Source organism: Sorex fumeus, unplaced genomic scaffold (assembly GCF_029834395.1).
Source record: "Sorex fumeus unplaced genomic scaffold, SorFum_2.1 ptg000075l, whole genome shotgun sequence".
NCBI lineage: Eukaryota > Metazoa > Chordata > Mammalia > Eulipotyphla > Soricidae > Sorex > Sorex fumeus.
In genome coordinates, this window is record NW_026606132.1 from 20,380,395 (window position 1) to 20,452,483 (window position 72,089).

Here is a 72,089-nt window from a genome sequence, read left to right on the forward strand (position 1 = left end):
TCTAGCCCCTCAGAATGTATATAGAATGAGATACGCATACAAGAAAAGAATGAAGGTTTAAAATAACATAATCACTTATCTCCAAACATGCACCAAATGAGAATAAAATTTACTGAAGACAAATAGGGTGTTGAATAAGAACAATACTCAATGAAATTAGAAACAGAAAACAACAGAGTGTTTTAATAGAACATTGTTGTTCGTTCGTCAATTGCCTTGAGCAGGCCCCAGTAACGTCTCCTTCATCCTAGCCCAGAGATTTTAAAAAGTGCCATATTCATTCAAGGCTCTTTCAGGGTTAGGAGAATGAGACCCATCATTGTTACTGGTATTTGGCATATTGGTTACGCCACGGGGAGTTTGCCAGACTCTGCCATGTCATTAAAATTTCTAAAACTATAGCTTAACATACCCCACAAAAAACACATAAACATGATCAATAACATAATTTTTAAAATGTTGTTGCTATAGACCCTATAGATATGTAAACAACATAGGCTAGAGATGCAGGACAGCAGGTAAGGCCTCGTTCCCATACTGGTGTCATGAAACATTTGGACAGCCTTTTTGGTTACCTGAGGTCACATAACACCGTCAAAAACACTCTCCTCCCATTGTTCATCGATTTGCTCGAGCGGGCCCAGTAACGTCTCCATATTGAGACTTGTTGTTACTGTGTTTGGCATATTGAATATATGTGGGCAAGATACTCTCGGTAGCTTGCCGGGCTCTACGAGAGGGGTGGAGGAATTGAACCCGACTAGGCCGGGCCAGCTGTATGCAAGGCAAATGCCGTACCACTGTGCTATTGCTCCACTATCATCTTTATTTATATTTCTAAGCTGATTTTTTTCTCTAGAGGATATTCTTTAAAATTTCAGTTGTCGATGTTGAAGTCTCGCTGATATTCACTGTCCATTTTGTCATATAAATGAGAATGTTTTATTGATCTCTAAAGCAGTTTGACAAAGAGAATCCTAAGCAGGTTTGGAAAACAATATCTCCTTGAAAATAAATTATTTGAGAGGCCAGCACAACAGCATTGCGGGTAGGGTATTTACCTTGCATGCAGTCAACCTTGGTTTGATCCCTCGCACCCCACATGATTCCCTGAATACTACTAGGAATGATTCCTGAACACAGTGTCAAAATTAAGCTTTGAACACGGGCATATGTAGCCCAAAAAATGGTGGAAGGAAGGAAGGAAGGAAGGAAGGAAGGAAGGAAGGAAGGAAGGAAGGAAGGGAGGGAGGGAGGGAGGGAGGGAGGGGAGGGGGCAAGGGAGAGAGGGAGGGGAAGGAAGAGAGGGAGGTGAGGGAGGGAAAGGGAGGGAGGGAGGGTTGGAAGGGAGGGGGAGGGAGGGATTTAAATAAAGATTCCTCAAGGATATTCGCTGAATACACATCTGACAAGGGGTTGATATCAAGGATATACAAGGTACTGGTTGAATGCCACAAGAAGAAAACATCCAACCCCATCAAAAAATGGGGCAATAAAATGAACAGAAACTTTCTCAAAGAAGAAATTCGAATGGCTAAAACGCACATGAGAAAATGCTCCAAATCATTAATCATCAGGGAGATGCAGACCAAAACCACAATGAGATATCATTTCACACCACAGAGACTGGCCCACATCCAAAAGAACAAAAGCAACTGGTGCTGGCACGGATGTGGCGAGAAAGGGACCATCCTTCACAGCTGGTGGGAATGCCGACTGGTTCAGCCCTTTTGGAAAACGTATGGACGATTCTCAAAAAATTAGAAATTGAGCTCCCATTTGACCCAGCAATACCACTCCTGGGAATATATCTCAGAGAGGCAAAAAAGTATAGTCGAAGTGACATCTGCACTTGTTTGTTCATTGCAGCACTCTTTAAAATAGCCAGAATCTGGAAAAAAACCTGAGTGCCTGGTTAACAGATGACTGGTTAAAGAAACTTTGGTACATTTACACAATGGAGTACTATGTAGTTGTTAGAAAAGATGAAGTCATTAAATTTACATACAAGTGGTACTACATGGAAAGTGTCATGTTAAGCGAAATAAGTCAGAAAGAGAGGGACAGACATAGAAAGATTACATTTATCTGGGGAACATAAAGTAACAAAATAGGAGACTAACACCCAAGAGTTGCCGAGATTAGTACCAGGAATTTTGCTCCATGACTTGGAGGCCAACCACACATGCAAGGGGAAAAGAGAGCTCAGATAGAGAAGGAGCACCAAATAAAGGTATTGGGAGGATCCCCCCTGGATGGGTGAAGCATGCTGAAAATAGACCATAGGCCAAACACGATTGCCACTCAATGCCTCTTTTGCAAGCCACAACACCGAAAATGAGAGAGAGAGAGAGAGAGAGAGAACAAAAGGGAATGCCCTGCCACAGAGGCAGGGTGGGATGGGGGGATAGGGGATGGGAGTGATACTGGGACCCGTGGTGGTGGGAAATGGGCCCTGGTGGAGGGATGGGTATTTGATCATTGTATAATTGAAACCCAAGCGCAAAAATTTGTAAGTCTACAACTGTACCTCATGGTGTTTCACTAATAAAAATTAAAAATAAAATAAAATAAATATTCTTCATTTTTATAATACACTTTCTCCCAGATTTTAATGATTCTCTCCTAGCATTTAGTGGCTAACATGTAACCCTTGCATGCTTATTATAAAGAAGGTACACAAACTTGACATGTGAAAAAGGAGGAACAGGAATGAAACAGATTTTTTGGAATTCAGTCTTTAGAAGCACTCACATATTCCAAGCACTCCTTATTCCCTCAGAAAGTCAGCTCAGAGGTGGTTACAGAAGTATCTCTAAAATTGATGATTTTTCATGTTTGTTGTGGCGTCACACCCAGCTGTGTTAAGGATTTATTCCTGGTTCTGAGCTTCAGTCCTGGTGGGCTCAGTGGGTTGTTGGGGATTGAATTCAGACTGGCTACATGCAAAGCAAGTGCCCTACCTACTGTGCTATTACTCTAGCGTTAAATTGATGACTTATATATGGAACTTTTTCTACTTTTGATTTGTCAATGCATAAATAAGGCAATAATACAAAGGAGGTACACTTTTTTTTAATTATTATTAGTGAAACACCATGAGGTACAGTTGTAGATTTACAATTTTTTGTGCTTGGGTTTCGATTATACAATGATCAAATACCCATCCATCCACCAGTGCCCATTTTCCACCACCATGGATAATATCCCTCCCACCCCCATCCCCCCATCCCCCCCTGCCTCTGTGGCAGGGCAATCCCTTGTGTTCTCTCTCTCCTTTTGGGTGTTGTGTTCTGCAAAAAGGCTTTGAGTGGCAAACCTGTTCAGTCCATAGTCTACTTTCAACATGCATCTCCCCTCCTGGGAGGATCCTCCAAACATTATTTATGTTTACCAATACATTTCATCCTCCAATAACATCCTCCAAACATGTTATTTATTTTTACCAATACATTTCATCCAGTTATCATAAACTGTGTAACTTTACGTCCTATACCATCAAAACTGTCCTTCAGGAAAATTTATACAGCAAAAAAAGGTTAAGAAGAATCAATGTTCACATACACTTCGAACTAAACACAGTCTCAATTATATAAAAAAACGCCAGGAAGTTTTGTTAATGAATCAATAAAAAGCTGAATAAATCTTCATACTTTATACTCCCTAGAGTACAATTCTTGGCATATAAATCTCATTTTCTTCACAAGATTGTGAGCTGATGGATAATGAGGCGAGGGATGTTTTCTGCAGTGATCTGAGTATAGAAGACCATGCCAAAACATACCATGTATGCAACGGATGGATGTCGAATAGATACTTGAAAAGATAAATAGAAGGATACATTTTCACATTGATGGAGGAATGGGTGTTGGAATACTGTATGACTGAAACTGAATCATGAACAGTTTTAGAAGGGTATATCTCACAGTGATTCAATAATAAAATCTTTTCAAAAATAAAAACAAAAAATGTATGCTCTAAAGTTATACATGAAGGGGCCAGAGTGATAGAGCAGCCAGCAGGGCACTTTCCTGGCATGCCACCAATGCGGGTTCAATAAAGGGCATCCCATATGGTCTCTGAACTTAGGAGTGATTCCTGTGATTCCTGTGATTCCAGGAGTAAGCCCTGAGCATGGCCAGGTGTGGCCCCCAAACCACATAAGGAAATAAATAGCACTATAGCACTGTCCTCCCATTGTTCATTGATTTGCTCGAGTGGGCAAAAGTAATGTCTCACAACAAATTGTGAGACTTGTTGTTACCGTTTTTGGCATATCGAATACGTCATGGGTAGCTTGCCAGGCTTTGCTGTGCGGGCGAGATACTCTGGGCAGCTTTGCTGGGCTCTCTGAGATGGGCGGAGAAATCGAACCCAGGTCATCTGTGTGCAAGGCAGTCGCCCTAGCCACTCTGCTATCGCTCCAGCCCAAGTAAATAAGTAAAGTTCTAAAAATTATCAGTATTTTTATGCTTGTCTTACACAGACATAAACATACAATTTGGATTTTCATCTGAAACAACTGGCATAATGAGACCATAAGTATGAATACACTCAACCATAATAATAATTTTAAAGAAAAATTTGAATCTGAATTGCATTGCTATGATTTAGATCACCATTACTTTAATGTTGTACATTAAAAGCATTAAAAGTATTGTTTGATTGTTGATCACCTTAAGGCCACAATCATGTAAATATTTCAGCTTTTGCTCTTAATGTACCTATAAATTCTTGATGCACCTGTTAACTCTTAATATAACCTGCTACCTGTTTGTAATGTACCTGTGAATGTAATATTGCTTAATGTATATCGTTGTAGTAATGGTGATCTTCTGTTCTATTCTAGCAGTATATTTCCTACTGAGAAGCAGTTTTGCAGTTCTCATTGTCTTACCCAGGGTACTGTCCTGGCATTGAGGTTTTTTATTAGGGGTATGAATTCCCACAAATCAGAGTCTCGGGAGTAATTCCTGAGCATCTGTAGGTGTGGCCACAAAACAAAACATGTGTTACCTTGAAAAGATAGCATAGAGCAGGTTCATAGGCCACTGCAGTGGCCTATCAGGTGACAAGTTCTACAGAGTTAACTGCATTGTCTAACTTGCCGCTTATTCTCTAAAGCATGACTCCAAGGATACTTGGTCTACTTCAGCTTCTTTACCGTGTGAAATAAAGAAACTTGAAGAGGGAAGAAAGCAAACCACAATTATCTTTTGTTATCTACAATTTGCACTCAATTTTTTCTTGATTGAATTAAAGGCCCTTTTTCATTTTTAATTAGATTATGCATGGTATATTTTTCCTATGGGGTAAAATAATGTTCTAAATTAAGTCAACATATACTTCAAAGCAATGCTGAACACTGCATACCTAAATAGCTCATATATAAAGTGTATCATTAAAAATCCAAACATATACATGATATTTTTAGATTCCTTAGGTTTACCATACTGATAGTAATTTAACTTTGAATACAAAAGTTTAATGAATTTGCTATTCTGTTGTTCCTTACAGGAGGACAAATAAAAACAAGACTTTAGCAATATAACTAAATGTAATGGCTACATTATGTACATTATGTACATTACGTAAGAGATTTTAAAGTATTATTTTTTATAAAGTTTATAAAGTTTTATAAAGTTTACGATGCAAAAATCTCAGGACTGGGACAAATGGAGATGCTACTGGCACCCAGTCAAGCAAATCAATGATTAACGGCATGACAGTGGTACAGTGCTACTTTTTTTTTTATATGCATAGACTTCTAAAGATAAACAACACTACTTTATAGGAGTAGAGTTTTGTAAATATAAAGGATATACAAAACACAGTATAAACTACATAAAGCTGAACAGTAGCAAAAATAGTTTAATTTAAAAAGTCAAAAAATAAAATATTAACCCACATGGAAAATTTTCAAACATCAATCTGTGTGAAAATATTTAAATAGTGATATTACTCTATGAAATAGATACTTTTCTATTTGCAACAGTTTATAAAGGCAAACAAGCACCAGGAATTGAGGTCACTGTCAACTGTTCTCCCATTGTTCTTGGATTTCCTTGAGCGGCCCAGTAACATTGTGAGACTTGTTACTGTGTTTCACATTAGCTTGCCAGGCTTTGCGGTGTGGGGGAGATACTCTTGGTAGCTTGCTGGGCTCTCCCAGAGGGGCGGAGGAATAGAACCCCAGCCATGTGCAAGGCAAACGCCCTAACCGCTGTGCTATCGCTCCAGCCCAGCAATTGAGGTAGCAAAGCCAAATTCACACTTTGGATTAAAAAAATTCAAAAGTTTTAATATTTTTGAATATTTTTTAAAATTTTTGAATGGGTATTAAAACACGTCCCTTCTTGTCTTTCAACTCTATCTTCTACACAATATTAAATGAATTCCAACCAAATTCAATGTCCCGGAAGAGAGAAGCGCCAATCATGGCAGCCATCAGGGGAAAGGTGGAGAATTCCTATTTGAGTTTTTTTTTTTTCATCAGAAAGAAATTTGTTCTATAACCTTCTCTATTGCTAGTATGTAGAACAGAACCAAGAGGAAATATCAGAGATAGTAGAGCCCAAACAATCTGGTCTCCCATTCATCAGTCAAAGCTGGTCAAGAAGGAGGGGAATCGAGACGACTGGGATTCCCTGTTGCCAGAAGAGCTCGAAGAGAGGGAAGATGGGCAGAGTGAGCCAACGGACTTGAGAAGCACAGTGCCGTCGGGTCCGCTCGGCGCTGAGGAGTCGAGTGGTAGTCCTCGTGGTCGCCATCCTCTTCGTCTTCATCATTGTGGTCGCCGCTGTTTTCGTTTCGTCATTGCCCTCTGGTGATCGCTGTCTTAATAGTCGCTTTGAATGTTCCCAATGATATAAGTATGTTCGTAACCATTTTCTCTTTCTTCAAATCGATATATTTTTTAAATTTGATCTCCTTTCTCGGGTGCAGGGTGTATTGTCTGGGAATGTCGCTACTCACAGGTGACGAATGAAATTTTTCCTATGTGTTTTTGTGATCATTCCTCTCGTTGTACTAAGACTCCCCATTATAGCTGTAGTTTCTGATTTCAAATGGCTTTGATGCCAGTGGAGTCAATTGAACTTCCAATACTTTCTTCCTAATATTCTTAAAATTGGGAACGAGTAACAGCCTGGTGAGCCTCTGACCGCTGATCAGAGGGAGTCTGGGGTTGGCATGAGAACTAATCGGCCAGAGGACCGGGAACTGGACCGGAATTCGGACCAGGAATAGGACCGGACCAGGACTGAAACCTCGATCCACTTCCTTTATGCCTGGCAGGAGAACTGGGATCAGAGTCACTTTCCCTTTGCCAAAGTTAAAGGCTTGGCATCATTCTCCTCTGTTCAAGTTCAGTTCCATCTTTGTATTTCACCTGGTATAGAGCTGAGAGCTGGTGTCACGGCCCAGAATTTCTCCTGTATAATAAAGCGAAATCCCAGGCCAGCAACCTCTCGCCACCTCGCCATCAGCAAATACTTTCAAAATCTTAGTCGGCTTCGAGAGAACTTCCGGAGAGTCTCTGAGGTACAATCTGGTGGGGGTTTGATGCGCCGCGGACACGGTCAAGAAGTCATTAAGGAACATGAGATAACATAGTTAAAAGTAGCTGTGAACAGTTTACTAAAGAAATAGGTAAGACAATTAAGAAGAAAATAATAAATATTAAAGTATGTATCATCTCCCTCTCAGTTCCCGTCCCTGGCAGTCATTTGGATTGTCGGGTAGGGACTAATGTAGGGACTAATCCTTGTGCCATTTGAGAAAAAGCTATTTTTAGCAGCCATTTCTGATTTGAATACAATGTCTGGCATTCTGTAATAACCTTAATGAACCTCACTAAATATTTAGCCTCTCAAACAGGTTAAAATTTTATATTATTATATAAATATTTTATATTTAAATAAAATATTTAATATTTATTTTAAAATTAAGATTATTAAATATTTAAATTTAAATATTTCATAAATTATTTAATATTTAAATAAAATGAATATAAAATACAGGTTAATGTTTTAGGGAGGGTTTTCAGAAGACACAATTAGCTGAAAAACGTTTTTTCGTTTCCATGCTATCTTCTTTTATATGTGCCCCTCTTTTTATAATGGCAACCTACTTAGTAAGCATTAGAACAATTTAAAAAAATCTATTACCTGTTGACTATTTTAATTGGGTTCCTGCTGAGAACAGAAATATTAGCTGCTTCTGAAACATTCCCAAATTATCAACACCCCTTCATAACTTATCTGTATATATACATATACATGTATGTGTATATGTATATATACATATATATATATATCCTGTGATATGTCTCATGACAAAATTGAAGTACCATGAGAAAAAGAACAAAGTTTAATCAATGTATTCTTAAAAAGAATTGGAAATCCAGTTTTTCCCTCAGCCCCTTTTCCTCTTTGTCATTGCTGCAATGCCTGACTATGGTGCTCATTGTTACTTGTGGCCTACTGTGCTCACTGAGGGCTGAATGCCTTTATCATATCTTCATTCCTTTAATCCTGATGTCTGTGCACATTCCATTATAGTGCTTTCCAGGCTCCTTGTGGTGCTCACGTTCCCAAGTCCCATTTCTCTGTTATGGTGCTCAAGCATCTTTTTGTTGAGGCATTCATTTGGGGTCATATCACTTTAGTTGTGATACACACTCCTGACTGGTGCAGTCAGAAACTGTGCTGGCACCAGAAACAGTAGAGCAACCAGGCTCAAAATGCAGAGAAACTGGGACCATGCTCAGCATATGCCATGGCATCAGGGATTGAATTCGTGGTTGTACCCCTTAAAGGCAGGAACTCTAAGCCACCGAGTCAAACTTCATGGCCCCTGATATGCCTTTTCTTTAACAGATACCTTATTTTTCTATAGTTTTCTATGCTTCAGTTTATGATAGATCAATCTGATTCAATCATAATAATCTTACCTACATTAGATTATTTTTCAGGAAAGTATTTTAACTAATGTTTGATATCCTTCATTTGGGTCTGATTTGGACACATGGATAGCAATATGGAAATGAATACATTGGCTATGATGTCACGCATATGGATTTCTGAAAAATGACTTGAGGAAATAAAAATTAGGGCATTCTTTTAACTAGCAATTCCTTTTGATCATAAATCCCTTTCTATCAAACTATGAAATCATAGAGGAAGCTTTTTCTTGGCTTAAGATCTCAGAAAGATTATCATTTTCTTCCAGAACATGTAGATGACTGTAGAACAATCCAACCACCTAAGAAGACTCCTGACTCCAGGGATGAGTTTGTATAGCAGTGGTAGGCTTAAAGTTTAGCTAGTAGTGCTTATAAGTCATGATGAGAATTAACACTACCTTTTAATGGTCTGACAAATATCTTGTGAGTTTAAAGGTAAAGAAAGAAATTGGTATTTTGTTTCCCTTCAGAGCACTAATTGATAACTCACATTATTATATATTTTCTCCTTTCCTAGCATATAGGATACTGTTTGTAAATTATACTTTGAGTTTAGACTTTTTTCTAGTGTTTGCATTGACTATTCTAGTTGTATAATGACTGGGGTGAGGTCATAGTTTAGACTAACTTCCATCACCATATAATGATATTCAGCCAACCATGCTGAGAATGGTTCAATATAAGGGACCATAGGGTCCCTCAAGCCTGCCAGGAGTGATCCCTAATACAGAGTTGGGAGTAAATCCTAAGAACAGGCAAGCATGGCCCCCAAACCAGAAATAAAACACAATAAGAATATAGTGGTCCTGGGACCTTGTGGTGCCAGGGACTACCTGGGCCATCTTGGCGGTGCTAAAGAAGCTTCCAGGACTACAGTGGAGGTGCGTGGGGAGCTGTGTTATGCCAAGGATCAAACTGGGGTTGACCACACACAGAGTGTGGTGGGCTCAGTTAGAATGCATTGCAGCGTGCATCACAATAACCCCTTCTGCTAGCTCTCTGTTCCCAGTCATGTTTTAAAAATGCTATGAATTATACGATCAGGATTCCTGGTTTTCACCCAGGCGGCCCGGGTTCGACTCCCGGTGTGGGAATGCCAGATTTTTGGGCTGGAGCGATAGCACAGCGGTAGGGCGTTTGCCTTGCACGCAGCCAACATGGCCGACCCGAGTTCGATTCCTCCGCCCCTCTCGGAGAGCCCGGCAAGCTACCGGGAGTATCTCGCCCGCACGGCAGAGCCTGGCAAGCTCCGCATGACGTATTCGATATGCCAAACACAGTAACAACAAAGTCTCCAATGGAGACGTTACTGGGCCCGCTCGAGCAAATCGATGATCAACAGGAGGACCTTTACCTTTTACCTTTTATGAATTATATTTTGACTCTTATGCTACATTATTCTAAAGTATTTTTTTCAGAGAGATGTTGGAGGTGTTTAAATGGAGCACTTTCCATGCTTGTCTTCTTCTAACTTTATTTTTTATTGAAATAACATTGCCCTATAATATGACTTTCAGCTGTGCATCATTGACAGTCATCAAGGCGATTTAACAGTGGTTTCCAACCAATTTACACCTGAACAGTGGCACCAATCCATGAAGCAGGGGTTGAAAACCACTTGTATATAGTACATTAAGTTCACTAAAAGTCCAATTTCATCTCTCTGCTTGCTTTTAAATTCCTGCTCCGTTTCTGATTTAAACTCTTCATGAAAAACTGAAGTGAGAGATGAGAACAAGTATGCTTGACAGTTTATTCTGGAGGGTAGGAAGGTGTGAACATATTTACTTTTGATGTTTCTAATGGACTCCTATTAGGATTGAATCAACCTGATCTATTTCCATAATCAAATCCAGGACAGGCTACAAAAGCTATTGTTTACCATTGTAAGGTGACCCAAAATCCTCTGGGAATTAAGTACAGTGAGGATTTGAATGGAAGACATAGGTAGGGTAAAATTACGAAATTGTCCTAGAGTGGAACACAAGACAGAATGTCAGAAAACACAGCTTGATGTCGTGAAAGGTCAGGCGATGAACAGTTTAGAATACTGCCTGGAAAATAAAGGTTAGAAATATCCTGCATGTAGGAGACTGGGCATTGAGATTTAGTAAGAAGATTCAAACGTGCTTACTGGGCCTGTATTGCAAACCAGAATGCAGAACGGAAGAGGGAGAGGGAGAGAGAGGGAATGAGAGAGGGAGACGGAGAAGGAGAGGGAGAAGCCCTGCCATAGAAGCAGACTGGGATAAGGGGTTGGGAAGGATACTGGGAAAACTGGTGATGGGAAATGTACACTGGTGAAGTGAAAGGTGTTGGAACAATGTATGACTGGAACCCAATTATGGACAACTTTATAACTATGTATCTCATGGCGATTTCAATTTTTAAAAATGTGTTTGCTGGGGCTGGAGCAATAGTACGTGTACAGCTTTGCACATAACGGGCCTAGGTTCTTCTCCTGGCACCCCAAATGGTACCTCAAGCCTTCTAAGAATGATTTTCCTGAGTGCTGAGCCAGGAGTAAGCCTTGAGCACAGCCAGATGTGGCCCAATCCCCCTGAAAATTAAAACACTGCTTGCTTACCTCCTGGTTCATGATTACGATCACGACCATCCTGTTGTTCGTCGATTGCCTCGAGTAGGCCCCAGTAACGTCTCCTTCATCCTAGCCCTGAAATTTTTTTTAAAAAGTGCCATATTCAAGGCTCTTTCAGGGTTAGGAGAATGAGACCCATCATTGTTACTGGTATTTGGCATATTGGGTACGCCACAGGGAGTTTGCCAGACTCTGCTGTGGGGGCAGGTTACATTCGGTAGCCTGCCAGTTTGCCCAAAGTAGGAACGAGATGATAAGATGTCACGCAGGGTGTAACCTCCCTGGTTAGAAAAGTATATATAGTCAAGAATAGGACACCCCACCTCCCCAACTTCGAAGATTTTGGGCTCTTCAAGGAGCTTCCTCCCCTGCTCTAGGACCCTTCTTTTATTCATTTTTGAATGAACCTGTGTGGGTCTAGCAGTTTCCATTTCATTTCTTCGACCTTCAGTGTCCAGAGAAATATTGTTACCCACAGTAACAATATCACAGTTGAGGATCACTTCACTGACACTTTACATACTACTTATAGATGTTTTCAGGACTGCCGGAGTCTGCCTGGAAGTTACTGAAAGAACCGGTTTCTAATGCAAGCAGTTGGGTAGGGGAGAATTGGACATTTACTTTTAGGAAATAATAAAATCTACAAGAGATTTCCTAGTCCTGAAGTAGCCCGAGGTCCTGAAGTCCACAGCCCTTTGAAATGTAATTCCTGAGCTCTTTGTTTTCGAGTTTTGGTTGGGGGCATATCTATTTTCACTCCAGAGCAGCCTGTGTTCTCTCTTGAACACATACTTTTCTCGTTCTCTCCCTTCACATCGTTCTAAAACAGTTTCAATAAAAAACTGTCTTGTGTTGCCATTTCTCCTCCTCCTGAAATTCTTTTCTGGGAGGGAAAGGTGATGGATGGGCAAGGTTAGACTGAGCTGATCTGGACTGGGCATTTTCCCGAGCTCTGGTGTCAAGGAGAGTGGAGTAGAGAGGAAGAAACACTCTGTCTCCTTTGCCTGACAACGGTTTCTGCCGAAGGAGACTTGGTGCTTCTCCTTTGCTGAGGGGCTCAGTGGGTTGAACCTCAGCTTCTCTATCTTCAAAGAGCTAAGGGATGCTTCCCCCATGCCCGTAGTCTACTTCAGGGTTGACTGATTTCTTCTTGCCTTGTTACTCTCTAAAGCTCATTAGGAGGGCCCCCACTCTCCCCCGTTTAATGTGTCACACACAACAGTTTCTGTGTTTTTTTGTGATGAGCTGATTTCAGTTTTTCCTGATGAGCTGATTTCAGTTTTTCCTAAAAGAAAACTTACGACCTTTAATTTGAAGAAAACATTCTACTCTCTCCTCCAAAGTAGCATACTAAATCTGAGACTGACTATTTTTTCCCCTTCTAATGAATTCGCTCAGGACATTGTGTAGCCTTAGAAATGTACAAAATGAGAGATATTTTAACTTTTTATAAGCCTTGTTTTCAGCATGGACCTAATTGAATGTTTTTCAGTTCTCCGTTCCATTAAGATACAAATCAGCACAGCTATTGTTTTCAATATCCTAAGATACAGTTTTGCCTTTGAAAAGGTTTTTGCATAAGTTTGTTTATATATTGTGTACATGTTTCAAGTTCAAGTTCTTTGATTTGTGTTTTACAGAGGAGTGAATAGCATAAAAATTAATAATACTGTTAATTATAAGCCCAATGAAATGAGCCCTGGCATTACTGTTAGGCAATTTCCCCTTAAATTCTTTATATCACTTTAAGGAACTCCCCAAACTCTTAGTTAGGCTCTTAAAAAAGAAAAAAGAACAGAGGCGGAAGAAAGAAAATGCATGTCACCTCAAAAATATTATTTTAGCAAAAGTGTTATTTTGAGCTGATTATTTTATTTTGCATGGCGGTGGCCACATCCAGTTGTGCTTTTTGCAGTGGTGCTCTGCTAGGAATAGCTACTGATCATCAATCCAACAGATAATTTTGCTTGTTTGGAGGCCATACCAGGCTGTCCCCAGGACTTACTCCTGGCTCTGTGTTCCGGCATTACTCCTTGCTGGCTTGGGGACCCTATGGGGTGCCAGGGATTGAACCTGAGCCAGATGCCTTCAAGGCAATCACCCTGGTTACCTTCTGTATGATTTCTGCCCCCACATGCTGATTATTATTATTATTATTATTTTTATTGTTGGCGTCCTGCTATTTATTCAGTCATCAATTAAGCTGACTGAAGCTGGCATGAATTCCACATTACTGATTTTAAGAAAAAAGTTTATGGAATATCCGGGAGATGGACCATTATAAAGGTGCTCATGATTGGATTTAAATCATACAATGGTCCAACACACACCAGTGAACATTTCCCACCAGCAATGTTCCCCCTTTCCCTCCCACCATTTCCCAACATCTCCACCACCTTCAGCCTGCCTCTATGACAGGCACTTTTCTTCTCTCTCATTTTGTGCATTACAGTTTGCAATACAGGTACTTAGAGGTTATTTTGTTTGCTCAGGGTGTTAAGTATTTTTATTAGGAAGGTAAGGCTGGAGTAGCTTTTTCAACTGAGTGGAAGCTTTGGGGTGGGAACATGACTGCTGAGGCTTCTGGAAGTACAGGGAGGTGGGGGGAACTAACCCATCCCAAACCCAAGAAAACCTGGAGATTTCAGTCACAAAACCAGTACACCTGAAATTTCAGCCAATTAAATCTCTGTGAGGTCTGTCCCGAGACATTGGAGTCTTGCCAGGGGCATGGCAGCTATTTTAAACTGTGGATCAAGCGACTGCCAGGGGTGCTGCTTGGGTGGGTAACAGGCAGACCCTCGCCCCTCCAATTTACCCCAAGTCTATTCAGCTTTTTGTGGGTCTTAACTGCTGATTTTGATCTCTCTCGAGATATATTTTAGGGTCTCTGAAGAGGGTTGGTAGAAGAGCTTACATGGTGGCATTGGAGTTGGTTCATGAGGATGACTGTCAGTGCTTCCAAGAATATAGGGGAGTAGGTGAAGGTAGCCCGTCCTGACCCTGAGAAAGCCTGGAGATTTCAGTCACAAAACCTGCATACCTGAATTTTCAGCAGATTATATCTCGGTGAGGCCTGTCACTGAGACAGACTCCAGTCTGTCACTGTGAGACAGTGGAGTCCAGGTAAGGGCATGGCAGCTATTCTGGACTATGGAAGCAAGTAGCTTCCAGGGGCTCTACTTGGGCAGGCACTAGGCTGTCCTGTCCCCCATCTGACTTACACTAGTCTTTTCAGCCTTGCGTGGGTCTGGGGTTAACAGAGGTTTTTGATCTCTTTTGAGGTTTGATTATGGGTCTCTGAAGCAAAGCCGATACATGAGCTTGTATAGCTGAGACAGAGCTGGTTTGTGGGTGTGGCTCCCACATACCTAACCTTTGGTGTTCAGTTTCTTGGAAAACTTGACCCCAACTTGTTGGGGTCTGGCCCAAGGCACAACAGAAATTCTGGGATAACAGAAAACCTGAAAACTCCTTTAGCCTTCTGATGCACTTCCCACAGAGATAGAGGTTGAGGTCAACCTGAGTGCACCACACCCCCATGCTCATTATTTTTAAAATAGAGACAAATAAGAAAAGCTCAGAAGTTATCCTTTTAAAGGATACAATGACATACTGAAATCTCCATTTGTAAATTGTCCCAGGTTCTCCTGGAAGCAGGACTAAGACTTATGAAACATATTAGAGAAGGTCTTAATTGACATCTGCTAACAAACCTCCATTGTTCACTGTGTTTTACCTAATGACCTCCCTTAACTGCTTACATAATATCTTTTTTTTATTTTTTTTGGTTTGTTTTTAGCTAGAAGTGGAATTTAAGGTGCAGGCTTAAAAAATCTTCTGTGGTTCCTCAATTTTCTTGCAGATTTCCCATGAATATAGAATATTAGAAGTATGCATGTTTCTAAATATGTTTTCACTTGGAGGCTGGAGTGATACGGATAGGGCATTTGCCTTGCACGCGGCCGACCCAGGTTCTATTTCCAGCATTCCATATGATACCCCGAGCACCGCCAGGAGTAATTCCTGAGTGCATGACCCAGGAGTAACCCCTGTGCATTGCCAGGTGTGACCCCCCCCCACCAAGAAACAACAAAAATAAATAAATAAATAAATATGTTTTCCCATTCCTCTTTTTCATTGGAGGTAGAAGAGTCAGAGGGAAGCTGGTTTCTGCCCCAAACTCAAAGGCTAAATGGAAAACTTCTTTTTCCTCCTTTACAAAATGATGGAAACGAGAAAAAAGAAATAAAACTTGGCATTGTATATGTGTGATGGGGCTCTCTAAAAGATCAGATAGGATTTTCTTAGTATGCCTACAGCAAGCCTTTTCCAACTAGTGCCACCTAGTTTAGAGGAGGTAAGAATGACCCAGTCCCTGTGGGCCTTAATGCAGCTATTGTTAGAGTAGAAAAAAAAAAAGGATTTTCCTGGGCTCCTGGATTCTTGAGAATTATTTGAAAGATTTACATAGAGATCACTGCAAAGCCTGGAAAGCTCCCTGTGACGTACTCAATATGCCAAACACAGTAACAAGTGTCACAATGTAGATGTTACTGGGCCTGCAAATCGATGAACAACGGGAGGGACAGTGACAGTGACATACAGATCTCAGTTGCTTAAGAAGTTAAAGTTTATGGGCTTGGTGGGAAGATTTTCCATGCGGGACAGCAAGCTGGGGGTGGTTTTGAACCCACAGTCTATGATGGACACTGTATGCCTCTAATGCTTAGCTCCTCCCACAGGTCATGCTAGTGGTGTGAGTGTGAGTGGTTTTCCCAGTGGATGGCTGCTAACACAGCCACCAATTAATCTCACTCACCATATCCCACAACATCCACAAATTGGCCTCGTATACAGTACTCTCACCAGGGCAGCCTGGTTACCCCAACCACTTTGGCCAATCGTCCATTAGCCCTGACACCAATTAACATTCTGTGAAAACTCACAAAAATAACGGTGAGTGAAAGAAACAATACAAATTAAATAAAAAGAACACATTCCCTGAATCAGCTCAAGAGGCTCCACACAAAGATACAGAAGCACCAAATTGGAACGGAATATTCTTTTTCTTTCTTTATTTATTTATTATTAGTGAAACACCATGAGGTACAGTTGTAGACTTACAAGTTGTTGTGCTTGGGTTTCAGTTATACAATGATCAAGTACCCATCCCACCACCAGTGCCCATCCTCCACCCCCACCAATCCCAGTATCCCTCCCACCCCTCCCATCCCCCATCCCACCCTGCCTCTGTGGCAGGGCACTCCCTTTTGTTCTATCTCTCCTTTTGGGTGCTGTGGCCTGCAGAAGAGACATTGGGTGGCTATCATGTTCTGTCTATAGAAGGAAGGGAATATTCTTGATGGGGAAAGAAGAAAAGAGAGGAGGGAGAGAGAAAAAGAAAACTGCTGTCATAGCGGCAAGCTGGCAGGTGGCAGGAGGGAAAATGGAGACATTGGTGGTAGGAAATGTATACTGGTGAAGGTATGGGTGTTGGAACATTGCATGACTGAAACACAATCCTAAACAACATTGTAACTGTGCATCTCGCAATGTTCAATTACAAATTGTCACTGTCCTGTCCTCCCATTGTTCTTCGATTTGCTCCAGTGGGCTCAGTAACATTGTGAGACTTGTTACTGTGTTTGGCATAAGGAATATATCAGGGGAGCTTGCCAGGCTTTACTGTGTGGGTGAGATACTCGCGGTAGCTTGCCAGGGTCTCCGAGAGGGGCAGAGGAAATGAACTCCAGTCGGCTGTGTTGGCCGCATGCAAGGCAAACACCCTATCCACTGTGCTATCGCTCCAGTCAAATAAATAAAAAGAAGTTAAAGTTTATTATACAGTTCAGATAGGCCTGGGTTCCTCTGCCCATGGTCATCTCTCTCTGGTCTTGATTACCACGATGGCCGAGCTCAAATTTTCTGCTTGGCATCTCCCTGGGGGCCTCCCATTAGGGCTTTCCCCCCACAGGGTGCCATCTATATGGAAAAATATAGATTAACACCCAATTAAACTATTATCTACAGATTCCTCCTTTTCAGTTTCTCCTGGAACCCCTTATCTCATATTTCATATCAGAAGCCCCAATTCAAGCCATTGGTCTCCTGCTTTAGACTTTATATATCTGCCCTTACCAAGACCAAACCTGAAGGCTGAAAAGTGATCATTTTGTCCACATCTTTTGCCTTAATCAAAGAAACAATCGCTGATTCCCGCCCCCCTTTTTTAAATGACCTAGAATAATGTAATGTGGGGAGTATCATAAGGATATAACTTTCTCATGTCTTCTCTCCCAAAGATCCATCTTTTAGCTGTTAAAGACCTGACCCTCATTTTCTTGTTGTGTGTTATCTCCCATTTTTCTCTTCTTGGCACCCTATACTTTTTTGTACCCAACAAAGTACAAAAAGCCCAATTCTGCCTTCTATTTATTTAGAATTGACTACAATATAACTTTCCCATACAAATGTTATTGAATTGATTTTTTCTTTGCTTACATATCTTAAGGTTCTTTTGCTCACTCATTCTGCCCAAGATCATCCCGGAGTGGTAAAGGATTCATCCACACACCCTGACATCTGCAGAACTTTGTTAAATCGCAAGGAGAGAAACAGGGAATGTGTTGGAATGGATCAATTTCAAAATTGTGGATTAACATCATTAGTGAGTTCAGTTTTACAGTAAGCATATTATCAGATTATGTCCTTTATTAGTTCTCACACCATCTACATCTCTGTTATTTTCCACTGATCGATCATGATTAAAATTATCAAGTGGTTTTTTTTAGCATTAATTAAAATCTGTTGTGTGAACCATGTCTATCCAACAAGTAACACGTCATAAATATTATCAAATATTTAAGCTAGAGAAATTTTAGGTATTAAACTCTAGTGTCAGGCATTTAAAATGAATTTGAGATTAGAAGTAAAGCAAGCATATTTTCTAAGCAATAACATTAATTTATTTGAAATGCTCTTATTTTAAAATTGGAGCAGTTTAGGGGTTTTTATATTCATTGCTTGCCTTTTATCTTTTTAACACATGAGTACATTGCTTGACAGCTAGAAAATTCAATTAAAAATGCTTTTAAGAATTTATTCTAAAATTGATTGCTGTGGCATATTATTACTATCAGGAAGCAACCTGACTTAAAACACCTTAAATAAAATGTTGGAATAAAGTAGTTAAAAGATACAAACTTATTGCTATAACTGTTGTTAACACCGCTATATCTCTTGATTGCTGTTAAGAATATTGACTTAGGTTATGTTATACATCTGGTGCATAACTAAGTAGATAAAACAGAGATATATACACTTACAAAGAGCATATCTAGGTACAGGAATGCATATAGTCATAAATATAGATCTATAGATTTAAACTGTTAAGATAGTAAATCCTAAGAGTTTTTATCATCAAAAAACTTTTGGATTTTGTTTTGTACCCTATGTACATGAAATTAAAGCTATGGTACAGTGTTTCTGGAAACACCAAATAGTCACTCTTGGCACAGAAAGGCAACTTCTGATAACAGGTTCCTTTCCATTAGGAATAAGTTTAATTCAAGAGGCTTCTCCCAGAGAGAAACACAGTGTTTAAATTTAGAACCATCTCCCCATCACAGGATGAGAACAGTTTTTAAGTAATGAGGAGGACTGTATAAATATTAGAACTGTGGGCTAAGGGTGTATGTATTTCTTCTAGAAGCTATTTCAGGTAATTTTGATCAATGGCTTTCAGGAAACCATATATTCCTTATGTTATCAATTCTGGCAGCTGGATATGGAGTTTCTAAAAAAACAGATAACCTCTACCACTAGTATTTAATAACTAACTGTAAAGGTGGTTGAAGCAAGTTCTACTGGAACTAGTTTCCAAGATGACGTTAATGATAACTTCACAGTATATATACATAAAATCATTATGTTATATACCTTAAAGGTATGCAGTGAATCATATCAATTATATTTCAGTAAATCTAGGAGAAAAAAAAAACAAACTATGGAAATAATGGGAGACAATCCCGTATAGATCTAATATCCATCTGATATAGAACTCAAATGAAGATCATATAAACAATTACCCAATATAAAACAAAAACACCCAATTGAAAAGATGGAAATGAATAGAGTGGGTAGGGCATTTGCCTTGCAGGACGCCCACCCAGTTTTGATCCGTGGCCCACTAAATGTCTCTAAGCCCTTCCAGGAGTAATTTCTAAGCACAGACTCAGGAGTAAGCACTGAGTATCACTGGATATGACACAAAACAAATTAAAAAACAATTGAAATATAGGCATAATATTGAATAAATATATGAAAAGATGCCCAAAATGTTTTAATTCCCATCAGTTAAATGAGTTAAAATTTTGTGTTATTTTATACTGCTTAGGATAATAATAAATTAAAGTGGCAAACAATAAATATTGATGAGCATGTGAAAAAAAATGAAATTCTCATCGACATTCATTGAGTATAACTTCCATGGAAAACCAATTAGTGGTTTCTCAAAAAAAGTAAAAATGGAATTAGTATACTACACAGTAAATTCACTTTTAGACACATTACTAAAGGAAATGAAAAATATAATAATCACACAGTCTTATAAAAATATTCCTGGCAGCATTATTTATTTTTAATAAAATGGAAAACATTTCAAATGTTCATTTGTCCAATGAATTTATAAAATCCTGCATTACAAAAATTCATGAAAGAGATATATGCATAATTATTTTCATAATTATGTAATGACCAAGATCTAAAAGCAACCTAAACATCAAAGGATGGTTTACTAGAAAAAGAAACTGTGGTGTTTATATATATATATATATGTGTGTGTGTGTGTGTGTATGTATGTATGTATGTATATATGTATATGCAAGCATGTATGTATACACAATAAAATATGACTCTATTCAAAGAACAGATTAAATGCTGCCTTTTGCTAAAAAGTGAATGGGGTTAAAATACTACTATATTATATGTAGTAATTCAGGGAGAGAGGGGAAAATACCAGATGATCTTTTTCATATGTGCTATATTAGGAAACAAAGCAAGCAAATGGACAGTATCCCAAAACAAAAAAATGTTCAGCATTGAGTACAGAACTGAGTTTGCCAAGTACTGGGAGGATACAGGCTGGGGAAATGGCGGGGAAAAAGGAGGCGGATTCATCCTTTAAAGAGGTACTACTACTTATACTCCTCAAACGTTTCAAAGGATTCTTCTCAACACCTTCTGTGAAGCCAGCATCACCTTAATACCCAAAGCCGAGATGTCACTAAAAAAGAAAATTGATGTGCTCAACGATGCCAAAAATGACCAGTGATGACCAGTGATGCCAAAAATCCACAACAAAAATTCACATACAAGTGGTACTACATGGAAAGTATCATGTTAAGCAAAATGAGTCAGAAAGAGCAGGATAGACACAGAAAGATTGCATTCATCTGGGGAACATAAAGCAACAAAATGGGAGAATAACACCCAGGAGTGGCCGAGATTAGTACCAGGAATTTTGCTCCATGGCTTGGAGGCCAGCCACATATGCTAGGGGAAAAGGGAGCTCAGATAGAGAAGAGAGCACCAAATAAAGGGTGTTGGGAGGATCCTCCTAGGGTGGGAGAAGCATGCTGAAAGTAGACTATAGACCAAACATGATTGCCACTCATTGCCTCTCTTGCAAACAAAAGGAGAGAAAACAAGGGGGAATGCCCTGCCACGGAGGCAGGGAGGGATGGGGGGGGATGGGGGATGGGGCATGGGAGGGATGCTGGGATCCGTGGTGGTGGAGGATGGGCGCTGGTGGAGGGATGGGTACTTGATCATTGTATAACTGAAACCCAAGCACAAAAATTTGTAAGTCTATAACTGTACCCCATGGTGTTTCACTAATAAAAATAAAATAAAATAAAAACCTTAAGAAAAAATAAAGTGAAAAAAAATCCACAACAAAATCTTAGTATATTGAACCCAACAACATATGAAAAGGACCTCAAGGAATAATTGGTAGAATTCATCCTAGGGATACAAGGATGACTCAATATATGCAAATCAGTTACGGTTATGCAGAAAATGAACAGAATAAATATAAACACCATATGATGATATCAATACTGAGAAAGCTTTTGACAAAATCGAATACCTAATTATGACAAAAAAAACCTAAGAAAAATTGGGATTGATGGAACGTTCCTCAAGATAGCAATATTCATTTACAATATACGCTTTAATTAATTTAAAGTTTATGTAAAATGATTTACAATAAATTTAGTAATAGTTTCAGGCATATAATTTTTCAATACCACACCCCCCTCCTACCAGAGTGTAATTTCTCCCCACCAATGTCTCAGGAAGCTTCCTCCCTCAATCCCTACATACCCCTGTGGCAAATTCATTTCTATAGGATTACTCTCAGGGTCTGCTACCATTTTCCATTAGTTATTTTCTTAATATATTTCTCTATATTTCACATGAGATGTTGTTCTATGTTTGTCCCTCATCTTCTCACTTCATTCATCAAGATGCACTCTAGTTCAATCCAGAAAACTCGGTATTTCATTTTTTTTGTCACTGAACAGTATTATATATGTATCATTATATATACATAAATATGTATATATTAATATATATTGGTATAGATAACATATATACATATATTACTTTATCAACTTATCTGTTCTTGGGTACTTGAGTTGTTTTCAGATTTTGTCTATTGTAAATAGCATAGGAATGAACATAGGAATGCAACAATTTTTTTACAATATCGTTTCCACACTTCTGGTGGAAGACATCAAGAAATGAAATCACTGGATCATTTTGGGGATCCAGGCTCAATTTATTGAGAGGTCTCCATGCTTTTTTCCCCATAGAAGCTGAATCAAACAGCACTCCCACCAACAGAAAATGAGTATATTTTCCACTACAACTCTGCCAGCAGAAGTCATTTCTACTCTTTTTGATGGGCATCAGTCTCACTGGTTTAAGATTATATCTTTTTTTTTTTCAGGAATAATCAGTGACTAGGTGTTGTGAGCCCTAATGGTACCAGAGACGTTAATCACAAATTATCAAAACCCCAATCATCCTGTTCTAACTGCCCTCAAATAGAGGAATGGGTAAGGGTTATCCTACCTGAGGATCAAGGTAATATCTTGTTGCTTTGATGTGCATTTCTTTGATGGTAAGTGGTAGAGAGCATCTCTCATGCACCTGTTAGAAATTCATATGACTTATGAAGTAAGTAAGTGCATATTCAACAATTTTCTCCATTTATTGATGGCTTATTTGCATATTTTTCAGCTTTGTGAGTGATTGATCTATCTTGACTATTACAAATTTTGTCAGATGGTGACTTTATTCTTTTCCTAATCAAGGAAGAAGTGTTGCCTTTTTTTCTGATATGGAAGAAAGTAGTTTGCAGGGTATTGTTCAGCAAACACATCTGACCTTGAAAACTTTATGAAGAGGATTGATGGCAAGTTTATTTTTCCTCTTAAATACAATGGCCTAGTTTAGATACTAGGTCAGAGATTTGAAAACTTTTAGGGCTTAGGGACATGCTGGACTATTAACATTTTTGATGATCCCAGAAAAGTTTTATTTTTTAAAAAAACTTTTGATATTAAATTTATTGGGAATTTGAGATGAAAAGAAAACATTATGAAGTCAATTTGTTGAATCTTTATTATATTCAGTTAATAATATTCCTTTCAGTGAATATTTCTGAGGTATTTATAAATACATACTTTTGTATAGGTACCACTAAAAGATACATGGCATCCTCATGAGCCATTCAAACTTTTCTCTAGTCTCTTTTTGTATTAATTTTGTCCTCCCTATAGTCTTTATTAACCACTGATATGTCTTATATCTTTTGAATTTTTTTCTGGATGTCATGCAAACTGAATATGAATGTTTTTCTCTCATTTAGTACAATGTATTTAATATTCATTTGTGTTCCTGTAAACACACATACATGTTTGATTTGTGTGAAGTCTGACACAGATGTTACTATGTGAAAACTAAGATTTCAATGGAAAGGGTGAAGGTCCATTCTGGACTGTCAGGGATGAACAATCCCCATGTCTATTTTAGCTTCAAGAGCACTTTTTACTTATTTATGTTCCTGTTTTCTCACTTAAAAGTATAAAACACAGAATGTCTGTTTTATTATTGGACCATACCTAGTGGTGTTCAGGGGTTTCTCCTGGCAATGCTTGGGGGACCATATGTAGTGCCAGAGATCAAATTCAGGTCAGCCTCAAAAAAACACCCTACCTGTTGTACTATACATCTGGCCTCGACATGGAATCTCTGATGCTTCTTATATCATATTTAGGATACTCTTACCTATTTTTAAACAACCATGGAATTGAGTTCATATACCTGAATAATCTTTGACCAGCTTTCTATCTCAAGGTACTTGGCCTTATCCGTAAGGACATGTTCTTCTTCTTTTTTTTTCCTTTTAAACTCTTGTTTAATGTTTTATAGCATAAATTTTCAGGCTTCATGAACTGCTTCTCCTCTCAAACATTGAAAATTTAACCAATGCTGAAAACAGTTCCATGTTTTTCATGATTACGATGGCCACTGTAATAGCAACACTTATACCTTTTTTTTTTCTCATTAGTGAAAGAAACACCATGAGGTACAGTTGTAGACTTACAAATTTTGGGGCTTGGGTTTCAATTATGCAATGATGGAGTACCCATCCCTCCACCAGTGCCCATTCTCCACCACCACTAATTCCAGTATCCCGCCCACCCCCCACCCCCCTCCCCCATTCCACCCTGTACATTCTTCTTTTTATTATAGAATCACCATGATACAAAGTTACAAAACTGTTCATGATTAGGTTCATCATACAGTGTTCCAACAAGCATCCCTCCACCAAGGTACATTTCCCACCACCAATGTCCCCAGTTTCCCTGCTGCCACCCGCCCCCCCAGCCTGTGTCCATGGCAGATAGATTATTATATGTGTTCCTTTATCCACTTTCAGGACGCAGTTCTTATCCAGAATGATAATTTCTAACTATCTTTGTCATAGTGGTTGTTTCTCTATCCCAACTGCCTTCTCCACCAGCACTTGAGGCTGGCTTCCAACTGTGCACCAATTCTCCTGGCCCTGGTTTCTACTGAAGGATAAGTTTTTGAGTGAAGTAAGGTAACATACTCACAGGTTAGATAAAAAAGATGTTAGAGGGTCACGTTTTCTCATCTACCAAAACTTTGCTTTTATGATAATTATTCTATTCAACAGAATCTATTATATTGGTGAAGCACTGTAGCACTGTCCTCCCATTGTTTATCAATTTGTTCGAGCGGGCACCAGTAATGTCTCCATTGTGAGACTTGTTGTTACTGTTTTTGGCATATCGAATACACCACAGGTAGCTTGCCATGTACTTTGTAGCTTGCTGGGCTCTTTGAGAGGGGTGGAGGAATTGAACCCGGGTCGGCCTCATGCAAGGCAAACTCCCTACCCACTGTGCTATTGCTCCAGCCCTATATTGGTGTACCACAATGTATTAAGCCAATTAATAGTTGACGGGCACTTGATTTGATTTTAGCTGTTGAACTATGGAATGCATATTAGATGCATTTTCATTTCCTTTGAGAAAATACTTCAATAGAAACTACACAAATCATTTTTTTCATAGAACCAGTCTCATTAGAAAACAATTTGAATATTAAGAAGCTTTCAAACTTATTGTGGCACATGTAATTTTTTTAAACTTAAATTTGACTAAAACATCTAAAATTTTTTTCATTGGCAGTTGTTTCCTTGAAGTGACAAGCTCATTTTGTTAATTTCATAGAAACTATTTGCTGAATATCTAGATCTGCCAAAGACATAATTTATCAGTTATCCAGATTGGTGTGCCAAATACAAATTCTGACTTCAATTTGCAATTACAGCATCCAGACAATTGTTTTTTCCATAATACCACCATCTTATTTCCGTGTACTGTAGAAGTGATTTACATATATTGCTCATTTGTTACATCAAGTAGTGAAAAATTCATGATTTCACCATCAAAATTTAATTAATGCATTTTCTTGCTTCAGGAATATTCTTCTGTGAAAACTATTCCTTTGTAATCCCTTAACTCAAACTCAGACACCAGAAGTTTCTACAACATCTTTGAAAATATTCAAGGAGTGAATAAGGTAAATGACTCATTACTATAGTTGTGACTCTGGTTTTGATCTCACAGAACCCTGAAGTAGTCTTAGGGAGCTCCTGAAATCTGCGGAACACACAACTGAAGATAATTGCAGTGCTAAATTATTTTCCACACACTCCTAAAATACAAAGTACTTTCATTAAAGTAATAAAACAAAAAACAAACACTGATTAATAAATATTAGAGAAATACCAACTACTAAAATTCAGAACCAATGATATGTGTGATCCTTGGTCATCACAACAGCATCATTGTAACAACAGCAAAATGGGCAAATAAAAGGAGAAATAAAAAATAAAATAAATTTTACTCAAGGCAAGGGAAAACAAGGGCAATGGTTGGAAATTACCACTAGTGGGTGTGGGATGGAGGGTAGTTAAGATAGAGGAGGGTCCAGTATGACCACAGTAGTTGGAAATGATCACTATGGACAAGATCTGTGTGTTGAAAGTGGGTAAAGGGGTACCCATGATAACCTCTCCACATCTATATTGCAAAGCATAATGCCTGAAATGAGAGGGAGGGATAGAGAGAAGAGAGCTACCTGCCATAGAGGCAGGCTGGGGTAAGGGGGCACTTGGGATGGGTTGGAGAGAAACTGGAAACATTGGTGGTGGGAAATTAAACTGGGGGAGGGATAGGTATTGGAACATTGTATGACAAACCCAATCATGAGCAGCTTTGGAATGTTCTTTATCACGGAGATTCCATAAATAAATAAATAAATAAATAAATCACAAACAGTAAAAAAAAAAAAACAAACCAAGACCTTAAGGACCAATTATAGTACAGTGGGTAGGGTGTTGCCTTCACCCCAGTTCGATTCCTGCCACCCAATGTAATTCCTGAGCACTATTAGGGGAGATTCCTGGGCACAGAGTCAGCAGTAATCCCTGGGCTCCCCTGGGTATGATTCAAAAATCAAAAAAAGATGAGTAAATTGAGAGTGCTGAGTTAGTGGAAACAGGGTGCTGGAACGGGAAGCAGTGCTAGGGATTAACATAGCAACACAAATGCAAAGCATAGGCTAAAAGGCTAGTAATTACACATTGTATCATTTGGGCTTTTCAAACAAATTAAAATTTAAAAAGAGGATTATCATGAAAGGACTAGGTTTCTGGGGTTTGGGAATGGAATTATCCCAAATTTGCTGGTGGCAAGGTGAGATGGTAGTGGGACTGTTGTTTGAATATTAACTGTAATCAAATATTGTGAACCATCTTATAAAATACAAAAATTAGGGGCTGGAGAGATAGCACAGAGGGTAGGACGTTTGCCTTGCACGCGAACGACCCGGTTCGATTCCCAGCATCCCATATGGTCCCCTGAGCACCGCCAGGAGTAACTTTTGAGTGCAGAGCCAGGAGTAATCCCTGTGCATCGCCAGGTGTGACCCAAAAGGCAAAATAAATAAATTAATTAAATTAAATACAAAAATTTAAAAAAAAGAAAGGACTAGGTTATAGGTTATTTTGGTGTTTGGGCTTGTACCCATCAGTGCTCAGGGCTTACTCTTGGCTCTGCACTCAGGGTTTACTCCTTACGGGCCTCAGGGGACTGACCATATGCAGTGACTGGGATGGAACCGGCTAGGCCCCATGCAAAGCAAGGGTCCTCTGGCCCTGAGGTGTAGTGCTTTAAGAGATTGAGGACTATGTTGGCGTTTCATAAGGACAATTTCTTTTCTAGGAATATCAATAACACTCTGCTCTTTCTGCCATGCAGAAAAGTGATCTCTCTTTAATAGCCAAAGTTCTCTGACCTCTGGTTGCCTTCGAAGAATCTGAATCATGTAGTTTGATGGACAGAGAAAAAGCAGAGGTATTATTTCTCTCTTCCTTGGCCACAGGGCTATCTTCGATGGCTTTGCCCCTCTGATCATCTATTTTTAGATGTTAGCACCCTCCTTTTTTTTTTTACACAATTCTTTCCCTCCTTATCTTTGAATCTGGGGCTATAGGACAGGCTGCACCCTTGAAGAATACAAGCCTCTTGAATCTCTCTGCCTGTGTTTCTAACAACTTGTTTGTCCCTCCTCTGCTGTCTGCACTTACTTTTTTTTTTTTTGCTTTTTTTTGGGTCACACCTGGCGATGCTCAGGGGTTACTCCTGGCTCATGCACTCAGGAATTGCCCCTGGCGGTGCTCAGGGGACCATATGGGGTGCTGGGAATTGAACCTGTGTCGGTCATGTTGGCTGCGTGCAAGGCAAACGCCCTACCCGCTGTGCTATTGCTCCAGCCCCTGCACTTACTTTTTGTTTCTTGAACCAAGAAGTTCTGTTCTGAAGGGTTTGAAACCGGAGCTGGTAGTCGGGGCAGGAGCTCCCTAGGTCAAAGCAGAGAGTAGGAAGAGCTGGGATTGCAGAGGACAGTGTAAACAAAGTATTCAAGGCAGGAACATCACCCAGGCACTTGGGGGTTCAAATAAGAGCCAGCTGGGCTGAAGGCTGGAGTGGTCAAAGGGGCATGAACTGAATAGACCAACGTGAGCCTTTTAAAAAGATTTTTAAAAGATGGTCTCTACCTCTGAGGAAGGCTATGTGTTAGAATGAATGATTGCTCACATGATTTCTGAGGAAAGAACAAAAAAAAAAAAAAACACCAACAACAACAAAAACAAAAACACTCGAGATAACATTCTAACTCTGAAGCACAGCTTGCTCATTTTGAGAAGATTGTAGAAAATGTATCAAGCCGTCCAGAAAGTAAAGTTTCACTGAAGGTTGAAGGAGGAGACTAGTGATTGTGATGTCAGTGTTCTAGAAGTTACATTGGTACAGAGGGTTCAAAGCAGTTTGGAGAACACATGCAGAGAAGAACACAGCTCCCTGGTTTGCTCCCACAGAGCTCTAGCTCCCCAAGTCAGATGTCACCCCAGTGCCGGAGCAATGGAGAGGTGAGTCACGGTAGAAATAGTCTGGGAGGACCGAGGTCAGACCTCCAAGATTTGATAACGGGAGCGAGTGATAGGAAGAGAGTATAATTAGGGACTACTTTTTTAAAAGTAAAAAAAAAAGAAAAAGAAAGAAAGAAAGAAAGAAAGAAAAGAAAACCAAGTAAACAGACCATCAAACGGCCGTTAAGGAGATTCAGGATTCCTGGCATAGAGGAGCAGGGGCAGTTCCTCATGAGTGAGTCTCCTGCTCACTGAGCGCGCTGAGCAGAACGTGGGCTTGGATAGGATCGTTCGCTTGAGCGGAGTGGCACTGTGGTCAAAAACAGGCTTTGAAGCGTTATCAAGTGAGGAATAAATCAGTTCTTTGAGACTGACTAGTACTTTTTTTTTTTTGTCAGTTTAACTGCTTGAATTTGCCGGGGAGTGAGGTGCCACTCAGAGGAGGTCTGGGGGCACAAAGTCAGGAACTGCAGCCAAGGAAGTAGGGTAGAGTATGTGTGTGGCATTCTCCAGGGCAGGACACAGGTCAAAATGATGTAGTGGGGACTGGGTGGTTTTGCATAGAGATAATAGGGGGGAAAAGTCAGAATGTTAATGAAGGCAAGTATTTGTTTTGACTAGGAGATTTTATATAAAGCGTGACATTTGATCTGGGTTTCTGTGTTTGAGAAATAATTTAACTAACTACCAAATGTGAGTAATAATTAAAAGTAGAAGGATTGCTCTATTCGTTTGGGCTTTTATTTCTTTGTTTCTTTGATGTGCTCCATACCTTGCAGTGCTCAGGGCTTACTCCTGGCTCTGCACTCAGGGATGAGTGTTGGTGAACTGGGGGTCTACACTGGGGCTGGTGATGGAACTCGGTCGGCTGCTTGCAAGGCAAGCACTCTGCATCTGTACTAGCACTCCAGCCCAATATATTCATTCTCTTAATATGAATTACATACTAACTTTCTCTGCCAGTTACTCTACATACTCTCCTATGTATCAGTCCAAAAGATTGACAGAACCTAAGCTCTCTTTAAGTTCTTTTGCTTTGAATGAACCAAAAATTATTTTATGATCAAATAAAATTAATATTATTTCTAATTATATTATATAATAAAACTAAAACTATTTCTAATGAACAAATATTAAGTGCAGTTTTGGCATTAAATATTCTGTAAAGAAAAGTAAAACCAGATAATGGGAAAAGACCACTGGAATAGGTGTGAGCCTAGGTCATAACTTTATTTTTAATATATATATGTATTTTTTAATTGAGTCACCTTGAGATGCAGGGTTCCTAACCTAATCGTGGTCGGGTTTCAACTTTAGACAGAGTAATTCTGCAAGGATTCTCTAAATGTGAGAAATGCCACCTAAAGAGGGTGGGGAAGAGCATTAGTGGTAGAAAAAAAGCAACTGAAAATCTGATTCACAAAAAAAGGGATTGGAACTGTGTGCTGACAAAAATGATAACTTCTCACTATCTGTGTTGTGCTGGGGACATTAGTGGTGGGAAATTATACACTGGCAGAGGGATGGGTATTAGAACTAGAACATTCTATGACTAAAGTTGCAACTTTGTATCTAACGGCATTTCAGTTTTTTCAAAGAAATAAAAAAAAGCTTCGGGAAAATTCAGAGAATAATTTTCCCTGAATGCTAGCATTTAGCTATATGACAGAAGTTTTAGGCTAGGTTAGGAACTGACTCTAAGGAATTTGAAATGCCACGCCAGAGAGCTTATTTCCTGGGCTGGAGAGATAGAGCAGGGGTTAGGAGCTCATGTGACATGTAGCCAACCCTCTCAGCATGTGGTCCCCTTGAGCACACCAGGAATGATTCTTGATCACAGAACCAGGAGTCAGCCTTGGGAACATCTAGGTGTGACCCAAATAACAATAACAACAAAGAGTTTATTTTTCTCTTCGCTTTATCGAGATAGAATTGCTCTAACACAGTTTGCAAGTTTAAGTTATACAAATGCTGATTTGATGTACTGCAAAGTAATTAGGACTAAAACATTAGCCTCCACTTGCATCTTGTCAGCTAATTAGCATTTCTTTTTTGTTTTGTGAGCACTGAAGATTTACTCTCTTTACTCTCTTAGAAATATTCAATTATACAAAAGACAGTGTGATTAAATATGATCACTGTACTTTATATTAGATACTAAGAGTGCTTTTACTCTAACATTGCACTGTGTGACAGACCTTCCTTCCTGTCCCCAGCACCTACTGGCCATAATTCTGACCATTGTGTCTGTGAAGTTGCATTTTTCCAAGCTTCCATATACAATTGATACCATATAGTAGTTTTTTCTTCTGACTGGCATTTCACAAAAGGACTCTTCCTCCCGCCAGCGCCTTTCATTTTTTTTTTCAGGGTAGTGAGCTTTTTGTTCTTTTCTCCTTCCAAGCAGTATCCTCAAATGTCTAGAACCCTGGCAAGTGACAGCTTATTTATTAGATGGACTGGGAAAATGTATTGACTTATAAGCTGTTTTATAAGGAAATAACAGAAGTATATTTGAGTGAACGGTAGAAGTTACTGCTGGGCTCTTTCTTTCTTTCTTTCTTTCTTTCTTTCTTTCTTTCTTTCTTTCTTTCTTTCTTTCTTTCTTTCTTTCTTTCTTTCTTGAGTCACCTCACCATGAGATAGAGCATTACAAAGCTGTTCATGATTGGGTTTCCATCATACAGTGTTCCAACACCCATCCCTACACCAATGTACATTTCTCAGCACCAATGTCCCCAGTTTCATTCCCACCCCCCCCCCAATTGAGCTGAGAGAAAGACCATCAGCTAAGGCAGTGGGGTATAAAAATTAATACACTGGAATTATAAAGTGAGGGAAAAAGGGAGAATTTCATATTGTTTTCGCAGAGTGACCATAGTTAAGCTTTTTTTTTTTTTTGCTTTTGCTTTTTGGGTCATACCCGGCTATGCTCAGGGGTTAGTCCTGACTCTGCACTCAGCAATCACTCCTGGGGTGCTCGGGGGACCATATGGGGTGGTGGTAATTGAACCCGGGTTTGCCGCATGCAAAACAAGCGCCCTACCCTCTGTGCTATCGCTCCAGCCCCAAGTTAGAACTTATTTCTTACCATCTGTGTACATTTTCCCCTGCTTTTTGGGTCACACCCAGCGATGATCAGAGGTTACTCTTGGCTCTGCACTCAGGAATTACTCCTAGCGTGCTTGGGAGGGGCTGGAGCGATAGCACAGTGGTAGGGCATTTGCCTTGCATGCAGCCAACATGGCCGACCCGAGTTCAATTCCTCCGCCCCTCTCGGAGAACCTGGCAAGCTACAGAGAGTATCTCGCCCGCACGGCAAAGCCTGGCAAACTCCCTGTGATGCATTCGATATGCCAAACACAGTAACAAAAAAAAGTCTCACGATGGAGACGTTACTGGGCCCGCTCGAGCAAATTGATGAACAATGGGAGGACCGTGACCGTGACTGTGCTTGGGTGGGCCATGTGCAAGGCAAATTCCCTACCCATTTTGCTATTGCTCTGGCCTCACAATATGTGTACTTTTTATGATTAAACTGCATACATCTATCATGCCTAGTAGTGGTATTTTTTCAGCTTCAGAATGGTTTTGGGGGGAGTTAGTTTTAGAGCCACACCCGGCAATGCTCAGGGGTTGCTTCTGGCTCTTTGCTCCAGAATTACTCCTGGCAGTGTTTGGGGGACCATGTGGATGCCAAAGATTGAGCCTGGGTCAGATGTGTGCAAGTTAAGCACTCTACCCTCTGTACTAATGCTCTGGTCCCTGTCATCAACATCTTAGCCAAATTGCATCTATTCCTTGATGATGCTGATAAAATTAAAGGAAATTGGAATCGTTTAAATGTTGGCTTCTAATAACTATTAGGGCTGGAGCGATAGCACAGAGGTAGGGCATTTGCCTTGCACTCAGCCAACACGGCCGACCCAAGTTCGATTCTTCTGCCCCTCTTGGAGATCCCGGCAAGCTACCGAGAGTATCTCGCCTGCACGGCAGAGCCTGGCAAGCTACCCATGATGTATTCGATATGCCAAACACAGTAACAACAAAGTCTCATGATGGAGACATTACTGGGCCCACTTGAGCAAATCGATAAACAATGGGAGGACCGTGATTGATTGACTGTGATTGACAAACCTAATAATAATGGATTCTCCTGCACATAATTCTGATACCACGCCATTACCAGGGTACTCATCTCCCTCTCCTGAGGACCCTACCAAACTTCCCTCTCAACCTCCCCATTCCACACAACTCAATTGTGTGGATCACTTCTCCCATTTTGTTGCCTGGGGACCATTAATACTACTGCACTTAATCACTTAATCACTTAACTTCCTGTTAGTCGTCGATTTGCTCGAGCGGGTGCCAGTAACGTCTCCATTTGTCCCTGTCGCGTGCTAGTGTAGCCCAATGGCATCTGTTCGCTCCGGGAACATGAAGGGCCTCAAACCGATCGTTCATGATCTTGACGAAGACTACTGCACTAGGTATCTTTAAGTACCACATATGAGAGAGATTGGTATTTTTTTTTCAGTATTTTAATTTTATTTATTTTCAATTTTTTTAATTGAAATACCATGAGATACATTTGGGGCTGGAGCAATAGCACAGCAGTACGGTGTTTGCCTTGCACACAGCCAGCTGAGCTGAGCCAGGTTCGATTCCTCCGCCCCTCTCAGAGAGCCCAGCAAGCTACCGAGAGTATCTCGCCCGCAAGGCAGAGCCTGGGAAGCTACCCGTGACGTATTCCATATGCCAGACACAGTAACAACAAAGTCTCAAATGGAGACACTACTGAGCCCGCTCGAACAAATCGATTAACTATTAATACAAAATAGTATGTTTACCTAGTAAATAAGAGACGCTGTTAGACAGACAGGACCTTAATATCTAGAAGGCTTCAACAATCCAATTAATGACTGAGCAAATATAAGAAAACCTTGGAAGTGGAACCCCTCCTAATGCTTATAAGATCATGACTGCTGTTCATCCCTCCCCCAAGTACTCCACTCTCTGTTGGATTTACAATGAGGTGACAATATTTTCTTATGCAAATTTTAATTTAATTAAAGGACTGTAATTTTTGAAGTTATTGATAGCTGATATTGATAGGCGTATACTATTTCAACTCCAGTCCCACAACCACTGTCAACTTTCCTCCACCAGGGTACCCATATTCCCTCCCTGCCCCCAAACCCCACCCTATCCCCACCTGCCTACTTGACAGGCATATTGCAAAATTCCAGTGGGTGAAGCTTAGATCTCCGTGTTGTTGTTTTTTACACACTGATTACTATTTTTTATTTTATTTATTTTTTATTTATTTTTTAAATTTTTATTAGTGAAACACCACGAGGTACTTTTGTAGATTTACAAATTTGGGGGCTTGGGTTTCAATTATGCAATGGTTGAGTACCCATCCCTCCACAAGTGCCCATTTTCCACCACCGCTGATCCCAGTATCCCTCCCAATCCCCATCCCCCTCATCCCCCAATGCCTCTATGTCAGGGCATTTTTCTTTTGTTCCCTCTCTCCTTTTGGGTGTTGTAGTTTGTTTGCAAAAGAGGCATTGAGTGGAAATCATGTTCGGTCTATAGTCTACTTTTAGCATGCATCTCCCATCCTGGGAGGGTCCTCCCAACACCTTTTATTTGGTGCTCCCTTCTCTATCTGAGCTCCCTTTTCCCCTAGCATGTGTGGCTGGACTCTAAGCCATGGAGTGAACCTCCTGGTACTTATCTTGGCTATTCTTGGGTGTTGGTCCCCTACTTTGTTACTTTATGTTCCCAAGATGAATGCAATCTTTCTATGTCTGTCCCTCTCCTTCTGACTCATTTCTTGTAGCATGGTACTTTCCATGTAGTACCACTTGTATGTAAATTTCATGATTTCATCTTTTCTAATAGCTACATAGTACTCCATTGTGTAGATGTACAGTTTCTTTAACCAGTCATCTGTTCTTGGGCACTCAGGTTTTTTTCCAGATTCTGGCTATTGTAAACAGTGCTGCAATGAACACAAGTGCAGATGTCACTTCGGCTATACTTTTTTGCCTCTCTGGGATATATTCCCAGGAGTGGTATTGCTGGGTCAAATGGGAGCTCAATTTCTAATGTTTTGAGAATCGACCATACTGTTTTCCAAAAGGGCTGAACCAGTCAACATTCCCACTATCAGTGAAGGAGGGTCCCTTTCTTGCCACATCTGCGCCAACACCGGTTGCTTTTGTTCTTTTGGATGTGGGCCAGTCTCTGTGGTGTGAGACGATATCTCATTGTGGTTTTGATCTGCATCTCCCTGATGATTAGTGATGTAGACATTTTCTCATGTGCCTTTTTTTCCATTCAGATTTCTTCTTTGAAAAATTTTCTGTTCATTTCGTTTCCCCATTTTTTTGATGGGGTTGGGTGTTTTCTTCTTCTGGGGTTCAACCAGTACTTTGTATATCCTTGATATCAACCCCCTTGTCAGATGTTTATTGGGCAAAGTTTTCAACGTTGTTGAGCCTGTGTTTTGAATATATGACTATACCAGTCATCCATATCTCCATTATCACAACCATTATAATGGTGCCAGTTCCCCCTTTACTTTCCTCTCTCTTCTTCCCTTAATCTCTTTCATTGTTTGTCCTTCTCTCTAAACACAGGGAACAATGGTGATCTAGGCATCTATCTTTACTATAATTCATTTCTTCATCTAGTATACTATATTCCACATCCTGTGTTTGTCTTTCTTGTTCTGACTTACTTCACTCTACATTATATCTTCCAGTTCCAACCATGGTGCAGTAAGTAGCATGATTTCATCATTACTTACAGCTGCATAGTATTCCACTGGTGATTATCTTTATATGCTGAGCCTGGACAATGCTTTTATATTTTCTAATAATAGTTTCTTCTAGAAAGAAACTAGAAATATAAAAGGAAGTACATCAGAAAGTGATTGTGATTGGATCTTTAACACCAACATCAATTCTATCGGTCCTGTCTCAGCCTGAAATTTCTTGCCTTGGGCCCTTTAAAAATCAGAGTTTTCCAAACGACCACAGGACCACAGTAAGAAACAAATCTTGTCAACAAAACTCGTTGTTTTCTTGGATATAACTAGAGGCTATCGTGCTGAATGAAATGAGTCAGAAAGATAGGAATCTACACAAAACTATCTCTCTCGTGTGTGATTTAAAGTTACACAGCAAGGTAGCAACAGAGGCCAATGGCAACTTAATGGTGGAACTGAACCACACAACTGAGATGGGGGTTTGAGAGGAAGGGGTGTTGGAATCCTCAGGAGAGGGAGTTGGGTACACTGGTGAAGATGTGGTGTTGGAATTACATACATGTGAAACAAATATTGAGTATTGTATACCATGGAATTTCAATCAATAAAAATCTAAAGTTAAGCATATCTCAATGTTTACTAAAGTATTTTCCTGTTTGAACCTTGATCCTTACAGATATCACTTTATGGAGAACTCTGAAGAAATGGACCAAATGCTCTATCAGGATGGACAGGTGGAAATGGAGGCAGCCAATGGTATGGGGCCATATCAGGACAGTTTCTCAGTATTGCCCATGAACCCTACTGGAGAAGTCAGCCAGCCAATTGACTATTATGGAAACCTCGAGAACCGATTGTGTCCTCAAGCTTCCCATCAATTTCAAGGACATACAGGCCCCATCCAGCAGCCTCCAATCAACCCACCCACTCAAGAATGCAACTTCAATTTGCAAAACTCGAGTGACTCTATATTGAGATACTCAAGTGAATACAGTCACTTATATCATCGTTCCCAAAATGCCCCATATTATGGTCCCTCGGAATCTTCTTGCCTGCCCTTAATGTCTGAAACACCGATGGTGTGCGGGAAAAATGACACTTACCAGAACACAGACATAAAGGCCCAGGAAGAAGAGGTACCCTACAAACAGCAGAAAAATATTAGAAAGACAAGAGCGCCCACTTGGAAAGACTCTCAAAGCATCATAGATATAGTTCCGGAGAGGAAAAAGACAACTCCCATGAATCCTGCATATGCGATCCGAAAGTCACGAATTACCAACAGTGTATACAAATGGCCATTCAGAGACAGAATAATCCATCTGTTGGCACTGAAGAACTATAGAAAGACTGATCTGCTCGTTCGACTTCAGAAAGATGGCATTCCAGAAAATGACAAGAACACCCTTGGGAGAATTCTGCAAGAAGTAGCCATTCTAAACACTGATTTTTCATATAGCCTAAAGGACTCTGTCTTTAAAGAGATCAGGAAAGACTGGCCTGGATACAATAACCTAGACAGGCAGTCACTGGAGTTGATCCTTGCCAACAAGGCAGAGTCATTCCAGAAATCCAGCAGTAACACCCAGCCACAATTTTCTAGTAGAGATGGCACCTTATCTTTTTCCCAGGATCAATCATCCAATCCAGGTTTTATTGATCCTCTAAGGAGAAGGAAAGTCAGAATATCTCACCTAGCAACGGCAAGCCGGCCAACACTAAACAGAGAAAACTCCACTCTTATTCGTCCTCCACCATCTGCAACAACTGTGAGCTCTGTCGCATCACCAGAACTCACAGCTACCATTCCTATTTCAAATTCAATGCCTGTAGCTTCCAGCTCTGCTTCTAATGGCACTGCACAAGGACTGGGCACTCAACACCACACCTTCAGACAAAAGAGTCGAATCTCTGAGAGTCAAGTAAAAACCACCAATTTGAAAATGTTAGCCTCTTCTTCATTTGCCGCAAAAAAGCGTAAAAGTGTAAGAAATCCATGTTTGAGATCTATTAATAAATTTAAACGTATGTTTTTAAAATACAGAGTCAAGAACCGGATGTGCAGTACCACAACAATGAAGAAAGAGAAGACAGAAACAAAACCCCAGAGGGAAGACACGGAGATGAATCCTGCTGAAGAAGCTCCGACAGCTTGCAGTGCGTCTGCTACAGCACCTGCACTTCCAGATTATTTGACTAAATATGTCACTGTAGATAGCCCTGAGCAGCGCGAGCATTTTGTACAGGACTTTTATGCAGAATATGATGAGTATCAGACCTTGCATGCTAAGATGGTAGATTTATCCAGAATATTTTTTCAACTAGATGCAGAAAGAAACCAGCTGACTCCAGGCTCAAAGGAGTATCAGGATATTGATGAAAAAGTAATACTAGAGTACCAAAAGATGATAGAGCTTAACCCCAATTTTAAGGAAGAAAAACGTAGATGCTTGTATCTGTATGACAAGTTATCTCACATTAAAAGACTAGTAAGTGAGTATGATCAACAAAACCTCATGGAAACCAGTAGCAGTTCTAGTGGAAGTTGTTCACCAGAGTAAATATATTCTTACTAAAAATGCCAAAGCATATTGAAGAACTCTAAGGGGATAAAGGTTTTTTTTTTTTGGTAGAAATATTCACTACCATTACGTTTCCTTTGCTCTTTTTGCATATTTTTGCTTTTCTGCATTATTTCTTACTTTAGAATTTTCCTTTGTCCCCTGCAAGTTTTTGACTTTTTTTCTGCCTCAAAAACATCTTTGGGATTTTTGTTTCCATTAAAAAGTACTGAGGCTTTTGTGTTTAAATTAAAATGGTATACATCAATAAAATGAAAATGAGTATTACTGGTGTTACTGTTTCTTTTCTAGCAATGCTGTTTTCTTCTGTTTCAGGTGTTTTTTTCTCCTTTTAGTTTTCAGCAGTGTTATTTATGATATACCTTTTTATTTTATTTTTTTTTTGTTATTTATCAGCAAAGAATCACTTGGGATTTACAGTGTTTATTTAAGCTACAGTTGATAAAATTTGTTGGCTGGGAAAATTGTCTGCTAATACAGAGAATACTCTAAATACTGGTCCCCTTATTTCTTATTTTCTTTTCTTTACTTTTCTTGTGATTCTTTGGAGGGGTGGGGATTTAGGCTACACTTAGTGGTGTTCAGGCTTATTCCTGGCTCGGTACTTACACATCACTCCTAGTGGACTTGCTGGTTCATTTGGGGTGTCAGGGGTAGAACCTAGTCTGACTGCATGCAGAGTAAATCCCCTATCTACTGTACTGTAGCCTCTCTCAGATTATTTCCATAATTTCTATCATTTTCTCTCTCCCTATTTCAATCCACATATTTTCTGCTGACCTATTTTCTAGATTTCTAATTTTTGTTTGTGACAACCCCCAAGTTTGATAAGAGGAAAACTTTCTTTTTTTATATGAGCAATACAATAATTCAGACTAGAGGTATAGATTGAAAATGGAAGATAGCACAGCAGGTAGGGTGTTTGCCTTTCACGCAGCTGACCCGGGTTCGATCCCCGGTATTCCATATGGTCCCCTGAGCACTTTCAGGAGTAATTCCTGAGTGCAAAGCCAGGAGTAACCCCTGAGCATTGCTGGGTGTGACCCAAAAAGGAAAAAAAATAAAATGGAAGATGGATATGCTAGAATAATTGTGCACCATAATATGTTTACAGGAATCAGAAACACAGTACAAGGTTTAAAGTACTTTCCTTGCCTGCATCTGAACTGATTCAACTCCTAAACACTAAATGGCCCGTCTCAGCATTGCTTGAAGGAACTTCTGAGTACAAGAATTAGGAGTCCCCTTTAGCAGTGCCAGATGGGAACCCAAATTAAAACATTATCAAAAATATGGCCACAGATAATATCATACTGAAGAAATAATTTTTTTTAAAAAAATCCTAGCTGATTCATGATTTTCCCCCACTTTGTTTAAACACTGTGCATTACAAAGTTGTTCATGATGATTTGTTCCAGACATTCAATATTCCAACCCCAACCCCACCACCCCTGTCACCGTCCCTCCACCGTTGTCTCTGTTTTCCCAGCCAACCCTCAAGCCTATCCCCATAGCAGGCTCAAAATAATTTATTTTGTATTGCTTCTTAGCACTAAATGGCTAATGGAATGATTTTAAAATATACTTCAGTAAAATTAACTTTTGTAAAAAGTATTGTTTCTCACCATGTGGACGAAAAGTTCTTGTCTGAAAGTTTTCTAAGCTGTTACTGCAAGTTAAGCCTTCTGCGTTAATGTGTTTGTTAGCCGAGATTAGTTGACTTCTATGTTATAGTCTGATCCAATCTGGTGTGTGTCTACTGGGATGTTAGTATTATAAAGTTTGGAGATGGAGTATGGCCATGAATGTGCTTCAGAAAATCCAGAACATTTTTTTTTTGGCTTTTTGGGTCATACCCGGCAATGCTCAGGGGTTACTCCTGGATTTGCACTCAGGAATCACTCTTGGCTGTGCTCAGGGGACCATGTGGGATGCTGGGAATCGAACCCAGTTCAACCGTGTACAAGGCAAACGCCCTACCAACTATGCTATCACTCCAGCCCCCAAATCCAGAACATTTGACTAGGCAGTTCAGCCTGAGGCATGGGAACAGCTGTTTGGGTGTGAGTGAGTGCAGCTGCCTGGGCTGGAGCTGGGTCCCCTGTGCTGAGATCACCCCTGAACTCTCAGCTGGGACTGGGTATCTGATAAATTCTTGTGATCTCATGATTTTATTTTTTATTGTCACTTATTTTGAAATAAATGACAAATTAATTTGAAATCACTTATGCACAGGAAACTAATATAATTTTACTTGCTTTATAGACTTCATGGAGATTTGTTTCAACTTACTCCTAGTTTATTCACTTTCACATAATTTTTAATACATAGAGGAGAAATCAGTGTTAACTCTACAAATAAGCTGTGTAACCTTAAAAAATAAATGTTTATGTCTTAGATTGTTCATCTTTGTGAAAATAATAATCTCCAACTCAGATTTATTTCTGAGGATTTTGCGTCATTGATCCATATAATAGTAAACTAGTTAGCTTTGGTGCTGGAGCAGTAGCACAGCGGGTAAGAGTAAGGTGTTTGCCTTGCAGAAGGCTGACCTGGCCAACCTGAGTTTGATTCTTCCACCCCTCTTGGAGAGCCCGGCAAGCTACAGAGAGTATCTTGCCCGCACAACAAAGCCTGGAAAACTACCCGTGACATATTCAATATGCCAAACACAGTAACAACTAGGCCTGCTCGAGTAAATGGATGAACAATGGGAGGACAGTGCTACAGTGCTACAGTGAGCTTTATTTTCAGATTGAGGGTCTACAATCCATATAAGAGTAAACTATTTAGCTTTATTATCAGTTTGAGGGCCTAATGGGGTAATGGACACTTACTGAATTGCAATTTTCACTGTGGTTTCATTTATCACTGAAAAATATTGTCACACACTTAAAGTACCTCAAAATGACATTAATTTCACTCTTTTCGTGGATTAGAAAACCCTGGCACACAGCTTATCTGTTTATCTACTACCGGGCTTTTCACAAGACTACATCTTCATGTTCACTAGGGCTAGGCACCAGCTGAGGCTCAACTCAGGAAGAATCCAGTTTCATATCTGCTTATGGTGTTCCCGTCAGTCAATTGCATTGGATTTTGGACTGGAACCCAGGTTACTTCCAAGATGTTGGTTGGATGCAGACCTCGGGTCTTAGCTGTGTAGGGATCTCCGTGGGGCAGCTCATAACATGCCAGGAAGCGTCATGAAAACTAGTAAGGGAAAACGTTTTGTTAAGAAGATGGGAGTGGCACTCAGTGCCTCTTTTGCAAACCACAGCACCCAAAAGGAGAGAGAGAACAAAAAGGAATGCCCTGCCACAGAGGCAGGGTGGGATGGGGGGTATGGGGGGTGGGGGGGGGATGCTGCGACCCGTGGTGGTGGGGAATGGGCACTTGTGGAGGGATGGGTACTCGATCATTATATAACTGAACCCCAAACACAAAAATTTGTAAGTCTACAACTGTAGCTTATGGTGTTTCACTAATAAAAATTTTTAAAATATTCAAATAAAAAAATTCTCCCTAATAAAAAAATAAATAAAATAAGATTTGGTTAAAAAAAAAGAAGATGGGAGTGACAGTTTTATGTGACAACTGATCAATTAATATGCTATCAACCTTGCCTATTTTATTTGTTAGAAGCAAGTCACAATTTCTGCCCATACCCCACGGGGAAGAGGGATTACAGAAGGTGATAAATATAGGAGGCAAGATCACTGGTGCTTCTTTATAATGTCAGGGTTTTACAGATTTTTTTAGTGTTTTAACCACAATAGAGTTAACACTCGTTTTAACCCTCCCTTTACCCATAATTCATTTTATCATTACTTTCTTCACTGGAGCGATAGCACAGCGGTAGGGCGTTTGCCTTGCACGCAGCCAACATGGCCGACCCGAGTTCGATTCCTCCGCCCCTCTCGGAGAGCCCGGCAAGCTACCGAGAGTATCTCGCCCGCACGGCAGAGCCTGGCAAGCTCCCCGTGACATATTCGATATGCCAGACACAGTAACAACAAAGTCTCCAATGGAGACGTTACTGGGCCCGCTCGAGCAAATCGATGATCAATGGGAGGGCCTTTACTTAACTTTTACTTTACTTTCTTCACTGAATGGGGAAAAATGGTTATATTTTCTTATAAATTGGCTTTGGAGAAAACATGCTCTTATCAATTTGTACAAGTGAAAATGTCTCTCGAGGCCTCCAAAACTCATCTTAAAGATGGCCTTGGAGAGAGGAAACATTTTAACCAAATATTCTTTTTAAAAACTAGTAAATAGTGGCCAGAGAGATTGTCTAGCAGGTAGGGCACTTGCCTTGTGTGCAGCTAACCTGGGTTCCATCTCCAATATTGCATTCCAACTTAGCCTCTTTCTGTGCAACTTCAGAGAAGTTACATGATCGCTCTGCAAATTGATTTTTTTCTTGAGTATTTTGGCAATAAGACTCATCTCACAGAGTTATTGTGTCTGGAACAAGATAAGTACTCAATAAGACAGAGACAATGGTGTTATTATTTTCCTTTGTTAGATGCGTGCAACAAATGTGGGTATGTGTGTATCACACGCAATAGGGCTTAATTCAAAGTTATCTGTAGAACAAGGAACATTTACTATGGCTTGGGGTCCGGAGGGAAACATTTGCCTTCACAGCATGGAAAACATACAAAATGGACTGCTTGATGAGTTCAGAGAATGAGCTCTCCAAAGGCAATCCAAATCAGTGGAGGGATGCTTCCTCCAGGTTTTACAGATTGAAAGATAAAAAAAAAAGACCTTATTTTAACTCAAAACCAAAAGTTAAAATAAACATACCAACCAGGGATTTTCTTATAATGTCACATTATCTCTTGGAAGCAGTATAAGGTTGACAGTCCAGTTGACTGGTGACTCTGGGGACAAAAATTCTATTTTCCTTTGCTGACTTTTCTCCAGTGATATGTTTAATAGGGATATGTTGATCTGGCAATGTAGCTATGACAACATGAGATAGAAGAGATAGTACGGATGAATCTGTGTGGGATGTCATGAGGAGTATACCGTTAATAGCAATGGTAACTGAAGACAAAAGAATATCATTCAGACAGTATGGAGAAATGAGTCTATTACTTGTGGCCTGGGGGAAAGTATTAACATTTAGGTGTAAAAGAAGCAAGAGAAGTCAGCAGAAAAGGCAGAGGAGGAAAAGGAAACTTGAGTTGTTGCAGCAGGTAAGAAGGTAGCCCGTAACTACAAATGAGAAGTCAACGTACTTGCGTTCAACTTCCTACATGCTGGCGTGAATACAGAACTAGACGGAGGCAACAAGATATAAGATCACTTATATTGCCCTCTACAAATCAAAGCCAAACATTGATTTAAGTTCTAGAGACATTAAATATATTGAATACATTAAATGTGTATGGAATGTCTATATTCCTCGTGAAATTTCAAGTAATCTTGTTGATAATTATTCTTTTTTTTTAATTTTTATTAGTGAAACACCATGAGCTACATTTGTAGACTTACAATTTTTTGTTCTTGGGTTTCAGTTATACAATGAACGAGTACCCATCCCTCCACCAGTGCCCGTCTCCACCACCAATGAACCTACTATCCCTCCCACTCCCCATCCCCCCATCCCACCCTGCCTCTGTGGCAGGGCATTCCCATCTGTTCTCTCTCTCCTTTTGGGTGCTGTGGTCTGCAAAAGAGGAAATGAGTGGCAATCATGTTCGGTCTATAGTCTACCTTCAGCATGCATCTCCTCTCTTGGGCGGATCCTCCCAATATCTTTTATTTGTTGCTCCCTTCTCTATCTGCCTAGGATATGCGGCTGGCTTCCAAGCCAGGGAGTAAATCTCCTGGTACTTATCTCTGCTATTCTTGGGTGTTAGTCTCCTATTTTGTTACTTTATGTTCCCCAGATGAATGAAATCTTTCTATGTCTGTCCCTCTCTTTCTGAGTCATTTCACTTAGCATGGCACTTTCCATGTAGTACCACTTGTATGTAAATTTCATGACTTCATCTTTTCTAACAGCTACATAGTACTCCATTGTGTAGATGTACCAGCGTTTCTTTAACCAGCCATCTGTTCTCGGGGACTCAGATTTTTTCCAGATTCTGGCTATAGTAAACAGTGCCTCAATGAACAAACAAGTGCAGATGTCACTTTGGCTATACTATTGTGACTCTCTGGGATATATTCCCAGGAATGGAATTGCTGGGTCAAATGGGAGCTCAATTTCTAATTTTTTGAGAATTGTCCATACTGTTTTCCAAAAGGGCTGAACCAGTCGGCATTCCCACCAGCAGTCATGAGGGAGATGCAGATCAAAACAACAATGAGATATCATCTCACACCACAGAGATTGGCCCCCATCCAAAACAAAATAGTTGATAATTATTCTTACACAATAAGAATCTGGAATGTTTTGTGACATTGCATTCATCTGAAGGATATAAACCTGTGGGCTATTTAACTGTTTATTTTACCTTGATAGATTAAACAATTTCTTCAGGGGCTGGAATACGGTGGGCAGAGCAATTGTCTTGCACGCAGCTGACCCAGGTTCTATTGCTAACACTTTATATGGTCCAGAGTCCCTCCAGGAATGGCTCCTAAGCACAGAGGCAGGAGTAAGCTTTGAGTACAACTGGGTGTGGCCCCATAAGAAAACAACAAAAAACTTTATTCCAGAGTATTTTGATGGTCAAATTTAAATTTGATGTCCAAAACTTATGTGCTATTTTAATGTAACATAATCATAAATTTAAATGAAAGGTGCATCTTTGATTCTCTATAAGTTTTTATCAAACTTTCACTTTGCTCTTCTGATGAGGAAATTGTTCACTAATCATGGTACTTTCTACATTTCCTACAATCAGCGATATAGACTGCTTTGTTTATTGTAGGTGATTGTATAATCTCAGTAAATGTTCTCGAAGTTCTGAGGTTTAAGTATGGATGGAAAATTTATTAGTAAGTAAAATTGACAGGAAATCTATATTAATATATACATATATACATATATACATATATACATATATATATATACATATATATGAGGCCATACCCAGGGCTTACTTCTAGCTCTGAGCTCAGGGATCAGGGTACTATATGTAGTATTGGGTCAACTGTGTGCAAAGTAAGTGTCCTATATACAATACTATTACTTTGGTCTTGAAAATATTTTAAAATATTAACAGAATATATGCTTATTTCCTTTGTGGGTTGGGAGTCACATATTGCTATTTTAATTTTAATTTTGGGCTGGAGTGATAGCACAGTGAGTAGGGCATTTGCCTTGCATGTGGCCTACCCGGTCGACCTGAGGTCGATTCCTCCGCCCCTCTCGGAGGGCCCTGCAAGCTACGGAGAGTATCACACCCATACAGCAAAGCCTGACAAGTTTCCTGTGATGTATTTGATATGCCAAACACAGTAACAAGTTTCACAATGTTACTGGGCCCGCCCCAGCAAATTGATGAACAACGGGAAGACAGTGACAGTGAATTTTAATTTTTTTTCCTTTAAATCAAGGAGTTATCTCTTCAATTAACTGTCCTTCAGGCCAGAGATTTAGTACAGCGGATAAGGCACTTGCCCAGCATGTGGCTAATCTGAGTTTGTCCCTGGCATCCCGATAGTCCCCTGAGCACTACCGGAAGTGATTCTGGAGCACAGAACCAGGAGTGACCCCTGAAGATTGTCAGGCATGGCATCAAAACCTAAAGTAAATAAACAATCCTCACTCAAAATAATGAGTTATAAAAACATGACTTAAAATTATCCTTCTCAGACTTATATTCATGTCTGCCATTAATCTAATTATACACTTAACTTTTCTTATCAAAAGTGTTGAAGCTAAGAAGCAAATTTTCTGTGTTTGCTGTTCACAACATCTTTAATAAATGTCCAGTAAATATTTTTAAGCAAAAGAAGTAGTAATGATATCATCTACTTAGTCCAACAAAATGTTTTGTCTAATAAGGAATGATTTTCAACTGAAACTAACTATCAAATATACCTAGTTCAGGGACAATTTGTGGCCACTGTGCATAATTTCTCATGGCGTGTCAACATTTCATTATGGTAATTTAGCTCCAATCAGCATATGCTCATTGATAACCTATGCTTCCTGTCAAGTGATCAAAAGTAGTAGTTACTTGTATAAAAGTCTCCAATGCCTTCCGTTTCTCACAACAGAAGCAGATATAAAAACAGTATCAACATTTTGAACCACTAAGCATCACAAATTCAGCCTACATTGTGCTTCTGATGGTGAAGATTGTCAATTTATATTTATTTTTATTGAAGCCCTTTCCAAATAATTATGATTTATAATACATGAATACATGATTTTCTAAAACAAAATTAATCAAGTCAGTGCTAGATGAATAAATATACTACACAATATTATTATTTTCCATATCTCCATCAGACAGGAAACTTTTGATACTGATCTGCAAAACTCAAACGCATACCGATCCAATAAATTATTAAGCAGTATTGTGGCTTGAGATGTAGAGAGAAACACTTGGCTTAGTAACACAGAAGAAAATCAAATGGACTGCTTGATGAACTCAAGTGCTTGAGGTCTCTGAAGGCAATCCCCAAATAAGAAAACTTTACCTACTTTACACAAATAAAAGAATAAAAACGGGTTATTGTTGTACTCTGTGACCAAAACTTCAGCAAATACTTCAAACAGGCATTTATTATAGTGTCCCAATCCCTCATGGAAGCTGGTGATGAAATTGCCAGTTCAGTGGATTGTAATCCCCCGTGACCAACACTGTATTCTTTTTTTTTTTCTTCAGAATTCCAGAAGTCATTAACCCTGACTACATCAGATTCTTCTGAACAGGGTTTGAAAATAAATGTTGTTTCTATAAAATTTTGAATTGTGTTATATTCCTTGGTACTCCTTCATGAATTCAGTACGTTACATTGAGGTTGTTTGGGGGGAGTTACTGAAACATGATTCAAATATTTTATGGATGATAAAACCATAGCCTAGAGAAATAAAGCGACTTGTTTAATTTAGGGTTCTTCAGACTCAGCACTGCTGACATTTTGTACAGAATAATTTTCATGAAGTTCGTTAGGAGGGCCCACACATTATGGAATGTTGATAGTATCTCTGGCTACTTCATCAAAAAAAAAAAAACATAGCAAATCTCCCGTTGTGACTATGAAAACTGCTGGCAGACCTTGCCAAATTTTCTCCAAGAAACAAAATTGGCCCCAATTGGGAACTACTTCCCTAAGTCTAAGTCACACCCGCAAGATAGTGACTGAAGTTCAAAGTGTAGTTTACAGCTTCTGGCTCTCTAATGTTACTTACTCATCACCACAGCCACACACACAGACTGATACATTGAGTGAGGGTAAAGATCCCACCAGGTTAGCCTAACCTTGGATAGCCAAGAGCAAATCTTGGCTCATTGAATTGGTATACTGTCTCCACAGTATCATAAATGAAAATATATAAACATAAAAAGATAGAGTTGACAAATTTGAGCAATTCATTAAAATGAGCTCTGAATATATTTGTTTTTATTAAACTGCACACATCAATATGAAAAAAAATAATAAAATGAGCTCTGATTATTTGTGATTAATGAACCTTCGTGTGTTTCATTAATGATGAATATATTCACTGGTATATGTCTGACAAAATTAGGCATGACAACAAATTCCTTTCAGTGTATACAAGTCAAACTCAAAATCCACTTCACAAACAGCTTGAAGTAATAAATTCAATCAGTATTAGTAGTTGAACAGCCTCTTAAAATGCACCAAGTATTCTAATTCCATAAAAGATGTATTTTACAGATTTGTGATTTTAGAGGATGATTCTAAGACACTGTTTTGGACAATATATGTGCTGAGAAAATCTACAATTTCAAAAGAAATTGAAATTAGGTGATAAACTAGAGTTCATTCCAATGGAAAGAGTGTCATTATATATTAATGGAAATTAGATATTAACATAAAGGTAGCGATGTAATCCTGTTTTATAGAGTGTCTAAATCATTTCCGATTCATTACTAGAGGGCCAAGAATAATGGCTTCTTCCGGAAATTTTCTTCCATCTACCTATGTTTTCTAACTTTTCCAGAACACAGTAATTTATATTATGAATACATAACTCTTCAGAGAAGTAATGTGCAACAGAGGAGGAAAGAAAATGCCTGTCAGAGTATAGAGTTCCTCTTTTATTTTATCTAGAGGGCTCTCATAAGCAGTGCTCTGGGGCTCTGGGAGCCACTTCCAGTGACACTCAGCTAACTGAGCCAGGTAGCTAAATGTTAGAGCCCAAGAATGCAGCACTGCTTGGAGCCTGCAATGACAGAGATCACCACGGCCAAGCCAAGCAATACTCAGGGCACCAAGTGAGGCTGGGGAGGAAACCAGAGTCATGTGCATGCACTCATAATACCTGTGCTATCTCCCCAGCCTTGGCACTCAAATTGTACATAGGGTGGTAAGTGAAAAGTTCATGGAAAAGTTGGCACTTGAAAAGGCTTAAAGGGGCTGGAGCGATAGTACAATGGGTAGGGCATTTGCCTTGCACGCAGCCAACATGGCCAACACAGGTTCGATTCCCAGCATCCCATATGGTCCCCCGAGCACTGCCAGGAGCGAGTCCTGAGTGCATGAGCCAGGAGTAACCCTGAGCATCACTGGGTGTGACCCAAAAAGAAAAAAAAAAAAGAAAAGACTTAAAGGAGGCAAGGGAGTGAAGCAGACAGCCAGCTGAACAAAAGTCTCCTTCAGTCACTGCAAAGGGCACATGCAACAGTTAAAAAAAGAGAGAAAGAAGCCTCTGAAATTCTTGGAAAACTTTAGGAACATAGTGTTTCTCAAGAAGAAAGTAAGTAGTTGAGTTATGGAACAGATAACAACTCAAGATCATGTAAGGTCTTATAGCTGTTGTAAGGACTCTGGTTTTTCAGAGTAAGAAAAATAGAAGAGTCCTGAAATTTTCAACTAACATAAGGGCAATAAGGGTCAAGGGCCTTGTCCCCTCTATGGTGGTGGAAGCCAGGTATCCGTATATACCTAAACCCTACATCTGACACTACAATAAGCAGGGGACTCAATCGACAATGATTCCTTAAAAATATAACTGTGAAGGAGTCAGGGTAGGGCAGTGGGAGGGAATCTGGGGTCAAAGGTACAGGGGTGGGTTGTGGGCCTGGAGGTGGGAACACTGTATTCCCAAAAACAAGTATGTAAATCACAGTGTCTAAGTACAAAAGTCGTTTCACATTTTATTCTTAAGTACTTTTAATTCAAATTTTACTTAAAGCCTTTTAAATACTTTTATGTGGAGTCGTGGTATGATCTAGTTTCAAAACGCGACTCTGTCTACTCTAGAAAAGACTTGAAGGACTGGGAATTTAAAGAAGGCTAACATGTAGGATGCGGCGAGAATAATGCAGTCAAAAATAGTGGCAACTTGATTGAAGATATAATTAGTGGGAAAAGTGGGGGCAGAGGGAAGAATAATCAAATACGGGACATTCGAGGACTGAAAATTAGCTCAAAGGGCAAGAGCATCTGTTCTGTATGCAGGGCGCAAGACTGTGTCCAGCCACCACTTTGCTCCCCAACCATCACAGGGAGCAAGCCCTGAGCTCTTACCTGGGAGTAGCCCCGAGTGTTCCGTTGAGTGCAGCACCAAGACAAAACAAAATAATTCTGGATGTTTGGAAAGTATATTGTAGTTTATTTCCTTTTAAAAATATGGATTCTAACAGATTAGATACAGACTATAGAAGACCTAGTGACAGTTTTGCTCATTTCAGGAATTTGAAGAAATGTGAAGAGAAGGGATGGCAGTGTGAGAAACAGACTTGGAGGGGAAGGCAATGGGACAGCGGATGGTTTGGTAAGCATGACACTTGGGTCACTATTGTTCCTCCAAGAGACTATGTGTGTTTAACTAGGATGGAGAGATTTACTGGAGTCATTAGTGTGTAGCTACCTTTCAAACTGTAAGACTGGAAAGAATCACTAGTAAAATGAGAGAACTTTTGAAAGGCTAATCTGGAGTAATTCTACCCTGAGAAGTTTAGGGAGACAAGAAAGAACAAGGAGATAAGGAGGCTGAAGGTTAAAGGGTACTTCTAGGGAGTGAAGCAAGCCCAGGATAGCACAGGGTTGTGGGCACAGGCTGAGACTCCAAGCAGAGAGATAATCAGCATGGGAAATATTGCTTATGGAACAAGTAAGAGAACGGACAATTGCTGAATTTGATGCATGGAAGTCATTTGCAGTATCGACTTGGGGTCTGCTTGAAGATCTGATTGGAACAGGAACTGGAGAGTGCGCAAAGAAAGAAGTTGGAGACTTTGAACAAGTTATCTGAGGAACTTGGTGATTTAGAGGAACAGTGAATAAAGACTTATTTATAAGCAGATGTACGGAAGGGGCTGGAGAGATAGTAGGGTAGGTACTTGCTTCGCATACTGCCAACCTGAATTTGATTCCTCAAATACCATATGGTCCCCTAAGCCCTGTCAGGAGTGATTCCTGAGGACAGAGCCAAGGATAAGCCCTGAGCACTGCTGGCTGTGCACCAATCTGAAAAAAAGTATATCTGCAGTCAGAAATATTTTAAGATAAGAGGAGAAATTATGGCATGTTTAGCATAGAGTTGAGTATATTTGAATCAGCAGCAGGAAGAAAGGGTATTATAATATAATATAAAACATAGTATATTGTTAACTTGTAGATGTTCTTTTACTAACTCTCTTTCTCCCTTCTTGAGCCCAAACCTGCTCCCCCCCACCAACTAAAAATGCCACCAACATGTTTGATGATTGAGAAGTATTTTTTTTAACTCTTGATTTTTACTTTATTCTTTTTGACATTATATATTTGTGTAGTTTCATCAGAAGAAAGTCTGAGGAGTTCCATAAACTGTCATTTTTTTCCATATGATATTTACCACCTAATCTCAATTTCTTTTTAAATGGAATAACCATGCAATACAGAATTTTAAAGCTGTTCATGATGTTTCAGTCATACGATGTTCCAATACGTATTCCTCCACCAGTATACATATCCCACCACAAATGTCCACAGCTCTCCACCCCCAGCCTGTCTCTATGGAAGACACTTTCCTTTTCTCTGTCTCTGTCTCTGTCTCTCTCTCCCTCCTCCCCCCTCTTTCTCTATGTGTCTGTCTGTTTCTTCTTTTGGACATTATTGTTCATGTGCTGAAGGGTTATCATGTTTACTTTTTTACACACTTCAGCATGCAGTTCTAATTCAGACTGATCAATTCCAATTATCCTTGTCATAGTGGTCCCTTCTCTGTCTTAACTAACTTCTCCCCCAGCACTTGAGGCAGGCTTCCAACTGTGGACAGATCCTCTAGGCTTTTGTTTCTACTGTCTTTGCACATTAGCCTAATATTACTTTTTATATACAACAAATAAGTGCACGATTGAGAAGTATTGAAAATTTAAAGTGGAAGGATAAAATGAAGACTAGGTTTTACTATAGTGGGAGAAGAAAAAATTACATGAAGATATTACAATTGCCCAGGAGCATTAAGGACCTTGTTTAATTTCAAGAGATGCAGACTGGTGTAGCCAGAGAGAAAGTACAAGAGCTATAAACTGGGAGTCTTCCAAGGTTTCCAGGAGCGTAAAAAAGAAACCAGGTATTAAGACACAGTTGAAAGGTCTATCACATTGATGGACTGTATAATTTAAATTAGGGGAAAATGAGGACATGAGAGGGCAAGAAATAATGAAAAGTTACTAAGGGTAACTAATGGGCTTTGGTGGGGAGAGGATAATTGGAGTTGAGGTCCTAAAAGAAGTGATCTGGAAAAACAGAATATGATAAAATGGAGTGCTTGAAATTGCAATTATGGAGTAGTTTCATCTTTGCCTATGACAGGTAATAGTACATATCTATAGGAATAAGGGGATGAGACAGGATTGAGACAACAATATTAAGGAATGGGAAGACAAAGTGAAATTTGGGTTTTTTTGAAGCACCATCCATGTGGATAATGAAATTATCAAGAATTGTAGATGAGGTAATATTAGAGTGAGCCAAGAGAAAAAAATAACCAAGAAACAATTGAGAATGACAATGAAATCTGCAAATGGCTCCCTCAGGAAGTTCAGTTTAATATTAAAGGGTGCTTAGAGAAGAAGAAAAACACACAAAAAATAATAATATGTTGATTATTAATCAGATATTATCCTTCTCTAAAGTCTCTATGATCAACTTGAAACACAGTAACCAATTATGACTTTTTTTTTCAGAAAATCAATTGATTTTCTTGATTGTCATTTTTGGTTGATCTGGAAGTGATTCATTAAGTGTAGGAAATTTTCTTAAAATAGAAATATTAAAATGGAAATTGGGAATCACAGCTTTTAGCTAAAAATTTTAAAAGTCTTAGAAAAAGTCATTCAATCACAACTACAGAGTCAATAAGCATAAGAACAAAGGAAAAACTGAAGCTACTAAACTAAGATTGACAGACAGTCCAAAGACAAAATAAAGCAAAAACAATAATGGACAACAATTAGAAATGAAAAAATATAGAGTGGCTGTCAATTTTAATAATTATTGTGATCTTATTTTTCAATTCTTATCATACCTTAAGTATTGTTATAGAACATTCTTATATTTACATGTTAGCAATTGTATTCCTGTCGAAAAAGAATTCAATGATGTATGTGGTGTGTTGTGTGTGTGTGTGTGTGTGTGCGTATGCAGTGAGAGAGAGAGAGAGAAAAAAACAATCTGTATACATGTAGGGGAAGGTAATAATTAGAAACAACTCTGGTTCTTTTGTGCTTAAGCATAATACCTTAATGCTATATTATGAGTTGAACACAATTATTATAGAAAAATAAATATAAATGAGTGTATGGCTGGTAAAGTATATGTTTAAAGGGTACAACATAAACCTGAGTAAGCATCTCTTACTAGTTTTTTTTGTTTTTCTTAATATTCTAACCATTAAGGGCTTTCTAACCAAAAACAGTTGCAATTTCTGCGATTAGGAGAATTTGTTGGTCAGTCAAGCACTCTTTTCTTTTTACCATTTTCTTTGTTATGGTTGACTGTATTTATTTAGAATTATGCTGTTGGCATAAATAGCTATTATATATAATTCCGGATAATAAATATTCACACCCCCCATATAGTGTCTATTAAACTTTTCTTTTAAACTATTGTCTGACTTCTTCCAGTGAAAGACACTTCGGTTCCACAGCTATTCAAACTATTTCTAAATGACTTACCACCTCATCAGAGATTACAACTCTCTCCTGGACAAAATTGATCCTTTCTAAATAGAAAATGATTTGCTCCCAGATTAACAAAACATTAACATTTCAAACTATTGACTGAAAATGTCAGCGTTTCACATTTTAAATGAATTGACTTGCAGTTACCAAAAGATGAGATGGCCAAATCATGGTTATTCTCTTGTTATTTTCCACAAATGACATTTTAAAAGATAGATATTTAAAGAAAACATTTACTTGCTATTAATTTGGTTCTGTTCGTAGGTTCTACTTAATTTGAGCTAGAAATAATGAGTTCTTAGGTATTCTTTTTCCCAACATCCTCCCACAAGTTCTCAATCTTTAAGACATAAAATAGTGCTTTAGTTACCTAAAATGCTTGAAAAATGATGATCACTTACAAATAAGAAAATTAGTCACATAAAGCAATATTCAAATATTAATTAGTAAGTTAAAAATCCTTATAAAAATAAATAGTGCCTAAATTCCCCAGTGATATATGTTTTAGAAAGTGATATTAGCTTTCTTATATTTCCTTTTACTCTAGAGAGTGTATATTATAGCCATTTGTTTCTCATAATAAATTCATATGTTGATTTTGGATGTCAAAACTGAAACTCAGTTAAGGAATCTTCCAAAAACTGGTAGATTTGGGTTACAAATTCTAAAACTTTCAATCTGTATGCTATGGTCCTACACAAAGCCTTAGCAAAAAATCAATATTGGCTTCTGGTGTTATGTAAAATATATTTCTAACTGTTCTGAAAAAAATTCCATATTACACATGATAATAACTTACTTATGCAATGCTTTGCCTTACCCAAAGATATTTTGTTTATACCTCAGTAACATTTTCATATCATAAGAGACAGTATATTGAATGGAAGGTTGTGGATAAAATTAGCAAAAAACTAAATGATGTCATCAAGGTCATATATGAAGCAACAGAAAACTGGATCAGATTCATATGTCTCCTAAGGTCTAATGTACTCTGGGTCTCCTTCTTGCTCTTCTTGGACTCCTTGCATTAGCCATTCCTTCATTGCACACACCCTCGCGGGCCATCACATAATGTGACATCATAGCTTCTTCCAAACACCAGACTTGGGCGCCCGCATTGCTTGGCATACTGTTCTGGAATGAACTGTTATGGAACAGTGGGGCCGGAGTGATGGTACAGTGGGTAGGACGCTTGCCTTGCATGCAGCTGACCCAGAGTTGATTCCAATACCCCAGAATACTTCCCTGAGCCCACCAGGAGTGTAGAGGCAGAAGTAATACATGCATTGTCAAGGAATTGAAGAAACAGAGGAAAGCTACTTCAGGGATATGGTACTTGGTAAAGAGGAGTGCCCAAGTGCAGACTCTCAATTTTTTCAGTAGTCCACTTGTAGTTTGCTGAAAATAACTGCATTTTGACTGGACTAGAGAGTCAAGTCTGAATTTGAGACTGTCACAGAGAATGGATACTGAGAGAGAAAAATCTCTAGAAAGGAGAGGTTCCTGTTCTGCTTTCCTCATAAAAGACATGCTTGACTTGCTTCAAAACTGCACAAAAGCAGGACAAGACTCCAGGGAACCCAACAGAAATCAGCAACTGGAAAGCTAAAATGCTAAAAAGGGATTCCAGCTGCTATGTTTTCAAGGCATTATTCTCTAATTATTTGTTTATTCTTTCTCCCCACATGGAAGATAAAGAATAAAGCATGTTTCCCCCTTCTTCTCAACCTCTGGATTTCTTGATGACATCAAATAATATAGATATTCAATACTGATGTCAAATAATCATATTTTCCACGGTGGTATCTTTATTTTTAATAAAATAGCAGTGCTTTTAAGAGTATAAGCTCATATGTTTGAGGTATATAGTGTTACCATTTTAATAATTTTATACTGACAGTTTTATAACCAATTTAAATTTGTTTTAAAGGCTATCCATCCCAAATCTCTGCAACCCCACTTGGCTACTATGTGTGTAGACTGTTAAGTTTTTGTGGTTAATTGTCATAAAATCATAATTCTTTATCCATGGGTTATTTGTTCTAAGTATTATTATGTGAACTCTCATCACACTCTGATTGGAATAACAGCAAATGACCATGGCCAGGTAATTCAGAGGAGAAATACGAAGACCCAAGAAGAATATGCAAAAATTTCAACCTCATTAGTAATTACTGACATGAAAATTATAAAAGCTATCATAGTAAAAACCCTAGGAAAATATAAGGAAAATGACAATAACCAAAGTTAGCACAGAACTGAGGAAATGGGTCCTTTTATGCATAGCTGAAAAAAAAAGAAAATTTTTACAAGATTTCTGGAGTACAATATGACAAAATGAATGTACTCAATTTTGTTTATTTTTATTCACGATCATGACAAGCTTGAATGTTAAAAACTTCATACTGATATACATGCTTCCAGGCATTTGAGCCAAATTCACAGCTCTAACAAGTGAGGAAAATTCTCCAAAATGAAAGAATTTCTAAGTTTACTCCAGCCCCTATTTTATTGCAGAGACTCATGTTCCAGTTAACTTTTCAGTGAAGGGCTTTTATGATGGCAAATATTCTGGTATACCTTATTATGTTTCAAGAATGTTAACGTGTATATATACCTTTTCTGGCGAGGCTACTGTAATAGTGTATGTGTGTGTATCTCTCTGTGTGTGTATATACATATATAGTATAGTCACTGTCACTGTCACTGTCCTCCCATTGTTCATCGATTTGCTCGATTGGGCCCAGTAACGTCTCCATTGTGACACTTGTTACTGTGTTTGGCATATGGAATACACCACGGGTAGCCTGCCAGGCTATGCCATGTGGGTGAGATACTCTCGGTATCTTTTCAGGCTCTCTGAGAGGGGCGGAGGAATTGAACCGGGCTCAGCCTGGTCGGCCATGTGCAAGGCCCTACCCCCTGTGCTAGGCTCTACCCCCTGTGTTAGTGCTCCAGCCCCATATAGTATAGTACATGTTACATATACAGTATATATATAGGGAGAGAGAGAAAAACATAATTTAACATGTTCTGTTGTCTCAAAAACCTTTTCTAAGGTAGTAGTTCTCAAACATTGGTTTCAGGACTCTAAAATTCTTAAAAGCAAATGAGCACTCTAAAGGACCTTTGATATCTACATAAACACACATACATGCATACGCATATATTTATAGGTGCATACATCTCTACCATATCTTTTGTTAGTAAATGGTTCATGGGGAGGTGTTCCAAAAGTGCTTGCAGTACTGGGTGACACTCACAGATACACTTGGTGCAAAGGTACAGGCAAAGATTTCAGTGCCAATACCCTGTGACATGTGTTACTTGCATCCACCCATGCTGGAGGTCACCAATGTCATATCCAGTAGCACAATAAGACCCTGCAGTGCTTTGGATTGAACTCAGGGCCTTGTCCATGTCTTCCAGTCCTTGGTGTTATCTTCTTGATATCTGACTAACATTTTGTTCATCGATTTGCTCGAGCAGGCCCAGTAACGTCTCCATTTTTGAGACTTGTTGTTACTGTGTTTGGCATATTATGTGCAGGCGAGATACTCTCAGTAGCTTGCCGGGCTCTCCAAGAGGAGTGGAGGAATCAAACCTGGATCGGCCGGGCTGGCTGCATGCAAGGCAAAGGCCCTACGGTTGTGCTATCGCTCCAGTGATCCGATTAACATTTTAGTCTTACTTTTTAAACTTTGTTTGCAATTTTAATATTTAAATTAAAATTTCAAATAAAATTTGTTTTAAATTTTAGGTCCACACCTGGCGAGGATCAGGGCTTTCCCCTGGCTCTGTGCTCAGGGATCACTCCTGGAGGGGCTCTGGGAATCATATAGGATGCCAGGGATGGAACCCGGCCTGGACACATGCAAAGCAAGTATCTTACTTACTGTCCCCTTGCTCTGGTCCCATTTTAATTTCTTAATTTTTGGACCACACCAAGTAGTGCTCAGGGATGACTCCTGGCTCTGTACTCAGGGTTCACTCCTGGCAGTGCTCAAGAGACCATATAGGATTCTGGGGATCAAACACAGGTCTACCATATACATGCCTTGCCTGCTATAGTATCTTAGCAGTTCCTTGTTTTTAAAAAGTATATTAGTTGGTTCAGCCCTTTTGGAAAACAATATGGATGATTCTCAAAAAATTAGAAATTGAGCTCCCATTTGACACAGCAATACCACTCCTGGAAATATATCCCGGAGAGGCAAAAAAGTGTAGTTAAAATGACATCTGCACTTCTATGTTCATTGCTGAACTGTTCACAATAGCCAAAATCTAGAAAAAAAAACAAGTGCTCCTGAACAGGTGACTGGCTAAAGAAACTTTGGTATATCTACACAATGGAATACTATGCAGCTGTTAATCACTTAATCACTTAACTTCCCGTTAGTCGTCGATTTGCTCGAGCGGGCGCCAGTAACGTCTCCATTTGTCCCTGTCGCGTGCTAGTGTAGCCCAATGGCATCTGTTCGCTCCGGGAACATGAAGGGCTTCAAACCGATCGTTCATGATCTTGACGAAGAAGTCTGACCATCTGGTAGGTGGGCGGCCACGCGGTCTTTTGACATCCCGTGGAATCCAATCAGTAACAGCTCTAGTCCAACGGTCGTCTTTAAATCTCATTACGTGACCAGCCCATCTGATTTTCGACACCTTGGCAAATGAGACAGCGTCCCTGATCCTTGATCGTCGACGGATGTCAGAACTCCGGATTCGTTCTCTCATTTGAGTGAAACGTGATATTCCAAGCATAGCTCTTTCTATTCTTCTTTGGGAGACCTGAATAGCGTTCTCATCTTGTTTGCGTAGGGCCCAGGTCTCTGAGGCATATGTTAATGCAGGAAGAACAGTGGAATCAAAGAGATGTGCCCAGAGCCGGAGGTTCTTCGTCCTCTTAGCTATTTCTTCGACGTTCTTGAAGGTGTTCCAAGCCGCTCTCTTCCTCCTGCGCAGCTCGGGTGCCAGGTCATTTGTCATGTTGACCTCTCGACCTAGGTAGACATAGCTGTTGCATTCGGAGATGGTCGTTCCATTGAGAGCGAATGGGGCGTCAGGAACAAGGCTGTTTCTCATAAACATTGTCTTCGTAAGATTCAGCTGTAGTCCTACCTTTCTACACTCACGGTCAAAGTCGGCCAGCATTTGTGCCGCTTGGCTGATGTTTGGTGTTATTAAAACAATGTCATCAGCAAAGCGGAGGTGGTGTAATTGCCGACCATCTATCTTCACTCCCATTCCTTCCCATTCCAGTCGTCGCATGATGTTCTCGAGGGTGGCACTGAAGAGTTTCGGTGAAATGGTATCACCCTGCCGCACCCCTCTCTTGACATCAACGATCACTTCTTTGTAGAATGGTGAGATCCTGGTAGTGAATCCGCAATACAGCTCACGGAGGATCCTGATGTATTGGGCTTGAATGCCCTGACTGGCTAGGGCTTCAATGACCGCTTCCGTCTCAACAGAATCAAAGGCCTTCTTTAAATCAATGAACGTTAAGCAGAGCGGCATCTTGAACTCCCAAGAAACCTCAATGAGCTTGGTTATCGTGTGGATATGGTCGATGGTGCTGAATCCTTTGCAGAACCCTGCTTGCTCGCATGGTTGTCCTTCATCTAATGTTCTGCCAATCCTATTCAGGATGACTCGAGTGAACAACTTGTAGATGACAGACAATAGGCAGATCAGGCGATAGTTGCCAATGTCATGGATGTCTCCCTTCTTGAACAGTAGTACGGTCCTGCTGGTTTTCCATTGGGACGGAACCTTGCATTCAGACAGGTAGCGAGTGAAGAGCCGAGCCAGTGTATTGATGAGTACTGACGGCAGGTTCTTCAGGTGTTCAGGTCTGACCTTGTCTGGGCCGGGTGCTGTTTGTTTCTTTACCAACGAAATGGCGTGTCGGATTTCGGAGGGGAGAACGTTGGGAACAACATACCCATCCTGTGGAATTTGGTATGTCGGCAAGTGGACATGGCTATCGAAGAGATTTGAGTAGAAGTCATGGATAATCTTCTCCATTGCCGTTCTGGAGGATGTGATGGATCCATCAGGACGTCGGAGGGCAGTCATCTTGGTCTTATAGTTGGCGAAGGACAGGCGGGCCTTACGAATACTTTTCCCGGCTTCTGCCGCATCTACCAGTACTTCTGCTCTTCTCTCTTTGAGGTCTTCCTTGATCGCATCTCTGCACTGCTTTGCAAGCTCGGACGTTAGCTTGCGGTTGCCTGAGGCATGCGCCAAACCACGCTGGCGAATTAGCTCAAGAGTTTTCGAAGATAGGCGACTTTTTGTGGCTATCTCTCTCTTGGCGTTCCTCGCACATTCATGGAGGTGCTGAACCAGTCGATCGTATTCCTTGTCAATGTTGTCAACAATGGCATCTTCCCATGTTGCCGCAATAGTACCAAAGAGTTCCCAGTTGGTGGTCATTCTGGGAGTTCTCTTTTTGAACTTTGCAGCCCTTTCTCCCCGCTCTGTGAAGTAGAATTTTGCACGAAGGAGACGGTGGTCCGAACCCGTTCGAAATTTTGGGACAACAGTGACATCAGTCAGGCAAAACCGTCGATTGAATATGATGTGGTCTATTTCATTGTGGAATCAGCAGCTGTTAGAAAAGATAAAATCATGAAATTTATATACAAGTGGTACTATATGGAAAGTATCATGCTAAGTGAAATGAGTCAGAAAGAGAGGGACAGACATAGAAAGATTGCATTCATCTGGGGAACATAAAGTAACAAAATAGTAGACTAACACCCAAGAATAGCCGAGATAAGTACCAGGAGGTTTACTCCATGGCTTTGAGGCCAGCTGTACTCTCTAGGGGAAATGGCAGCTCAGATAGAGAAGGGAGCACCAAGTAAAGGGTGTTGGGAGGATCCTCCCAGGATGGGAGATGCATGCTGAAAGTAGACTATAGACTGAACATGATAGTCACTCAATGCCTCTTTTGCAAACCACAGCACCCAAAAGGAAGGGAGAACAAAAGGGATGGGGGCGATGGGGGATGGGAGGGATACTGGGGCCCGTTGTGGTGTAAGATGAGCACTGGTAGAGGGATGGGTACTTGATCATTGTATAATTGAAACCCAAGCACAAAAATTTGTAAGTCTACAACTGTACCTCATGGTGTTTCACTACTAAAAATTTAAGAAAATAAAATAAAAAGCATATTACTTTTACTTAATTTCCTTTGTTTTGGTTGGTGTTGGGGCCACACTAGCCGTGCTCAGTGTATACTCCTGGATCTGGACTCAAAGTGGGGCTCAAGGGACCATATGAGGTGCCAGGGACTGAATCCAGGTTGGCCCTGTGCAAGGCAAGCATCCTACCCATTGGAATGTCTCTTCATTCCCCAAATACCCATTTTTTTTGAGAAAATCCTTTCAGTGGAAGGGAAATAGCTCAAACAGCTGAATTCATGTCTTGCTTGCTTGAATCCCTGAATTTGATCTCCAGCACTGCAGGGACCACTGAGCACCACAAAGTATATGACAAAGCATAGCCCTGGAGTTCTCAAGTACCACTGAACCTGAGCATCATTGAACCTTCAACTTCTTTTCCTATAGACTCAGTATCTCTGGGAGTATTTTCTGGTCCTCCAAAGCATTGCCTGGGAGTCCCTAACCACCACTGCCAAAGAACAACTTTCATGTATTTAATCTCTTATATTTGAATATAAATGTACTCAATTTTACACTTTGTTGTGCATATTCTCATTCGTACAGATTTTTACATGAACTAATTGCAAAGTTTACTGTCCGTGCTAATTTTCAGGGTGAGTCGTTTTCTACTCTACTTTTGGCAATCACAATTTTATGCATAACCCAAGTCTTTCTACAAAACAACGATTATTATTTCTTTTTCTCATGAATGCAAGGATGCCCTCAACAGAGGTCATTAGATGTTATTTTCTTGACTTCCCTCCCTCCCATGCCATAGAGGGAATATAAATTGATGCACTTTCTCATTGTATAAGGAGTGTACTAGAAGTATCACTTTTCAGAAGAAGCTTTTCTTTTCAATAAAACTCCGATATGAATACCCATTTATTATCTTTATCTTCCTTTTGTACCGCATGAGATTTTCCCCAAGTCCATCTTTTCACTGAAGCATAACCGTTTGAGTATTCTCAATTCATACAGAGGATTTTAGCCTTAATTCATCACTGATGGGACTCAGAGAGTCCTTTCCTCCATTTTGCTGGCCAATTAAAAAGCCTCTTGGTTATCTATAGAGACAAAATGCCATAGAGAACCACAGAGGAGGCCTTAGCATCAGGTGAGTCAAGTGGTTCCCTGTCTTCAATTGGCTTCTTCGTTAATATCCTGTGAGTTCAGATATGCATTAAAGTGTGTTTGATACGTTAGCTGGCCTCTGTCCATTTTATACTGAATTGACTTTTCTTTTTTCTTTTTTTTTTGCTTTTTGGGTCACAACTGGCAATGCACAGGGGTTACTCCTGACTCTGCACTCAGGAGTCACTCCTGACTGTGCTCAGGGGACCATATGGGATGCTGGGAATCGAACTCGGGTCGGCCACTTGCAAGGCAAATGCCCTACCCACTGTGCTATCTCTCCAGCCCCTGAAGTGATTTTTAAGGTGTGTAAAATACTGTCAGAAAGAACTATCATAGAAAAGTGATTTTTAGATTCAATTATGAATAAAGTTTTCAAGGTTGTGGTGAAGACAATGTTTACTAAATCGTTCCTGGAGATATATATTAGGTACATATAGGAAGAGTCTCCTGCCCCCGTGCCTGGCTGTCCTCAGCGAGGCCCCTTGGAGGGGGGAGGGTTGAGTTTCTCTCCCCCGCCCCGAGCAGAGCCCCAGCAGCTGAGGACCTCCGGAGCCAGCCACGGCCATGCTGGGAACACTCTCCTCACGTCTGAACGGAACTCATGCATGAAAGAACTGGCAGAGGAACCCAGGCGTGCAGGTCCCAGAGCTGAGGTCTCCAAGCCTACTTGGATTGGGACTGGGCCTTCTCCACACAGACAGATCCCCATCTTCCAGTAGGTAGGCGTCACACCCACCAGCTGCCACCAGCACCAGGTTGGTCCCATCAATGGCCAAAACGCAGAGACTATAAAACCCAGCTCCCGGAAGCGACATCTTATTATCTAATTTTCCTTTGGAGAACCTGGCAGGCTACCAAAAGTATCCTGCCTGCAAGGCAGAGTCTGGCAAACTCCCCGTGGCATACCCAATATGCCAAATACCAGTAACAATGATGGGTCTTATTCTCCTAACCCTGAAAGAGCATTGAAATGGCTCTTTTAAAATCTCAGGGCTAGGAAAAAGGAGACGTTACTGGTGCCTGCTCGAGGAAATCGACGAACAACAGGATGATCGTGATCGTGATCGTGACCGTGACATATAGGAAGGGTGCATTACAACTACCCATACTAAGGGGCTTTTACTCAATGCATTGAGTAAACAGAATCAATCTTATGTTTCTACTAGGGGTGAGTTTACATTTTAGAAAAAAATTTCATGGCTGCACAACATCCCATAATATCCATAACTGCCCTCTCGTTGTTCATCGATTTGCTCAAGCGGGCCCAGTAACAATGTGAGACTTGTTGTTACTGTGTTTGGCATATTGAATAAGTCACAGGTAGCTTGCCAGACTTGGCCGTGCAGGCAAGATACTCTCGGTAGCTTGCCGGACTCTCTGAGAGGGGCAGAGGAATCGAACCCAGGTCGGCTGGGCCGCGGGCGTGCAAGACAAACGCCCCACCACTGTGCTATCGTTCCAGCCCTGGGCATTGCCAGGTGTGACCCAAAAATCAAAAATCAAAAAACAAACAACAACAAAAAAAGAACGGGGCCTCTGGAGCTCAGAGAGGACAGGCTGCTCCCGGGGTCACACGAGTGACAAGCCCTGGCCAGGGCCTGACCCTGTGCTCCTAGCCCCAGGCTGCACAGTCGGCCCCCAGGCCGGCCAGCTGTCCTGCTGGGCTGCTGAAGGGGAGATGGGGGGGGTCAGAGCTGACTTCCGGGTGTGTGCCTGCCGCTGGAAGGAAGCGTCTGGGTCCCAAGGGCGAGCCCTGTGGCTCTCCCAGTGACCCAGGTAACTGAGGCTCAGCTGAAGGATCCCGCCCCCGCCTGGTTTCTGGCCCCGCCCCCGAGCCGCTGTGCTTCCCTCTGCAGAGAGGAGGCAAGTCTCCCCCACCCTGTGTTCTCACGACCACCACACTGCCGGCAGGCCACACAGCAGGCCTCTGAGTCAGGCTGTCAGCTGGGCCACCCTGGTGGAGACAGAGCAGGATGGGGAACAGGGCTCACTCTTCGTATTCCAGAGTTCCCCCCAAGGCAGTTCCTGTGCTGTGCAGCCCCAGAGAGGACACACACCCTCTCTGTTCTGGTCCCCGCCCCCTCCCACCTCACACAGGGCACCTGCCTCACCTCCTGCACCTGATACAACCTGCAAAGGGGTGGGGGTTCTCAATGCAGGAGGAAGGTTGCTGGCTCTGGCACTGGCCTTGGCTTCCCTGGGGCTGGGCTCTGCATTTTACCCCTCCTTCTCCACAAACCTCAAGTGTGGCCTGACCCCCACCTGGCACTTAGCTCAGCCGGCCAGCACCCGCAGCTTTCACCAGGCGGTTGTGTTCAGATTGTTTGTATTCATAACAAACTGTCACTGTCCTCCCGTTGTTCATCCATTTTGCTCGAGCGGTCCCAGTAACGTCTCCATCGTGAGACTTGTTGTTACTGTGTTTGGCACATGGAATATGTCATGGGGAGCTTGCCAGACTTTGCCATGCAGGCGAGATATTCTCAGTAGCTTGCCAGGCTCTCCGAGAGGGGAGGAGGAATTGAACTCGGGTTGACCATGTTGGCCGCGTGCAAGGCAAATGCATTGCCCGCTGTGCTATTGCTCCTGCCCGCATAACAAAAAATACAAAATAAATCATTTTGCATCTGCTTCTGGGCAGGATTGGGTGGTGGTGGAATAATTTGAAATAATGGTAGTGGGAAGATGTAACGGTGGTGGGATTGTTGTGAAAATATTAATTGTAAGCAATTATTGTGAGCGACTTTATGAAAATAAAATTTATGAAAATAAAAATAAAATGGGGCCACCACCTGGCCCCCTGGCGCCGTGTAATCCCATCAGCGGCCAAGACTCAGAGACTATAAAATCCAGCTCCCGGACGAGACCAGTGCAGTCTCCTGCCCATGCGCCTGGCTGTTCCTCACCGGGGTCCCTTGGAGGGGAGCGGGTTGAGCTTTCCTCCCCGCCCCGACCAGGGCTCCGGCAGCAGAAGACCTCCAGGACCAGCCACCACCATGCCGAGACCACTCTCCGCACACATGAAGGTACTGGCAGAGGGACGAAGCCACGCGGGTTCCGGGGCCGAGATCTCCAAGCCTACTCGGATTGGAGTTGAGCATCCTCCACCCAGATCCTCCAAATTCCAGTAGGCGGGGGTCACACCCACCACCTGGCCCCCTGGCGCCGTGTAATCCCATCAGCTGCCAAGACTCAGAGACTATAAAATCCAGCTCCCGGAACCTGACATCTTATCAGGACATCTTTTTATGACATCTTATTATCTCATTCCTACTTTGGACAAACTTGCAGGCTATCGAATGTAGCCTGTCCACAGGGCAGAGTCTGGCAAACTCCCCGTGGCGTACCCAATATGCCAAATACCAGGAACAATGATGGGTCTCATTCTCCTAAAGAGCCTTGAATATAATCTCAGGGCTAGGGTGAAAGAGACGTTACTGGGGCCTGCTCGAGGCAATCGAAGAATAACAGGATGATGAATGAATGAATGAATGAATGAATTGTGAGCGACTTTATGAAAATAAAATTTAAAAAAATGAATAAAAACTATTAGCTGAAAAAATAAATATATATCACTCAGCACCTTCCTGGAAATCTACCTTGATTCAGTTAACAAAGAGAAAGAGGCCCCAAGTGTACCTGAGGCTAATGCTCTGATTTTTCTCATATCTTCATTGGGGCAGCATTACTCACTTTGGAAAACTGTTAACTACCCCATCTACAAAGGACACCTATATTGATCTGATATTGAAAAATGGTTTGTGTGACTTATGACATACACTACAATTATGATTTTTAATTAACCCACACAGTGAATACTGGACTTTGGTTCTCTTATTAGATTGGAGACATGATGCATTAAAGTTAGAATCAAACAGGGGCCGGAGCAATAGCACAGCGGGTAGGGCATTTTGCCTTTCATGCGGCAGACCCGGGTTCGATTCCTAGCATCCCATATGGTCTCTGGAGCACCGCCAGGTGTGATTCCTGAGTGCAAAGCCAGGAGTAAACCCTGAGTCTCGCAGGGTGTGACCCAAAAAGCAAAAAAAAAAAAAATTTTAAAAGTTAGAGACAAACAGAGCAGTGGTTTGCTATTAGGAGATAATTCCCCAATGATAATACTAGTTTCCACAAGAAAAAAGGATAGAGAACATATACCTATTAAGGTACGCATATACATTTCGGGTAGGAAAGTTGAGGTTTGGTAACACTGGTATCTCTGTACCTACTGATATTACCCTTCATTTGGTTTATAGCCAACTTATTCCTGTTCAGTGTTATAACTTTCAAAGAAAATTATGGATTTAACTGAAATTACATTTGAAAATTCACAGGCACATTATTTGCTTTTCCTTGCACTCAATTCTGTAAATGCAGGAAACCATAGTGACTTAGCATGATTATGGTCACATACATCCCTGCATTTATCTTAGAATTTGGAGATTTCGAGAAACTTGTTCATTACCTGTTCTTTACCCAAACTTGTTCTTTAGCCATAAGTTGTCAAGAACTATCGGAAGCGTTCAAACCTCCACTCTCCAATTTTCTATAAACTATTTTCTTTTTATTCCCTTTATTTTTTTTTATTAGTGAAACACCATGAGGTACAGTTTTGGACTCACAAATTTTTGTGCTTAGTTTCAGTTATACAACTGAAACTATTTTCTTAAAGTTCTTGCACCCAGCTGTGCTCGGGTCTTTTTCTTGATCCTATGCAAAGAGACCTGGGCCCTACGCAAACAGGATGAGAACGCTATTCAGGTCTCCCAAAGAAGAATAGAAAGAGCTATGCTTGGAATATCATGTTTCACTCAAATGAGAGAAAGAATCTGGAGTTCTGACATCCGTCGATGATCAAGAATCAGGGACGCTGTCTCATTTGCCAAGGTGTCAAAAATCAGATGGGCTGGTCATGTAATGAGATTTAAAGATGACTGCTGGACTAGAGCTGTTACCGACTGGATTCCACGGGATGTCAAAAGACCACGTGGCCGCCCACCTACCAGATGGTCAGACATCTTCCTCAAGATCATGAACGATCGGTTTGAGGCTCTTCATGTTCCCAGAGCGAACAGATGCCATTGGGCTACACTAGCACGCGACAGGGACAAATGGAGACGTTACTGGCGCCCGCTCGAGCAAATCGACGACTAACGGGAAGTTAAGTGATTAAGTGATGCAAAGAGATCACTCCTAGTGGAAGTCAGGGTGAAGTCAGGAGGGCTCCATGAATGTCTCATGTGAGGCAGGGTGGAGAGAGATGGTCACTTTCTTCCAATCCACCTCTGCCATGCCTGGCCATTTGTTAAGTGGGGACGAGAGGGAGGAAATAATGGGAGAGAAGGACAGAGGTAGGTTAAGACACATGCTCCAGAGAGAACGTGGTGGGGCCATTGCACAGTAGGTAGGGCAATTGTCTTGCACCCAGCAAACCCGGCTTGGATACCTCACATCCCATACGATCCCCTGAGCACTGCCAGGAGCAATTTCTTTTTTTTTTTAATTTTTATTAGTGAGACATCATGAGGTACAGTTGTAGACTTACAAATTTTTGTGCTTCTGTTTCAATTATACAATGATTGAGTACCCATCCCTCCACCAGTGCCTCTTTCCCACCACTACGGATCCCAGTATCCCTCCCATCCCCTGTGCCCCCCCATCCCACCCTGCCTCTGTGGCAGGGCATTCCCTTTTGTTCTCTCTCTCTTATTGGGTGTTGTGGTTTGCAAAAGAGGCAATTTCTGAGTGCAAAGGCAGGAGTAAATCCTGAGCATCATCGGATGTAGCCCAAGAACTGAGAAAGGAGGGAAGGGGAGAGAGGGAAACAGTGAGACAGAAGGAAGAAGAAAGAGCTGGAGAGGGAAAGAGGGAGAAGGAGAGAGAGAGAAAGAGAGAGAGAGAGAGAGGGAGAGAGAGAGAGAAACATGGGTCAGAGCCCAGAGAATCAGTGCACATCCCAACATCAAATTAGAAAAGTCTGAAAGTACAGAACTCAAGAGAGAGATACTGCATGCCAAGGTGCATGAGGTGGGTAACATGTATGTACCCAGAAGCATGAACTCCAGTGGCATGCTCACTGGCAACACATGATCAGGTTCTTTCTCTGGCCAAGTTAGTTTATTTACACTTTTCCCAAACTGCCCACCTGCCTCTAGCCAGCTGGTTGCTAGGGTGTTGCTCAGGGCTAGACTGGAGCAGTTGGTGGTCCTTTTTCGATATTCTTTTCCTGCTCATTTTTGCAGTACTGGTCTCTCACCCAATGTGGGTAGAACCTTTCCTGGTCTTAGGAAACCTCTTTGCCTGGCCTCCAATTCTATGTCTCTAAAAGCTCCCTAGGAGGGTCTTTTTTATTATTATTTACTAGGTTATTTTTATTTTTATTTTATTTTATTTTTTATTAGTGAAACACCATGAGGTACAGTTGTAGACTTACACATTTTTGTGCTTGGGTTTCAGTTACACAATGATCAAGTACCCATCCCTCCACCAGTGCCCATTTTCCACCACCACGGGTCCCAGTATCCCCCCCAACCCCCATTCCCCCCATCCCACCCTGCCTCTGTGGCAGGGCATTCCTGTTTGTTCTCTCTCTCCTTTTGGGTGTTGTGGTTTGCAAAAGAGGCATTGAGTGGCAATCATGTTCAGTTTACAGTCTACTTTCAGCACGCTTCTCCCGTCCTGGGAGGATCCTCCCAACACCCTTTATTTGATGCTCCCTTCTCTATCTGAGCTCCCTTTTCCCCTAGTATGTGTGGCTCTTTTTGAGTCAAAAACTTCTCTGCCTGTGGACTGGTTCAGGTTTCAGAAGTTGTTTATCCCAACACACTTTATCAGAGCCCCCCCATCTTCCTCCATACAATACTATCTCTCCAGCCCCCTAATTCGTTTTCCCCCCACACCTGGTTGGGCTTAAAGGATCATATGTGGGAGTAGGTATCAAAGTTAGCTAGCTATAGGAAAGGCAAGGGTTATATTATGTCTGTTATATTACATGATGTTGTTATATTATGTCTGCTATATTATATATGTGATGTCTCTGCCTCCACCTATATTTCTTCATACCACCCTAAAAACTGACAAACCACCCCAATTTCATGTTAATGATTACTGCATTCTAAATGAAGAGACAGCTAATTTAATAATTTCTTCATCACTATAGGCCACAAATGACTGGCTGATTGCTCTTAATATTAATGGGCCTTTCAGTGCAATTAATCTATAATTGGCAAGATAATGAATCCTAGATTTCCCTATATATCCCTGAATATCTGCAGAATGCAACACACCCGTTTTAATAATCTCAGCCCCAGTTCCTATTTTTGGTAGCAAATATCCGAAACCAGCTTAGTTAACTTGCTAACTTAAGACGAAGGTCATGGAGAGGATATCAGCTATCTTACAGGGATAGAAAAGTAGGATTAAGATATAGAAACCAAGGGACACTAGGGTTTACTCTCCAGTGTGTTCAGATGCTAGAAGACAAAACTTAAAACTCACACATAACAAGTATGGCAAATAGACATAATTTTAAGTCCTAATATGTTACATTAACAGGACTAGGTTAAGCATGTATTGCCTTTTACTTTCAGAAAATGAAGAGAAGGCACTGTGTCCGGAAAGAAACAGCCATTGCAGGGCTGGAGTGATAGCACCGCAGGTAGGGCATTTGCCTTGTATGCAGCTGACCGGGTTCGATTCTCAGCATCCCATATGGTACCCTGAGCACTGCCAGGAGTAATTCCTGAGTGCATGAGCCAGGAGTAACCCCTGTACATTGCTGGGTGTGACCCAAACCGAAAAGAAAAAAAAGGAAAAAAGAAACAGCCATTGCAATGAGGGCAGAAACAGCCATTGCAATGAGGGCAGAAGAGTGCAGCTTCCCTTTCCTGCAGACATGGGTTACATGGGTTATAAACAGTTGAAATGGAAGCTCCCTCCACCCTGGAGACCCAGATCACCTGCACTTTCTGCAACCACAAGATGTCTTATGACATGAAAGCAAACGGTTCCTGCAGTACCAGAGTTACGCCTTACAACTTATGCTTAGAGGAATTCCAGATACCATGACCTGTCTGTCAGACCAGTTGACATGACCAGAGACTGCATGCTTACAAGGTAGCCAATTTGTAGCAAGAGGCCCACCCCGCCTTGCACAGATTCCCTCCCACCAAAGTTCCTTCCTACACAGCACTTCTGGGTTCCCATGTTATTACATGCTGCAGCTGTGTGTGTGTGTGTGTGTGTGTGTGTGTGTGTGTGTGTGTGTGTGTGTGTTTGGTGATCTTCTGTAGCTGTGGAGTGCACTGATCAACCTTGGGTAGAAGAAATGATGTACTAATGGCCGAACTTCCTAAGGGCCGAAATTCCTCTATTGCCTCTTTTGGTTCTGAAATCCTCTAACTCACTTCCTCTTCCAGTCTCAAGTACTGGGAGGCTGAGTCCTGGCATGCTAAACAGTACTGAAACAGACTCTACCATGCCCCTTCCCAGAATATGGCCTTTGTATTAAATAAGACTGCCCGACATGCTTCCCTGTGATGGGAGAACATGTCTATGATGTAGATTTGGAATCCATGTTCCCACAGGTACTCTGAGAAGAGCCTGGCAGTGAGACCCTTTCTATTTCCGTTTCTTTTGTATTTTGTACAGGAAGGGGGTATTGGGTCAGAGATAGTTGTGAGATTCATGGTCTTGAAGTACTGCTAGAGGTATATATAGAGGAGAAGATGAACCAAACAAAGAAATAGAATATTAGTGTATATGCAATGTAGCAAAGATAGGTCACAGGGCAGAAAGTCATTTCCAAATGGGAAGGAAAGCAACTATGTTCCCATACCAAGTTATTAAGGTGATGGTTATCACCAAAGGGCCATGCTTTTCCTTCTTTCTAATCTCAGAAAACCACTTTGTATTGAAAGAGAAGTGGCAGCATAAAGTCAGAGAGACTCCACTCTCTTGGAATCCAAAAATTGCACACAGAAGATGGAGCGAAACAAAACAAAACAAAACAAACCCTGAAATTCAATAAGTTAGGTTTAAGTTAAAATAGTTAAAATACCTTAGCTGTGATATCAAATTTTCATTACAAAACAACACCGATAGCACTCAAACTCTCTTCTGTACTTGTTTCAAAGTTTTAAAATTTTCATAGTTTTCCTTTCTAGCTTAAGTCTTCAGAACATTCAAATACTTCTCAGTATTTCCTACCTGTCTTCCCATTTGATCTCCGTTGACCTAATTAGGTAGTTAATGTTTTCAAGCTTTGTCTTTGTCAGTTTCAATATAATAAAAACCTTCATTAATATGGAGAGAAGGAAAGGTATATAAAAGTGTGGTTCCATTTCTTCCTACTGTCCATTTATATGGTTGGTCCCATCAGAACAGACCTTCATAGGAAATGTTTAGACTTTGGGCTCAAAACATGATATTTGATTAGTGTGTTGTTTGGGAATAATAATAATTATTTTCTCAACAGCTTTCTAAAGAGCAAATATAAAACGTACTTTAAATTGGAATATTATTTTCAATAAGCAAAACTGAAAACCAGGTTAAGTTTAAAATACGATTCCAAAAACATTCCTGTTTCAATCTGCCAGTTTTGATATATAGGTTTGCCTCAAGCATTCTGTTTGACTTTTTCAGTGTCAACCTCAAATGTCATCTTTTCTAAGATTGATATTAAAATTTTAACTTCTTTCTTGCCAAAATAAAAAAAAATACAAGGTTGTAAACAACTCAAGAGTTGTCAGCTTTATCCTAAAGCAAAATTAGGTTAAATTTAGTGCCATTTCATTTTGTCGTTTGGGGGCCACGCCTGGCAGACTCAGGAGACCCAACCCAGGGCTGTTGCAAGTTTTGCATGCACATCAGTCTTTTGAGACCTCTCCCCATACAAGGTTATACAAATATGTTTCAATGGTTAAAGTTAAATACGAAGAATTCATTTTAAGGATCCTGAATTTCTTCTTAGTTGCAAGGTTCTTGTTTAGTTGGGGGTGGGTGGGGGAGGATCAGTCTAACGTTTATAAAATTCCCTTGTTATGCTAAATAGCTAAACCATAAACAGTATTTTAGGTGAGAAGCAATCTCTCTGTCTGTCCTTTAAATCCATGATGGAGAATCATTTATAGATCCCTTATTCTACTAAAAAATGTTACAAACCTATTATAATGAGACTTCATCTAAAATGTTAGTTATCCTCCCAACACCTTTTATTTGGTGCTCCCTTCTCTATCTGAGCTCCCTTTTCCCCTAGCATGTGTGGCTGGCCTCCAAGCCATGGAGCAAAATTCCTGGTACCAATCTCAGCCATTCTTGGGTGTTAGTCTCCTATTTTGTTACTTTATGGGAGAAGCATGCTGAAAGTAGACTATAGACCAAACATGATTGTCACCCATTGCCTCTTTTGCAAACCACAACACCCAATAAGAGAGAGAGGACAAAAGGGAATGCCCTGCCACAGAGGCAGAGTGGG

The 72,089-nt window shown here is 40.5% G+C and overlaps 1 protein-coding gene and 1 non-coding gene across 2 annotated transcripts; one reads left to right on the plus strand and one right to left on the minus strand.

Annotated features, from left to right (window-relative positions):
• Window positions 1-22,576: 22,576 nt before the first annotated feature.
• LOC130038505 (U8 small nucleolar RNA) lies at window positions 22,577-22,713 on the minus strand. Its single transcript, XR_008794725.1, has one exon. It is a non-coding gene; the product is annotated as a U8 small nucleolar RNA (small nucleolar RNA).
• Window positions 22,714-36,078: 13,365 nt separating this feature from the next.
• LOC130038365 (RNA polymerase II elongation factor ELL2-like) lies at window positions 36,079-38,007 on the plus strand. The gene has a single exon (XM_056130251.1). The coding sequence runs from the start codon at window positions 36,079-36,081 to the stop codon at window positions 38,005-38,007; it is 1,929 nt and encodes a 642-aa protein (XP_055986226.1).
• The last annotated feature ends 34,082 nt before the right edge of the window (window positions 38,008-72,089 follow it).

Bases quoted from the DNA above. Each gene is read 5' to 3' on its own strand.
- LOC130038365 (XM_056130251.1), top strand. From the start codon at position 36,079: ATGTTTACTAAAGTATTTTCCTGTTTGAACCTTGATCCTTACAGATAT.